The 72,089-nt window shown below is 31.4% G+C and overlaps 3 protein-coding genes across 6 annotated transcripts; all 3 read right to left on the reverse strand.

Annotated features, from left to right (window-relative positions):
* Positions 1-8,296: 8,296 nt before the first annotated feature.
* LOC129903297 (serine carboxypeptidase-like 11) lies at positions 8,297-16,472 on the reverse strand. Its single transcript, XM_055978814.1, has 14 exons — positions 16,274-16,472; positions 15,560-15,705; positions 14,667-14,743; positions 14,440-14,562; positions 13,667-13,769; positions 13,498-13,535; positions 13,293-13,391; positions 11,388-11,477; positions 11,148-11,294; positions 10,563-10,634; positions 9,933-10,060; positions 9,708-9,821; positions 8,668-8,713; positions 8,297-8,582 (listed from the first exon to the last, which is right to left on the reverse strand). The coding sequence occupies exons 1-14, from the start codon at positions 16,435-16,437 to the stop codon at positions 8,499-8,501; spliced, it is 1,431 nt and encodes a 476-aa protein (XP_055834789.1). The 5' UTR covers positions 16,438-16,472; the 3' UTR covers positions 8,297-8,498.
* A 472-nt stretch (positions 16,473-16,944) lies between these two features.
* On the reverse strand, positions 16,945-25,280 carry LOC129903008 (peptidyl-prolyl cis-trans isomerase FKBP62-like). Of its 2 annotated transcripts, none has more exons than XM_055978485.1 (13): positions 24,866-25,280; positions 24,604-24,660; positions 22,840-23,097; positions 22,565-22,645; positions 22,375-22,455; positions 21,360-21,554; positions 20,107-20,196; positions 19,577-19,752; positions 18,431-18,553; positions 18,183-18,329; positions 17,836-17,963; positions 17,639-17,759; positions 16,945-17,314 (listed from the first exon to the last, which is right to left on the reverse strand). In XM_055978485.1, exons 1-13 carry the CDS (start codon positions 25,065-25,067, stop codon positions 17,249-17,251), a joined length of 1,725 nt encoding a protein of 574 aa, XP_055834460.1. In that variant the 5' UTR covers positions 25,068-25,280; the 3' UTR covers positions 16,945-17,248. The 2 variants fall into 2 exon arrangements, with proteins under 2 accessions (XP_055834460.1, XP_055834459.1); XM_055978484.1 differs by having other exon boundaries at positions 24,574-24,660.
* A 768-nt stretch (positions 25,281-26,048) lies between these two features.
* Positions 26,049-48,433, reverse strand: LOC129902051 (serine carboxypeptidase-like 17). 3 transcript variants are annotated; one of them, XM_055977070.1, is made up of 14 exons: positions 48,138-48,433; positions 29,457-29,602; positions 28,582-28,658; positions 28,367-28,489; positions 28,018-28,120; positions 27,896-27,933; positions 27,568-27,666; positions 27,403-27,489; positions 27,201-27,326; positions 27,011-27,082; positions 26,782-26,897; positions 26,553-26,666; positions 26,385-26,430; positions 26,049-26,266 (listed from the first exon to the last, which is right to left on the reverse strand). In XM_055977070.1, the coding sequence occupies exons 1-14, from the start codon at positions 48,272-48,274 to the stop codon at positions 26,183-26,185; spliced, it is 1,368 nt and encodes a 455-aa protein (XP_055833045.1). In that variant the 5' UTR covers positions 48,275-48,433; the 3' UTR covers positions 26,049-26,182. The 3 variants fall into 3 exon arrangements, with proteins under 3 accessions (XP_055833045.1, XP_055833044.1, XP_055833043.1); XM_055977069.1 differs by lacking the exon at positions 48,138-48,433 and adding an exon at positions 29,711-29,952; XM_055977068.1 differs by lacking the exons at positions 26,049-26,266; positions 26,385-26,430; positions 26,553-26,666; ... (8 more) ...; positions 28,582-28,658; positions 29,457-29,602 and adding exons at positions 44,735-45,017; positions 45,115-45,160; positions 45,276-45,389; ... (8 more) ...; positions 47,407-47,483; positions 47,894-48,039 and having other exon boundaries at positions 48,138-48,421.
* Between the last annotated feature and the right edge of the window lie 23,656 nt (positions 48,434-72,089).

The raw sequence follows: 72,089 nt of genomic DNA on the forward strand, positions 1-72,089 counted from the left end.
TCCCCATCTTAGAATATTTGAATGTGCAGTATATATTCCAATTGCTCCACCACAACGCACAAAAATGGAACTCCAAAGAAAATTGGGGATATATGTTGGACATGAATCTCCTTCTATCATAAAATATTTGGAACATATGACTGGAGATTTAATTACCGCAAGATTTGTTGATTGTCATTTTGATGAATCAATATACCAGCATTAGGGGGAGAAAATAAGCAGCTGAAAAAGGAAATAGATTGGAATGCATTATCACTATCTCATTTAGATCCTCGTACAAATAAATGTGAACTGAAAGTTCAAAAGATAATTCATTTGTAAAATATTGCAAATCAACTGCCTAATGCATTCACTAACCTAGGGGTGTTCGAACAAGACCGAAAAACCGATCCGAACAGATAAACCAAGTCAAACCGATTTAATAAACGGATAAAGTGAATTTTGAGATAACCAACCAACTGAGATATTAAGATTTTCTGTCGTCATATGGTTTTTAGAAACCTTACACTTTTTTTTGTTTAATCATTTGACATATCATAATCAAATCCCGCTGGTTCTATCAATTCGGATTCACATCGCATAGAGTCACTTGAAGTTGAAAAAATGTCCCTTATCAAGATCTTTTTCATGCTTCAAATTTAAACTTGAAACCTCTGATTTCATTAAAATGAAGATATTATAGAGTTAAATGTTAGAATCGAAATAATTAGATGTCCTGCGTAAGCTAGTAAAACAAATCTCAAAAGATCATGAGTAAGAAGAAAAATAAGAAATATATCAAAAGAGACAAATATTTAACGTAATTTGGTTAATCGACCTATGTCCACAAAAAGAGATAGAACAATCATATTCCGTTCAAGTTAGAATAATCATATTATTGTGCCATGTGTATAAAAATTATACTCCAGTTTCACATTCTAGTAAACAGTAATTACCTTATAAAATTGATCAACACAAAAACCATTGGACAAAAGCTAATTATTTTAACTAAGGTATTGTCAAATCGAAGACCTTTCGACAAGAAAGTGGTGCATAAAAAATATCTGACTCCTAATTGGCTAAGTCTTTCCGAATGACATTTTTTCAATGAACAATATTTTGAAGTAATATCCTAACTTTTTAATAGGAGATTGGGTTGATTTGAATTTTTTAAATACCATTAAACTATTTATGTTGGGGTTTAAATTTATAAATCAAATCAAATCAATATGAGTCGAATTTTTCAATCTTTATTTTTTCAGGTAAGGTCTTCATACAAATACATAATTAACTTGTGCTTTAAATATTTCTTTACTATAGCAAGATATTTCTTTAGCCACTAGACTTGATCTTCATTTTCATTAATTAATGCTTAATTACTGTTAATATTTGATAATCCTTTTCTGGGGTCCTACTTTTGGTACTTAATTGTTATCTATAATTCAAGGGTATTCGAACGAGATTGAAAAATTGATCCGAACCGATAAATCAAGTCAAATCAATTTAATAAACCAAAAATTGGCTCGATTTGGTTTTAGATTTTTAAAAACCGATAACATTTGGTTTAGTTTAGTATTATCCATAAAGAAAACCGAATCGAACCGATAAATATGTACATATTTAAAATATTATATATATTTATATATGTTTATTAAACTTTATCTATTTTTAATTTCTTCATAATTTAGGACCATTCCAAGAAAAAAGTCTAGCCCATATTTTCCAAACCCATTTACGTTTAAAGTAAAATAAAAAATCCTTACGAAATAGTTAGCATAAATAAATTTTTTTCCTCGTTAGATTTTCAGTTCCCTCTTATTTCCCCCCAAATCCTATAGACCTCTATTCTTCTCTCAGTCTCTCACGATAACAATTGAGTGGAAGAAACTTTAATCCCTGTAAGTCTGTAACTTTTTCTTCCTTTTACTTTTCTGGTTATTTTTTGTATGTTCCCTACTCTTTGTTTGTGTAGTTATTTTTGTGTCTTTGAAGTTTTACTTGAATGAATTGCTTCTCTAGTCTTTCATCTTGTATGCGTTTTTTATTTTATTTCTATGTTATTTTAGATTTTCTCTACTGATTTAGTTTTTTTTTGTTGATTTAGTTTTTATCTAATGATTTTGAATTTCTCTATTTATTTAGATTTTTGGATATTTTTTTCAGATGGAAACTATAACTACTCAAAAAGAGGTGGATCCAGTGGAGGTAACCAACAAAGTATCTCCAACTACTTTGCTGAAATTTGAGCTTGACAGTGATAAAACTCGCGATATTACTTCAATCATGCTAAAAAATGGAAACAAACAACTCTTTATTATCCTGATCGTAGCCTTGTGAGTAGTGACAGGAGAACATCCGGGGTTTGAAAATACTATACTGAATATCTTGATAAATGGGGTAAGAAAAGAGTCAAATGTAACTACTGTACTAGTAACTTTGCTTCTGAAAGTACGAATGAGACCTCAACGTTATGGAGACATTTAAATGAGGTTTGTCCTAATTTTCCTCTTAGAATTATTGGCAGAAATCAATTAAGAATCATGAAAGTTAAAAAAGAGGAACAAGCATATAGTACATGTACTGTAGAAAAGGTTGTGATTAACGTCAATGAGATTAGGAGAGTCATTGCTGAGTTTGTCATTATTGACGAACAACCTTTTAAAGTTGTTGAAGGGGAAGGTTTTATGAGATTAATGGCAGTTGCTTTGCCTAATTTTCAATTACCTTCTCGCTTGACTGTTGCTAAACAATGTTTGAAAATATATCAAGAAGAGAAAGAAAAGCTTAAAAAGCTTATTCATAATCAACGTGTATGTGTTATTATTGATACGTGGACATCACTTTAAAATCTAACTTATATGGTTGTCACTGACCATTGGATCGATGATGAGTGAAATCTGAAAAGGAAAATTCTTAACTTTTTCCAAACATCAGATCATAAGGGTGAAACAATTGCTAAGGGGATTGAGGCGTGCTTATTTGATTGGGAAATTGATAACATATTCACGGTGACCTTAGATAATGCAACTGCTAATGATTCTACAATTAAACACTTGAAGAGAAGAATTGAGGATTGAAAAGGAGGCATCTTAGGAAATGAGTTCTTACATGTTATATGTAATGCTCATATTCTAAATTTGATCGTGAAAGAATGACTCGGTGAACAAAATGAGTCTATTTCTCGGGTAAGAAATGTTGTCAAATATGTTAAGTCCTCAGCTCGAAGGTTTGATTCCTTTAAGGCATTTGTCGAGAGGGTTAAGATTAACACTCATGGTCTTTTGACTTTAGATATTGAGACCAGGTGGAACTCCACATATATGATGCTAGATACAATTGTAAAATTTGAAAGGGCATCTTCAAGAATGTATGATGATGATCACAAGTACCTCAAGTATTGTTTAGAAATAAATAACGTGGGAGGGCATCCATTGATAGATGATTGGAAGAATGTTAATGTTTTCATTAAATTCCTTGAGATTTTCTACCAGGTAACTTTGAAATTCTCAGGAACTTCATATATTACTTCCAATTCTTTCTTCCATGAGATTTTTAATCTTCAAAAGATAATTTGAATATATGTTCTTAGTGAAGATTCTATTTTGAGTGGCATGGCTAAAAAAATAGAGCTTAAATTTAACAAATACTGGGATAATTTTGAAAGTATGAATAAGTTATTATTCATTGTTGTTGTTTTGGATGCTCGATACAAGTTGAAATATGTGGAATGTCTGTTTAAAAACTCTTATGGTTGTTTGGTGGGAGCCGAAAAATCAAAAAAGGTGATGAATACTTTGAGTCACTTGTATGATTACTACATGAGTTTTTTTTGTGGGACTCATACCGATAAAATTGATGGTCAAACAAGCTTGAATGATAAAATTGATACTATGCATAATAACGAGATGTGGCAATCATAATGAGAGAAATATTTGGCAGATGAAAACAATACTGAAAATAAATCAGAACTTGAGAAATACTTGGTAGATGATTTGGAAAAGAACAAAGAATTGGATATTTTGACTTGGTGAAAAGTTTCTTCGGCTAGATATCCAATTATTTCTAGGATGGCAAGAGATGTTCTTTCTATTCCTATTTCTACTGTTGCTTCTGAATCAGCTTTTAGCACCGATGATCAGATTCTTGACTCTTATCGAAGTTCTTTATCTCTAAAGACAATAGAAGCTCTTATTTGCACTTAAAAATCGCTAAGATCAACTTTCAAAGAATGCAAGCTTGAAGATCTTTTAGAAGAAATTCAGAAACTTGAGATAGTTGAAAAAGGTAAATTTACACATTTAACTCTTTATGAATGTCTTTTATGTTTTAAAAAGTTTTAACGCCTACTTTGTTAAACTTTCTTCTTTCTTTTTTAAGAATATGCTGGCACAACCTTGAGCATGGATTAGTTTGGATGTTGCAATTGAAATTCGTAGTGCAACTGTTTTGCTCTTTAGTAGTTAATTTTCAGGTTTTTGCTGCTACTTCACCTGAAGTACGTTTGGATTATGCTATTAACTTATTTTTTGTATTTAATTACATTTTTATGCAAGCAATTAAGTGATCTTTCTCTGGTGACTGTTGGGTATATGGTTCTTTTGTGTTGAATGTTGATCATTCGGAGAACTGTTTAAAGACCTTGTTATTTTTTATCTCAACTTGATTAATGAAAAATTATTGTATATAATTAACCTTTTATGGGCTAACCTTCTTAATTTTGTTGTTGTGGAGGTTGTACTACTATGCAGTAGTTGCTATCTTCCTTGTAGTGGAAATTTTGTAATTTCTTTCGAGGCCATTTTTGCATATGCTGCTGTGCTGATCTGTGCTTTCTGTTTTCTTTCAAATAGTTTTATCTTGGAGAAAGGTAAAGTAGCAAGTTTTCTATTGGCCACGGCTGGAATGCTTCAATTACTTCATGCAATAGTGAAAAAAAAATGATGCTTCTTGAAGGACTTCTTTTTGTTCTGGTGGTTCCTCTTCTTAGATTCGGTATCAAACTTGGACAGTCAAAACAGGCTATCAATTCTTTATTTTTGAAGTCATTTCCTTCGTGGACCGTAGGAGTTGAACAATCCACCAACTTATGGATTTATGTTGCTGATATTTTGCCATTTTTAGAGCTTATCATTTTAGCTTCTATACTTTACAAGAACATCAGACATAGTTCTAGTCATGACATATTCAAGTTTGTTATTATACCATATTTGTTTCTCTCTTATAGCTCTAGCTTGGACTTTAGATGGTAATTTATTTAGCTTATATACTTTTCTTCTGTCCTACTATCTGTGAACGAGTTCAGGTATCTTTGAAGATTAATGACAGTTATTTTGAAATTCTATTAATTTGCAGTATGAAGGTAGTAAATAAGTTTGTCAATTTTTTTGCATTATAAAATATATTATTTCAATCCATAAAAAATGAACCAAACCGATAAAATCGATAAAACCAAAACCTATAGAATTTATACTATAATGGTTTGGTTTGGTTTGAATATTAAAAAAAATAGTCTTAATTGGTTTGGTTTAGTTTTAGCCAAAAATTGAGTCAAACTGGACCATGAACACCCCTACTGACCTATCAAGTATTAGTAAATCTCATATTTAGCTGTTAATGCTCCAATTCGAGTTGATGTTCCGGTAGAACAATTAATTAATGCAAATGAGTCTAAATCACATTTAAAACGTGGTAGACCGATCGGTTCTAAAGATAAAAATCCTCAAAAAAGAAAAGGAGCAAACAATCAAGATGATCATGATATGAAAAAACCTGCTCAAGAAGAGCGAGGAGACATAACAATTGATAAGACCTTGGAAGAGGTTAAGGCGTCTGAAAATGATAAAAAAAAATTAATAAATTATGTCTTATCAGAAAAAATATGAAATCGAAATAATGTAATTATCGATAATAGTTTTAATTATAATGTTGTTATTTAAATAATGCAACAAAATGGAGATCTTGAATTAAAATCTGTCGATGAATGTAGATAGAGGAATGATGGGCCAAAATGGAAAGATGCAATTCAAGTTGAATTAGCTTTGCTTGAAAAACGCAAAGTTTTCGGATCGATAGTCAGAACACCAGAAGGTATAAAATCAGTGGAGTACAAATGGGTCTTTGTGCGAAAAAAATGAGAAAAATAAAGTCGTAAGATATAAAGCATGACTTGTGCCACAAGGATTTTTGCAAAAATACGACATTGATTATATAGAAACATATTCTCCTATGGTGGATGCAATCACTTTCAGGTATTTTATAAAGCTGGCAGTTCATGAAAAACTTGGCATGCATCTGATGGATGTTGTTACAGCCTATTTATATGGTTCTCTGGATAACAATTTTTTTATGAAAATTTCTGAAGGATTTAAAATGCCTGAAATATTTAAAGATTTTCGAGAAACTTGTTCAATCAAACTTCAAAATTTTTTATATGGGTTGAAACAATCAGGGCGAATGTGGTACAATCGTCTTAGCGAATATTTGCTAAAAGAAGAATATAAAAATGATCCAATATGCCCTTATGTCTTTATCAAAAGGTCTGAATCTGAATTTGTCATAATAGCCGTATATGTTGATGATTTGAATATCATCGAAACTCCTGAAGAACTTTTAAAGGCAGCAAAATGTCTAAAAAAGGAATTCGAAATGAAAGACCTCGGAAAGACAAAAAATTTTCTTGGTCTACAAATTGAACATTTTGCAAATGGGATATTTGTCCATCAATCAACATATACAGAAAAAAGTTTAAGGAGATTTTACATGGATAAAGCACACCCACTGAGTACCCCAATGGTTATGAGATTTCTTGCTATTAATAAAGATCCATTTCGATCTCATGAAAATGATGAAGAGCTTGTTGGTGCTGAAATACCATATCTCAGTACAATTGGTGCATTAATGTATCTTGCCAATAATTCTATACCAGATATAGCTTTCTCAGTAAACTTTTTAGCGAGATTTAGTTCTTCCACAACGCGAAGACATTGGAATGGAATTAAACATATATTCAGATACCTCCGAGGGACCACATATATGAGATTGTTTTACTTAAATGAATCCACGTCAGAATTGATTGGTTATGCAGATGCAAGATATTTTTCTGATCCCCATAAAGATCGATCGCATACGGGCTACTTATTTACATGTGGTGGTACAACTATATAATGACGTTCAACAAAGCAAACTATGGTTACCACTTCTTCAAATCATGCAGAAATAATAGTCATTCATGAATCAAGTCGAGAATGCGTTTGGTTAAGATTAATAACTCAACACATTCAAGAAACATGTGGCTTTTCTTTGAAAAGAGACTCTCCAACAATATTGTATGAAGACAATGGTGCATGTATATCTCAATTAAAGGGAGGATACATCAAAAGAGACAGAACAAAATATATTTCACCAAAAATCTTTTTTACCCATGATGTCCAAAAGAAAGGTGAAATAGATGTTCAACAAGTTCGTTCAAGTGATAATTTAGCAGACATGTTCACTAAGGCATTACCAGCTTCAACCTTTGAGAAATTGAGATACAAGATTAGAATGCGTCATCTTCGAGATATTAAATGATGTCTTCATCAGGAGGAGTATAATACGCGCTGCACTCTTTTTTTCTTAGTCTAGGTTTTGTCCAACTGAGTTTTCCTAGCAAGGTTTTTAATGAGGCAGCACTCAAGACATATTATCAGATCTGTGTACTCTTTTTTCTTCATTAGACTTTTTCCCATTGGATTTTTCCTAATAAGGTTTATCGAGGCACAATATCTATGGGGTTCAGAATAACTACTATGTATATTGTTTCTTGTAAAATTTTTAATGAGACACATTACACGTGGACATCCAAGGGGGAGTGTTTGGAAATAGCAAGTGGAAGTTCCACTTTATAAAGTGGGACCTACAAATGCAAATTGAATTTGGCTTTTCCTCCCACTTTTCTTTCCATTCCCCTTTGTCCCCATACGTTGTCCTTGGCTATAAATTGCGAGTTTCTGGCAATGAAAAAATATATACAGATACGTTTCATCTTCTACTCCTCTTTCTTTCTCTTACTCTCTTTTTCTTCTTAATTTGTTAAGTTAGTTTATTTTATAACAATTTCAACATTGCTGGCCTTGTTTTTGATTGGACTATATATATTTGAATTGAAGTTCTATAATTATGTGTTTGCGCCCACTATTTATTTATTTTTTTGATAACCGAAAAACAATGACAAAACACTTTTAGAACTTTTGAAAATCTATGACTAAGTTAATGTAATCCAATGGGATAATGTTAAAGTTTTATTAAATGAGGATTAAGAGGAGCAATAAAAGAAAAATATAGTTAAACGATCCACACTTTTGAAACTCCTTCAATATAGTTCAATTGCATATGTTCTGCCATGCACAATATTATGAGAGAATAATATGTCCGTAGACCTTATTCTTATCATGTAAAAATAAAAAAATTATTTTTCAATAAATTCTCGACTCAAATAAATATTTCTAACCAGGATCGATCGTGCTAATAGTTTCAATAGCTTATAAAGGATCATGAGATATCCATCTCTTGAACATATTAAAGCACTCTTCCCTTTTGTACTCAGCGGCTACGTGTCCTGCTCCCTGTTTTTTTTTTAAAAAGAAATAATTAACAAAAAATATGAACTTATTAAGAGGGGAAAACAAAACTCACATACAATAAACAAACCTTTACTGTTGCAAATGTCATCTTATTGGCATAAGATCTTGTATATCTACAAAAATGAATAAATAAAGAAACAAGTCAGATTTAGTATCTATGGTCATAAGGAAAAAAATTAAACTAATACTCTATTTATTTTAATTTGACACTAAATTTAATTTTTAAAAAATGATTTTAACTAAAAAATATATAGAATATACCAAAATATCTTAAATTTTGTAGTTTTAAACAAGTCACGCGAAAAATTATAACTAAAAAATTATCAAGAAAAAGAAAAAAGAAGAGGCATTCTCTATAAATAGACTAAGAGCCCGTTTGGACGGACTTAAAAAAAGTAACTTTTATGTATGAAGTGCTTTTGGAATTTTGAAGTGCTGAAAGTTATTTTTATAAATAAGAAGTTGAGTGTTTGGATAAAAATGCTTATGTTGAAAATAAGTGTTTGAATTTTAGGGTTAAAGAATAAAAAGGGTAGTTTGGGAATTTAGTTAAAGTATAAGGGATATAAAAATAATTTCCATGGTCAAACAAAATGACTTTAAGCACTTAGAAAAAAAAAGTTAGAAATCCTAACTTTTCATTTTTGACTGACTTTAAGAACTTTATGGCTTAAAGCTAGCATTGATAAACACGTCCAAAAACTAAAAAGAGGCTTATAAGTTGGTTTGACCAACTTAAAGCCCATCCAAACGGCCTCTAAAAGAGAAAGTGGAATAATGAAACTGTATCAACATATTTGATCAAGTTTTCAAACTCTACTTATTTTGAAAGTATTTTTTCAAGCAAATGTTTTAAAATAAATTATTTTTGAAGAATAGCATTTTATGTTTGTCTAAGCAATTTGAAAAGTATTTTGGTAATATTAGAGTAGTAATTTATATTTATGGTGAAAAGTTACTTTTAAAATTTTGAAAAACACCTCAATCTTCTAAAATAAATATTTTAAAAATAAAATAAACACTTTTGACGTCTGATTACTCAACCAAACGGGCTATAAATATCTTAACGAAATTCTAAAAGAACAATATATAAATGTAGAAAAATACCCTGCAACTTGACCATTAACTATCCATCGACGCCAATTTTCAACAATTGAATAATTCAGTGATTTAATCCATGCTTCTGTAGATTGAAATGGTACACCCATGTCATGATCACCACTGTTTCAACAACAAAAAATATAAATTTATTTAATCACAACTTTTTTATTTGTTTCAAGATTTAATAATATAAACAAACTAAAACTTTGATTAAGAATTATTATTTTTTACCTGTATATAAGTGATCGATAACCTTTAGAGCTATGATTTATATGATATGGAATACTATCCATAGAGGTAAATGTGTAGTATTTTTTAATACCATGTTGCTTGCATCTTGCCCAGTGATCTATAGTTCCCTGTTAAGAAATTAAAAGAAAATTAAGGAAAAATAATATCTACTTTTGGTAGTTATATGCCTCTTTAAGGTTTAATGATAATTTGAGAATAAATTATGTTTACTGATAATGTATATTTATTTTTCAAAACTTGTTCTATACCAATGTTACTTTTATGATGATCTAAGAATCAGACCGGGTACATTAACAAGTAAAATTACATTAATAATATTACAATTATGACTTTCTTTTCTGTTTATAAAACTTGAATTCATGACATATATTTTATTTGGTCAAGCTTTTGAAAGATATATTCTATAACAAATAGTGAGTTTCTCCCAAAAATAAGTGTTTCTTTTTTATTTACAAAATCATCCATACCAAAAATTCATATTTATCATTTTTTTCGCTATTTGACACTTGAAAGTATTTATTAGAAATAGTATTCAAATATAAATTACTAGTAATAAATATACTTTTTAAAATAATTTAATCAAACACAAATTGCTACGTAATCGCGAACCTTTCGAACATGGAGAGCTTTCAGGACTCGAGGGTCATTTGCCCAATGATTCGAGAGGTCGTGTCTATCAACCTGCAATAATGATAACATTTATTCTATATTTTTATCAAATCAATGGTAATATTACATTTGTTTTCACCACTCTTTTTTAATCTAATTATAGTCAATCAATGCATATTTTATTTTATTTTATTTCATTTGAGTAAATAGGTTATGAACTTTTTAAACTGTATTTTGCAAGTTTCATACTGAAATTATTAAATATTACTAGAACCCCCTTCTAGAACTATCATAAAAAAAAACTCCAGAGAAATATGACATGATACGTGAAAGCAGCTCCAAAAAATTTGAAGTGATAGTACACGTGTTCTCCCCTCCCCCAAAACAATCATCTTTTACAATTTTAATACCTAAATTATAAAGTGTTTTAGATAGTAACATAAATACCTAACAATTCAAGTATAAAACTCTGCAAAATAACGATAATTTAAAGAATTTTAACATATTCACTTTATTCATCACTTAATTATTATGAGATTTAGTGTAAACACTGAACGGGTAAATTTTTACTCTAGATAAACTTACAAGCCTTCCATAACAAGTGGATGAGATGCCACTCTCTTCAAGAGATCTTCTTCTCCTTCGAAATGTAGATGGAAATGGCATTCTCAATTCAGTTTCTGATCCACACAAGGGTTCTAAAATATGTTGATCATTAATATTGATCAACAGCTACAAAATTTGCAAATTCAACAAATTAATTACTAATACCACAATTAATTAAGGAAATCTGAAATAATCATTGTACTTAAGAAATTTATTAACCTCGTCCAAAATATCCCGATCTTGTGTGCATTGAGCATTAGTGGGAGCAAAGTCCTCTCTATATTCTCCTTTACAATTTTGCACCATTGACTGTTATCGAAAAATATTAATATTGTAATTTCGGTAAAAGCTAAAAGTGTAAAGGAAAAAAAAGTTGGAAGATGAAAATTAAGACCATAATATTATTTACAGTTTGCCCAAACTTTTAAAATTTGTTTAATTCGAAAAATAGTTTTTGTCAAAAGTGAAAAAACACTTTAATAGTGTTTGGCTAATCAAATCGAAAAATACTTTTGTCTATATCAAAGCATCAATACTCCCTCTATTCATATTTACTTGTCCATTATACTAAATATAGATGTCCAACAATATCTGTTCAATTTATGAAATCAAGAGATAATTTTAATTTAATTCCTAATTTAACCTTATCATTAATTAGTAATCTTTTTCCAATTATATTTTTCAAGATATTGTATTTATTATATTCAAAGAGTGCTATAATAAAATTACTTTTTTATTTATAATTTCTTAAGAATTATGCAAAGTCAATAATAAATAAGTAATGATAAATAAGTAATGATAGACGGAGGGAGTATTGTAGAAAGGGACTTTGTAATTAAGGATTGTTTAGCAAGTGACAGAGATACCAAATTTTACAGCACAAATTTTTTTAAGCGTAAACAAGTGACAAAAATTAACTTTAGCTGCCTTCTGCAATTTATAATAAGCAAATAAGTAATGGCCAGCATGTATAAAACGTTGATTTGTGATAATGGTTTAAATCTTTGAGTTGACCAAACATTAGTATAATTAAATACATCGCTTTAAAGGCAGCGATGTATGATTTGGAAAGCAAAATTGGTTAAAAATTGTTGTAAATCGCTACACTTGTAGCGACGTATTATTAAAAAAATGGTGCAAAAGCGATGTATTAAAAAAATATATGTCGTTAATTATTTTTTTTACGAAATTGATGTTGTAGCAGCGATCTGTCCCTTTTGATTTTTTCAAAAAAAAGTGGTCCTTTATGAATTTTTGTAGAAAAAAGTAGCCCTTTTAGCTCGGAACTCCTCAAAATCATTTCTATCCGTATTATATTACTTGGTTTATGTTAACCTGATACTACTATATATTGTTATTCAATACTAATGATAGTACGGAGGAAAAGTAATAATAATATTACAGTAAAACCTCGATAAAATAATATTCGATAAAGTAATAATCTCGCTAAATGAATAATTTTCTCCGGTTCCGACTTGGGCCAGTTATATTAAAATAATATTCTCGCTAAATGCATTAGATGATAATTAAAAATAAAATATTAAAGGCCCAGAAAAAATATAAATTAATAATTATTAAAATACATCAAGAATTTATATATATTTAATCAGTCAATAATACTAGACCAATAACTATTGGTTAAAGATGATTTTTGTACGCCTTTCAAATGATGAGAAGACATTATACTTGGATTATGATTTTTAAACATCTAGCTTTTCCTTTTATAGTTAACATAAAATCTCTTCATATTCTATATATACATGAATACAATTAGAAATATTAAAGTTCACTAAATTCGTTTAACTTTCCTAGATTTAAATAATAAATATGCAAAGACTACACTTTTTAGTTTCGTAGATTTAAACTTTTGAAATTCTTAGTTCAAATTATTTTTCTTTCTTATGACACATACTGCAAAATATTCTCTAAAATAATAAATATTTATTTATCGATAAATAAATATTTTATGCATTTATCGATAAAGTAATAATCTCGATAAATGAATATTTTTTTCCGGTCCCAAATATATGTATTTATACAGATTTTACTGTACTATCTTGATTTGCTAAAATAAATAAGTAAAATAAAATATTTATTTTTGATATAGCGGTCAAGTAAAGTTACCTGATAAAGATCTTTAGGAATGATTCCCATGCCAAGAAGAAATGGAATCATAAAATTTTTTTCTTCAGGAAACGTCAAAGGATTTCCGAGTATATAACCCTAAAATTAACCAAAACAACTGAGATTAGATTAAGGTGTTACGTTAATTACACAACTAATATAAAAAAGATTAAGAAAAGAATTATGAACATATTAAAATAGAAACCTTAAGGTTAATCAAAGGCTTGTTGCCTGCTTCAATTCCTACAATTAAGATCATGTAACTCTTAAGTATATGGACAAACAATGCTACTAATAAACTGTAAAATAACTTGAAAGCTATGTAATTAGATACATAAAATTAGGATTATATGAAGTTAATTAGTAATAATTACCATCTGATATCAGTTGGACAACACGTGGAATAACAATGCCGGAATATGAATCTCCGCCCAAATAAAAATTATTTGAACTAAATTCTGGATGATCAACCAACCACTGCAATTAATTAATGATTTAATAAGTCAATTAAAAAGTAATGGTTAGAAACAAAAATGATTTAAGGGCATAAGGGCAAATATACCCTCAACTTTGCAATTTAGAGCAGATTTATTTCTTTTTTAAAAAATGATTCATATATACCATTATCGTCTAACAAATGGTGCATATATTTCTTCGTCATTTAACAAATGATATAGATTTACCCTTTTCGTTAATAGACTAAATTAAAAAAAATAATCTGAAAATTGGTTTTTAAATTCCAAAAAATGTCACTTGGTTTAAAAAAATTACCTCATCCATTTTTTATGCACCAAAACCCGACTTAATTAAAAAAAAACAACAAATTTTCATCTATTTAGACCCGATCAAAATCCATTCTAAGACTGAGTAGAAGAGGAATTTATTCGTTTTGTCTATTTGGGTCGGGTCTAGAGATTTAAAAAAGGGGGTGAGATAATTTTTGAAAGTCACGTGATATTTTTGAAATTTAAGAACTAGTATTATAATTTTTCTTAATTAAATATAGATATGTTAACGAAAAAGGTAAATATGCACCATATGTTAGACGGAAGGAATATAGATGCATCATTTTTTTTTAACGAGGAATATATCTACTCTAAATTATATATGTATTAAAGCTACACACTTGTATCAAATTATTACATACCTTAAGTAAGAATTCATAGACGTGCGTACATGCATCAACATCAATGACATGCATTGCTTCTGGTGTTGTTGCATAAGAAAATCCAGTATTTACAGGTTGCTCTAAGAAAATTATGTTTGCAACCTAATAATTTTAGAAAATAATCTCACAATTAAATATAATTCAAATTAAATTTACCTTAAAACTATTTAAAGATATACAAGAATCATAGATGTAATAAGTATTACCTTGGTCCAGGAGTATGGAGTCAGTTCAAGTGTTGGTAGGCTCCCATTGTACTTTTTTTGTGTGTAATATATTGGCCCTTGCATTATTAGGATTTAGGCAAATAAATTCATGCAACATTAATCAACAACCTTTGGTAGAATTATTAGCAATAATCATATAATTAATTGCATCAAAGTTCCAACATAATAAATACATGTAGTCCAATGGAAATGCTTGCATCAAACATTAATAATTTCAAAGGAGTACTGATCATACCGGTTTCATCTTAACCAATTATTTTGAGGTAGAACATAAATTTATATTAATAAAAATTCATGAAAATTTTACTTCCTCTATTTAAATTTAGGACATAAATTAAACACCACTTTTCACTTTTTCCTTTCTAGTTATTCTCAAACTATTTTTGAAAATATAAATAATTTAAAGTAAAAAAAAGGGCAGCCCGGTGCACTAAGGCTCCCGCTATGCGCAGGGTCCGGGGAAGGGCCTGACCACAAGGGTCTATTGTACGCAGCCTTACCTTGCATTTCTGCCAGAGGCTGTTTCCAAGGCTTGAACCCGTGACCTCCTGGTCATAAATAGGAACAATTAACTCTCTTAAAATTACCACAATGAAGGGCAAAAATGAAAGAAATTTTCAATAATTCTCTTAAACTTTGAACAATTCACCTATTTTGAATTATGAAAAAAGACCCAACTATTCACTTACTTTGAAATGGAGGGAGTAACAAATAGTAGATATAAATCCATAACTTTAAAAATACAATAAATTCATTAATAAGAATCTTTAAAGATTTTATTTTTTCTTGAAACTAGTTATTTATGTTAAGAATCTTAAAGATTAAACCCATAAAACTTAAATTCGCCTTTTAGAAGATTTAATTATACTTACCAATTTCATAGACAACTCCATTGAAAGAAGAGCAACCAGGTCCCCCAGTGAGCCACAATATAAGAGGGTCATTTTCAGGATCTGATTCTGATTTAATAAAATAATAGAATAGCTGGTGTTTCTCTTCTTTACCCACACCTACATACCTGAATCATGTAAATATTTAGTTGTCATTATATCCAACTTAACCTTTTTTGTTAGTGGATTTTTAATAATTTTATATAAATTTTTTTATTGATTTATCGGTTCAATTTTGATTTTTTAATATTGAGTAAACCGATAACTCAAGATTAAGTAATCCATAAATTTAGTTATTGATTTAGCATATTTAAAAATTAAAAATCGATAAATTAAATCAAAGAATAAATAAAATCAAGCTGAACTGGTGCACACCCTACGAGTGCCCCAATTTTAGTGCATAAATTCGCCCCTGACTGGTCCACAGTACAATTGACTGTTTCTCTAGATTTGCTGAGCACTTGGGATATTTAGGTGGATCCCATGTATATGCTAGATCTATTGTCTTTTCTTGTAATGTGAGAGCTAAAGTTGGGGTTCGAGCTCTAGATTGTAGAACCGTTGTGACCCGTTCTGACACAAGCAAATTGAATTTTGACCCGTTTGTTGTGTTGTCTCACCCAGTGATGTTATGCTTATTTGGGTGATTAATACAATAGTTAATTAGCAAAGAGTGAAAATAAGAAAGAAACTAACCCGGTTTCAAGATGAAAAGGAAGAGGACCTTCAAATCCGGGAAGAAATTTAACTGTTGCAGCAGCTTGCACTTGCAGGGGACTTATTTGTATGACTAATAATAGAACCAGAAGAAGATGAAGAAACATATTGGAGCTAATTAGGGAATATTTCGATTTCTCCATTGATGCTTTAATATTTTTTGAGTAATGGATGGGATCTTATACTGTCACGGCACCAAACACATTATTAATGAAATGTTTTCCAAAAGACGTAAATATCCCTCTACTGATGACTATTTCTGGAACGATATAAAATAGCTGCACATGCTGCCCACCAGAATCTTGTCGTCATTCCAAAATGATTGGTGAGAAACTGAACATAAAAGTACTCATAAAAAATAATTTAATTTCATGATTTTAAATCACATGTAATTTCAAATTTCAAATTTTCCAATCCAAAAAATATGATTTAAAATTCCAAATCACGATTGCAAATTTTTTTAAAACGTAAAACTTAACTCATAAGTTTATATTTTGTAAAAAAATAAATAATCATTTTGAATTTTGCAAAAAACAAACAAACAACTCTTATGCTCGACATGAAGATATTGTCCATACCATACCATATGATTATAGGGACAACTGAAAAATAAAGTTCTAACGAACATCCAAATGAAATATACAACCGGGAAGCATCAATTTACGTTTAAAATAGAATTGAAACCACGTATTTCCAGAGGTACAAAGGTGGTTTCTGTGACAAGAGACCTCTCTCTATTATCTTGTCTATACCTGCTCGTTGTTAAGGACAACAACATACCCAAAATATTCCCAAAACAAGTGGGGTATAGAGAGTGTGGGGTGGTTTATGCAGATCACCACAAAGGTAATTAAAGAGGTTGTTTTCAATAAACTCCCAGCTCAAGACTCTGGGTTAGTTTTAGAAAATATGTAAAGTACAATTCTTCATTTAGATTCAACTTCCAATCAATTGTCAGCGCATGTTGATTTCACCAACATTTTCTTCATTATTGCTCTCTGTTTCTTCAACTTTTAATCTCTGCCAAATTGGAACAAAATCGGGATATAATTAGCCTGTAGATATATTTTGTAGATTGAATCTAGAATCCAATTTCTTCCAAGTAATACAACTTCTCTATGCCAGATCAGAGGATTAAGATATTTAATTTGAGCGTAAATGAGCCAAAATCATATAAGCAGAGAACAAATCATTAAGCACTCTAAAACTCCTGCACTTCTTCAGTTTCTTCCATATAGCTTAATTTATTTATTTTGAAATAGGCATATAGGTTAATTTTTAAAAAAGATATCCTCCTCTTCCCTCTTTTCGTAACTATGAATAGTTAGAAATCATGAAACAAACCTTTGCTGCCGAAGAGTTCTCATTTGACAAGCGTGCAAACATTGTTGTATAGAGCTTTGCGTCTCTCTTGTTGCTCTCTGCTTGGAGTTGTTTTAGTGTCTTCTGTATCAGTTTCACCTCCCTGAGCCACAGAAACTCTTTAATTCATAACGGTCAAAAGAATTCTTCACCAATAATTACGTCATGAGTTGCATTACCTGTTTTGTGGATCTATTTCTAGTGCCTTATTGATATCCAATTCCGCCAAGTGCAGATCAGCTGTTTCCATAAATGCTTGTGCTCTCCTATATAATGCTTTCACATTGCAGGACTCAACTTCTAAGACCTATCAGCGATGGGAAAGGATAAGGATGAAATTAGGCCATGCTTGGTTTTGAAAAGACAGATTGCCAATTCATTCACAAGAAAAGGAAGAATGCCTTTAATCAGCTGATACATTATGTGCTGAAAATTCCGTTTTGTCACAACAAAACAAGCCTAATCCATCCAAGTTACATGAAAATAGTATTGTCCAATTGATTATCTTGTTACACATGTACATTACCTTGGAGCATTGCTTGATTGCTTCCTGGAAATAATTCCGTTTGAGAAAAGCAGCAGCACCATTCAACCAGCATGACACTCTCAATGATTTAACTATCTTTTGATCATCATCTTCAAAAGGTTCATCTTCATTAATACAATCAATAGCCTGAACGAAAAAAAATCCAAACGAAAAAAGCATACTGATTATAAAGCATCTAATGAAAAGTTGCACATTCTAAACATTGAATGACTAATTCACTAAGATACCTTCTCATATTTCTTCACTGCTCTTTGATACTTCCCCTTTTTGAAGAGCAGGTTGCCTTCTTCTTTCTTCCTCTGGGCCACTTGGATTCTCTCATGCTTATTCATTTCCGTAGGATCTTTTTCCTAGACTCCCCAAAGGAGAAAGTTAGAATTTTGAGAAATTTGTATGTATCAACCCAAAATAAAAAAGAGAGAAATTTAGTAAAATGGCCTTGTGCAGCATCAAAATTTTGCCATTAAGAGATTATCAACTTCACTAAAATAAGCACTCCGTCCAACCCAACTAAGCTGTCCTAATTTCACTACAATAAGCAGTTAAGCACTCCCATCTATCCCAATTGAAGTGTCCTACTTTCACTTGATGATCCAAATTACCAAACACTAGAGTGAAATTTCAAAGTTGAGGTTGGAACTGAAACTCCAACTCCAACTCCAAAAATTCCAAATAAAGTGAAACCGTTTTTGGTTTTCATGTCCAAATGGTATAGGACAGGATTAGTCGATAGGGGGTTGAGACTTGAAAATCCAAACACCGGTTATTTTGGAAATCAAATTAATGGAACTTTTTTTTTTGGTTTGGTAAAATCAAATTACTGAAACTAGAAAAAAAGGCATGGACAATGCATCTAATAACATTATTCCAGCTAGAAAATCTTTACTACAGAAAAAACATAAGCATCAAATCAAACCTGATTTACCACAAGATAAAACAAACAAGAGAGGACTTTTCGATGAAGAGAGGAAACTTTATAGATGTTCCGGAAAAGTATTGTTAAGTGAGGATTTGGTTTCCTAGTATGTGCCAGTAAATTCTCACAAGTCTTAAAACCATTTGGGGCTACTTATAAGATAAGATATAACTAAATCTTGTAAAAAAAAAAGAACAAAAAGCACAGCAATACATTTACAAACTTAATCAATCAGTCCAAGCAATAATGTCCATCAACCTATTGGGTAGTGTTCAGGTTTCTTCATATGTTCAATTCTTGAAAATTAACTACGTTTGCCAATCAGAACTTTGAGCCACTTGTTTGGGTCATTTACACATCGTGTATCAGTTCTAACCCTACATTCGCTGAACCATATGTACTAAGCAGCTAAGCCAAATATGTCTTAGCAGATTATAAGACTTCCATCAGAAATTACCTTTGTGAACTCCAACATCTCAACTTCGAAAATTATGGTTGAGCAAGGAGGAACCATAGCAAGATCCCGCTTCACTTCAGTATTTCCAAATCCATAGTCAGGTTTAACTGTCACTATTGCGTGTTCACCCTTCTTCATTGTAGTAACAGCTTGGTCCAGTCCAGCAATGACTTGTTCTGCATGCAAAACAGTACAACATAATCATAGCAAGGCAAGGTTCATAAGCATAAGTTCAACAAGTACAGAAACATCACTGAAGACTTGGCATATATGCAGGGTCTCATAATATAGTTTAATTCACATTACACAAAATCTAAAGAGTTTAGAGCTTTCAGAAGAAAGCCATACAAGAAATGCATCTGATATAACTTTTATTTCAAGACAAGAGATTAAGGACGTACCACAAAAACCTCAATTTAACATAACAAACCTTGTTACCTTGTGATTTCAGGGTGGATCATGGGAATAAATATATCACATGCTTAATTATCAGCCATAGGTAAAATTAAAATTTGTTCTAACGTACTGACCTTCATCAGTTAAAAACTTCAATGTGTCTTCTCCATCAAAGCCTCTTTTCTCAAGCAAAGTGCCGTCCACAAGCTTAGCTGTATATCTAACTGGAGATTTGAAACAAAAACCACGTAGTTTGTAAATTCCTCATACTCAAGCTGAATCCAGTTACCAGTTCTCAAACTGGACCCAACCTTAAGCTAATTCTGCAGTTATGCTCCTCAAAATAGAGCACACAAGTGTGCCTTTCACTGAGCAAGAGTAAAATAACATTTCCATCTTTGCAGTCCCCTTTCCCAGGATGATGAAGGAAGCAATATGATGTTTGATGAAAAGTGAAACAAGTAGTATTAGGAGTACCGCTAACATCCATCTATTTTGTCCACTGAGCAAGAGTAAAATAACATTTTCATCTTTGCAGTCCCCTTTCCCAGGATGATGAAGGACGCAATATGATGTTTGATGAAAAGTGAAACAAGTAGTATTAGGAGTACCGCTAACATCCATCTATTTTGTCCTCTTCATGATACATTAATCCACTTTCATTTCAACTAGGTTAAGCTATTTTAGCTTTGTCACTATTTAGGGAACTGTTGCTGCCGTTACTTAATTACCAGTTAACCAAGATTTGGCCTCCAAAATATTGACCAATTTTTAGAATATTGTCTTCACTTTATTTATTATTTTAGGTCAGGCCGTAGCAACCATCAATTTTTCAGCATTTTTACTAACTTTTACAGAAGTTTAACTAATTATTAATTTAGTTGGAGAGCTTTCTATTTTTAACATCAATATGAAGTTTCCCCACAACATATTTGTGTACAGTCTCTGTTTTACATTAAAGCGATGTCTGGTTCACGGACTAGTTATGGATAGATTATAATTATTGGCTTGTACGCCGATGAACAATAGTACTTTGATTGTTAGGCAGGGATTCTGATACCAAATTCAAGGATTACCTTTACCAATTAGTATACATGCATAAGTCTTAGTTTTAAAAACAATAATTAAGAATTCTTACTAATATGATACTATCTTGATTTTTAATTAAATAAGGCTTTTAGTTTTATTCACTAAAGTAATACAGCTTGTTTGAACTCAAGGGTATTTTTGTTAATTTAGGTACTCTTATATGCCTAATACACGTATTGTTATTCCACACTCCATCCCGCAAAAAAATAATATATGGTTTAAGTAACATAATATCAACTATCTCTATTTATTTCCCCAACAGCAAGAAGGTAACATGCACATAATTCTAAATACTTACTAGTTACAGCAGCACCTTCGTCTGCAGTAAGAGTGCCTTCTCCCTCTTTTAGAATCTTCTTTAAAACTCCCAAATCACCAGTCACATTTATTACCGGCTTGAAAGAAACTAGTTCAAGATCAATACTCAGAATAGAACTTGGAGGAATTGAAGGGACGCCACTTTCAGAGTCCTTATCCTTGTCAACAAAGGCATCTGCACAGATGATGGGGTAAAGAAACTTGTAAGAGTGAAAAGAACTGTTGGAACTTTTTCAGGCTGACAAGGAAAGATGGGCAACCATTCCTGAAGCATATCTTGCTATCATAAAAGTCAGGAAGATGCACACCAACTTAAAATGATTGCACGAGTTCTTGAGCACAATTTCCCTCACAGTTTTCTTGCATTTAAAATGGCACCTTTAACCTTAAGACAACTAAATTAGACAAAAGCAAAAAACTGAAAGCCTAATAGAGGTAAAATATGACCAGATCCCAGTTTCTAGTTGCTTTCCACTTCTAAACTCTCACAGTCAGATCTTACCTAATACAGGTAAAATTTGACCAGATCCCAGATTTTAATTGCATTCCGCAAAATTCAAAATGATACAGAATGTACAAATATCTACTATTATTTTCTTCTATAGGAACACGTGTCATATGTCAGTAGGGAAAATAAGGAATTCCTCTTACTTGATACACTTAATTCGCGTTTGTACAACGCATCGTTGTGAAAAATAGCAATAAGTGGCAATAACTCCCAATTCATCTCCCTTACACAGATATCATGATAATTTTAACATGCCATTCAGGAATCTAACATTATGATAAAACTATCCAAACAGAACTATCTTTCCATCTGATCAGCACAGCAGGCAACAGCTGCCAGGTCCACTACTCACGAATAATCTACTTTCTTTATCTAGACTAATTTATTATCTATGAATTATACTCCTGAAACTCACCCCTTACCCTAAAAAGGAACCCCAGCTATCAACCCAAATAATGCCCGCAAAGAATGAGTTGGGAAGACGTACACTGAGGCTGAACAATTAAATTCACTTTCTCCCGCTTTCTCATTGTTTTGATCGCTTTTGGTAATGCTTGACAAAAATGGCCTAAAAGAAAACAGAGTTGGTTAGTCAAATATACAGAATATATTATCAGTTGATACTTGAAGCACAAGTTTGTTGATCCTCAAGCACAAAAGCCAAGATACCAAGGTACCATCTTTGACATAAAACTCCACTCCATGTTCAGGTGTTTTTGCAACAGTGATGCCGTCAAGCAGCCTTACCACATACCTCACTGCAAAATCAAATTGGAAAATCAAGGACATACTATGACTTAGCTATAAACAACTGATAAATGCAATATCACGAGCAAGACCACATAAAATGCAGATACTGGAACTAGCAATATTTCTTTTCTGTTTTTTCTTTTGGTTTACTTGCAGTTAATTCTTTTTGGGTAAAAACTAAACATAGAACATATTCAAGTACCTAGAACTTCATCCAAGTCACCAGGAGGTCCTATCAGCTCCCCCTTCTCCATAATTTTCTTGATAATACCACCATCCTTGCAGACATCCACCAGTGTGATCCATGATACAAGTTCGACTTCAAACTGAATGATAATATTCGATGAAACTGCATCCGAGTCTGACGATCCAAAACCAGTTTCCCAAGGAAAAGTGAACAATGCTCTTTCACCTTTCCTCATCGTGACAATGCCGCAGTCTAAGCCAGCAGAAACTTTCTCTAACCAACCAAAGCAAAATAATTAAGCTTAATAAATAGAAACCAAATAATGGATGCAGAAACACAATATAAGCAAAAGCAACAACTTTTTTCTACAATCTCTTAAGCAAATTATAACGAAAAATGATAAAGAGAAATGGACAATTATAGCAAAATAACCATTTTTCACAACTTTAAACATTATTAATATTTATTAATTATCAAGTGCACACCAATATAGGAGCAATAAGGAAACTAGATCGAAGGACAAGTTGTATGGGGTAAACTACCGTGAACACATGGTCGCATAGGATGAAGATGTAAGACATTAGGATAATGATAAAAACAGAGGTGAGTAAAGACTCCGGAGGCAAGCGATCTTTGAAGAATCACAAGCAAGAGCAACCGAGGTTGTTATCGATATCGGTCGGTTCCACCAAAACCATTGGAGTTGTTGATGAAGGAAGAGACTCGTGGCCCGAAGGCATGTTAGAAATAAAAGATTTGTGAGTTGTGACCCCGATGCACGTTAGAAGAAATAAAGGACTTGTGGCCCCAAGGCACGTTATAAGAAATAAAAGATTTGTGACCCCGAGGCACGTTACAAGAAATAAAGGACTTGTCATGACTCATGAGAAGAGAAAGAAAGGACAGACACGTCCAGGGGCGGACCCAAGGCATGTTTAGGGGGTTCATCCGAACCCCCTTCGTTAAAAAATTACATTGTATATATAAGATAACATTTTTGATTTATGTGTATATATTTAATATTGAACCCCCTGAGCATAAGTCAAAGGACTAGCTCAGTGGCAAATGGGGTTCAATATTTCGCTTTAGCTTGTCTCAGCTCGCGAGTTCGAATCCGAATAAGCACATCTTTTTTTTGATTAGCGTGTTTAATTTTTTTTGAACCCCCTTCATAAAATTCCTGGGTCCGCCACTGGACACGTCAACTAAGTCCATACAGGATCCCGCAAATCACGACAGATTTACAGTTTGTGCGCATAACGATATGCCCAGGTGGAGCTTTTCTATTGGACGGCGTACTATAGGGTCCAAGCGAAGCGATTTCATTGGTTGATGTATTCTATATTTCTATTTGTTGTCTATAAATAGCTGAGTTATTCAATTTTAAAAGGATTGGATTTTCAACAATACAAAGCACTACATTGATATTCTTGCAGTCAGAGCTCTCTCTTATTACATTACCAACTAAGGCAATATTCATTAGATTATACACATTAAGACCTTTGATTCCGGAACCAATTCTACAAGCTGTCACCGAAATCACAATTGAAGCAATGATATTTTGACTTCACTGTTCCATTCACTAATTTATTCAAATTATTATTCTTTATTCATTTATTCAATAACGTTTTTGCTTACCTAATCTGAATCTTACAAGTCAAATCAATCCGTGTATCCTTAACCTCATAACAAATTCAACTGTACCATTTTTCAAGTAAACAGAAGTAACAAGAGTAACCAAAAACTCACCTTGACCAAGCTTGAATGTAACAGGCTCACCTTTGTCCATGGTGGAAACAGATTTGGTTCCATCAAGTAGAATAGCAACATAATGAACTGCACTCAATAAATAAAGTAAAACATTTCAATTAAAAACAAAAACAAATATTTCCCCTCATGGTATTTGACTGGATGTGGAATTCAATAAAATAAAATTTCACTAATGTATTGATAGAAAAGTTGATTTTGATTAAATAAACTAATCAATTTATCTTGAAACTGTTGCGTCGATTAAACTGTAACCAAAACGTTTTAGAATTACCGGTGACTTCATCACCAAATTCAGGGGTCTCCCAACCATGGCCATGCTTAAGAAGCTTCTTCTTAAGTCCATTTGAGTTAATTTCCCTTTGTTCACCAACATTGAGCGGTGGTGCTGATTCTATCTCTTCCCCTGGCTCTTCATCCAGTTCATCATCTTCATCTATAAATGCTTCGGCATTGGCCATGGAAAATTCCACCATTTTTTTCACTTCTAATTACTGGTTATTTATAAATTAGACGGATCTCTGTGAAGTGATTTACACGGTGGTCGGAGATCGGACGCCGATGAAAACTAACGGAGGAGCAAGTAGAGCGGGATGTTCGCGTGCAGTGACAGTATCTTCCAGAAACTCCGAAGCTATTCGGTTGTTTGAAGTGGTTTGGGCTTTGTATTGACTTAAGATATTGGATCAGCCCAACACACTTCCTTACTAGGGCCTAATATGAACTTTTATGTTCTTTCAGAATCTTAACACGTGGAGTTCACGTTGAAATTCTATTAACGATAAAAACAAATATGAGATGATTTACTAATGACAAGGTACGAATGAACCAAAAGTCGAACAAAGTACAAAATTGTCTGAGGGAAAATTTGGCCATTGACTTTTTAATATATGGGTACTTAACTTAACGATAAATAAATAACAAGTATTCTTCATAATTTAAAGTAAATTATAAAAAATATATTTAATTTTTTTTTTAGTTTTATATCTAAATTATTGGGAGTGTAAATTTTATATCAAAATTATCACTTATTAATTTGAAAAACGCATCTTACCCCCTTCCCTCGAAATAAAAAAAATTTCAAAAAAATTTCTACCCCACCCCTAAAAGAATTTTACATTTTTTGTTTTGTTTTGGGTTAGATATATATAAATGATTTTTTTAAAAAATAAAAATAAAATTCTACTTGTATGAATATAACAAAAATGAAAACTTTCAAAATTGAAAAAATTAAAAATTCAAAAAAAAAATGGTAAGCACCTGATATGAGATTAATTGTTTTAAGTTATGTTTGCTAAATATTTGCCAAGATGGAATGTTTTATGTATGTGGAATAATGTAGCACACACTAACACACATTAGATGATGAGTGTGTTTTCGAACTAGTGAGTGATAGTTTTAAGTATTAAAGTCGCACTCCCAATAATTAAGATATAAAAATTTTTTTAAAAAAGAAAATAATTTAAATATATTTTTAACGCTTTAGTCAATACTTTATGGGGCACTTACCCCAAATGGTAGAATCAAGAATTCAAGATTATTACAATGGAATTTTGACAGTGATAATTACAAATTATGATTTATTTTTCAATTACAAGGGCTGGTAAGACATCCACCTTGCGAGCATGGCCAGACATTCACGAGGCTTATACTCTGGTGCAGTATGCCCTGCTCCCTGTAAACAAAATATAAAATAAAGCAAATTTACCGCCAACTATTTCATAATTTGTTTTTAACTTCAAACTAAGTCAGAAAAAAAAAAAGAAGATAGATTGAGAGTCTAGTTTTCTTGCCTTCACTGTGGCAAATGTCATCTGATTTGAGTAGCTTCTCGTGTAACTGAAATCATACAAATGAAAAAAAAAAAAGAGTTTAACATCTATAGACTGACAGAGTTTATGACTAATGTACGTACGGGAATTTTAAGTGTCCACAATATACGTCTTTCATCAAGAACTAACCCGGCAACTTGATTGTCAACAGTCCAAGTTCGCCAATCATCGACAATTGAGTAGTTAAGAGATTTTATCCATGCTTGAGTTGATCGGAAGGTAACAACCTTGTCATGATCTCCGCTGCTCAAATTCAATAAAACATTAGCAAACTTGTTAGTTTCACAGAGATAATATCTAACTATTTGTGTTTGTAGTTATTCCAATGTTATAAACACAATTAATATTCCTACTCAACCTGTATATAAGAGATCTGTAACCTTTACTACTGAGGTTTTCATGATAAGGTATGGTACTAATGACCATCTTTTGGTATTGCAAAGTTGCACATCTCTCCCATTTTCCGATGGTCCCCTGTTACCAAATGAGTATTTGACTTATATATTTGTCTAAGTTTAAGTTCTATGCATTGACGATAAGAAAATAACTTAAATTCATTTAGTTTTGTGTAACATCCTATGTCATACCTTCCGGATGTTGAGGGCGTCTCTAACTTGATCATCATCAGCCCAATGATAAGAAAGTTTGTACCAATCAGTCTAAAGCAATTGCAAGTAGTAAATTCTTGTAAGCAATATAACAGATACAAATATCAATAGCCTAAAAAATGGAATTACTTTGTAAATAATATTTAAAGATGGAACGACGAATACTCACGCGACATTTTAATTGATGAAACTTTTCACCAAGAGATCTTCTTTGGCCAAATAGTAAGTGTGGCCTTGGTGAAACAAGCTTACATTTGGGCTCCAAGATATGGGGATTATTAATACCTTTAAGAAGCTGCATATAAGGTCAGTATTTCAATGCCAAATAAAACAAGTAGATCATATTTAATTATACTTCAACAGAATCCAACCTCTTTAAAAGTTTGAACATCTTGCAAACACAATGCATTACTTGGATTTATTTTAAGGTATTCTCCTTTACAATTGGTCTTCAAGGACTGTTTCAGAAAAATAAGACAATAAGTGTAAGTAAAGTTAATGAGAGTGCACATAAATGATACAAAAGAAAAGCCAACCTCATAGAGTTCATCAGAAATAAGTCCCATTCCATGAGCATATGGAATCTCATAATTCTTTTCACCTTCAAAAGTCGATGGATTTCCGAGTAAATATCCCTGAAAAAATGTTCTTTCTATTGTGATTTTGTTCTACATTGACCTGTAGCATCTCTTCAGCAAAAACTAGTTTGTTTCCACACAATATTTAGCCGGGAGTACAGGAGGGCAAAGGATGTTCCTTGCAGGATAAATATTTGCGATAACAACTTCATTACGAGTTGTGAGTTGGTCGATGATCCGTTTATTCCGAAGAGAAAAGAGAATTTATCTAAGAAAAATGACAAACCTTGAGATTGATAAATGGTTTGATTTCCATTTCATTCTCTGCAATATCAAGGGCAAAATATTATAGGACTAAACCAGCAAAGCATGATCCAAGAAAGTAACTTAATGCAAATATAATCTTACTACTGGCTATAATTTGACTAATAATGGGAACGACCATCCCTGAGTACGAGTCTCCACCAATGTATAATGCATTCCTTAGAAATTCTGGGTGATCGACAAACCACTGCAAAAATATCCTGAAAAAGATTACTCAACCAACTAAAACAGCAGGGTAGTTGATAAAGTTCCTTCCTTTTGAAGTTCAGACACCTAAAAGGTGGAGAAACTAAGTGAAATGCGATACTCACTAGGCACTGATCCAACATCGGTAATTAGTTGCAATAGATATACAAACGTTTTTCAATGCTAGCAGAGATCTTAGACCTCATATGCTGACTGAGAAATCACAAATAACGACAAATGTAATTACCTTGCGAAGGAACTGATATGCATGATCACTTGCTTGGAAATCAGATGATTGTAGAGCTGCTGGAGTTGTCGCGTAGGAAAATCCAGTGCCCACCGGTAAGTCTAAGAAAATAATACTTGCCACCTAAATATTCCAGGATTCTTTTTAATATTTTTGAATTGTGCAGCAACTTTATGTACATTACAAAGTACAATTTCACAATCAAATACTCTAACCTGTGTCCATGAGTAAGGATTCAGTATCATTGTAGGGAAACTCCCATTGTATTCTGCTGCCTCAAAAGTAATTGGTCCTTCATAGTCATAGTTCAAAAAGTTTAGAAAATATAACTTAATAGCTTGTTAAAAGCCAGAAACTCTTAGGATTCAAATCAAACTTATTATACTTTTATTTGTGTTCTAAAATCCAACTTGTCAATGATCTGACCCAAATCTTCTTCCTGATTAGCTAGAAGCGTGATCAACAACAATATAGTTAGTGTAATCTCATAAGTGGAGACTGAACAGAGATAGACATTATCCCTAAAGGTTGTTTCTGATAGACCTTGGATCAAAGTAGCAAATCAAAGCAACTATGAAAAAAGAAACACGACAGTAGAGCAAACATGACAACTAATAAGAAAAACAATATAGAGAGCATTCACACAAAAAGAATACCAACAACAACAAAGTAACGCAAAACAGAAATCAAAGAAAAAGAAACTACGAGAACAAAATTAATACTATGACAGACACTGCGCTCCAGACTATCCCACAAAAAGCTAGACCATGTTCAACTACCGACTAACCTTCTACCCTAATCCGCAACCTCCATACCCTCTCTTATCTAAGGTCATGTCGTCAATAAGCTGAAAATCTTTCATGTCCTCTCTAATTACCTCTCTCTAGTACTTATTCGGCCTACCTTTACCTCTTGTCATACCCACCATTGTTAACCTCTCACGCCTCCTCACTAGGACATCTGCACATCTCCCCTTCACATATCCAAACTATCTCAGATTCAGTTCTTCATCTTGTCCACCACAAACGTTTATCATTTAGATTTATCTTGTCAAAGATTTTTACATAGAACCTAAACTAGAATGACATACCAATCTCATAGATAAGTCCAGATAGAGCAGAGCAACCAGGGCCTCCAGTAATCCAAAGCATTATAGGGTCGGAGTCTGGATCAGACTCCGACTTTATAAAATAGTAGAATAATTGCACATCTTCAGAATCACCAACTCCAACGTACCTGAAAACACCAGCCAATAATTTTTTTTTTCACATGAGTTTTTAAGTAATTCACTTCAAAAACATAACTAGAATAATATGTTGACTTATTTTCAATTTTATTCCTCACCCAGTTTCAAGCTCAAAGGGAAGTGGTCCTTGAAATCCTGGAAGAAACTTCACTGGTAAACCAGCTATTGCAGGCCCTGAACAAAGCTCTCCCACAACAACAACCAAAAACAAATAGCATACCTCTGCTTTTGCCATATTTCTTGTACAACAGAGTTTTCTTGAAGCTAAGTTTATCAAATCTAGATATATAATATATATTGTAATAGATAAGTATTACTTCCACTGTCACAATGTTGGACTTGGTACAAAATTTTATTAATAAAATAAGAACTTTTGAGATTTATGATAGTATATAATAAATCATAAATATATGATGATGATACTCCCATGAAAAATATTATCTAGATAAATAAGTAGGTAATCTACGTATTTACTTGTGTTCCATTAAGCAATTTATTTTCAAGAAACTATTTCACTTTTAAAAAATATTTTTCAAAAAGTTTGACCAGAACATGAAAATATTAAATGAAAAAGCGTAAAGTTGAATTATTACTTTCCCGTTTCAAAAAAAATGACATGATTTGATTTGATACGGAGTTTAAGAAAATAAAGAAGACTTTATAATCTTATGATCCTAAATTAAAATTATATCAAATATACAAAAGTGTCATTTAATTTTGTGACCTAAAATATGTCATGTGGAAATATGTTATAAAAAAAAAGAGATCATTTTTTTTGAAACAGAGAGAATTATTTTAAGCAGGAATGGAAAAAGAGTGTTGCCTAAACTTGGAAAAAAAAAAGATACGAGACAAAAGGGACTTACGTGTTCAAGATGATTAGTAGGTACTCATTTGTAATCATCTAGAATTTTCGGCCTTGAGAATCTTGTTAGAGTAGTATTTGTTTCTTCTCTTCCAATAAAAATGTATCATTGCTTCTCGTCTTCTAGTAATTAATTGACATTGTGATGTCTAATAATTTGGTAAGATTTTAAGTTTTATCTATAGTTAATGTATAGATTTTTTATACAAAAATTATCTAATTACATAAATATTTTATTATATTTATTAATTCTTTCTTGTTTGAAATAATTACGTATTGTCTCACTAATTAATAATTTCATTCTAGATTTTAAGTTAGATATATTTAGATATATGTATTTTTGCTACCAGATATATTTTAAAATCTATACATAGGGAGAAAAGCGAGCGAGAGAGGAGAGAAGCGGGAGACGAGTGAGAGAGTCAGTGTGTATCCCAAATAAATGCAAATCACACTAGGTACACATTCTAAAATACATATACAAAAGGGAGAGAGGACAGAGGTGAGCAAGCGAATAAGTTTTTTTCGAGATACATGCGAATACACTTGAATATAGTGTATCTGAAACAACTTACACATAATTTTGACCTCATGTATCTTAGATACATGTATTTGGACGCGTTAGATACATGACATGTATCTGGACGCACCAAATATATAACATGTATTTGAGGATCGAAATCTGGCACGAATAGTAATTTCAAAAACTCATGAAAGGGCATGTTATTATATCCTAAACTAGTGAAATTTGTGTTGTTTGTCCATTTTTTATATCATCAGATTAAGCAGACTTACTATAATAAATAAAGTTTCATTACAAGGCTGATATAATAATTTGAAAAATATATTAATAATCTATCATAATTGTTTAAATTGCATTAGTATATTTATTCATTTGGCAAAATAGTATTGCTTAAACGTGACACAGCACAAACGTGATATCAATTTCAATTCATACAATTGACTCTATCAAATATTTGAAGGTGATTGGATATTGCCGTGCATTAATAATTTTCTTCTTCTTTATTTATTTTCGTGACCTTTTGTTTTTATAATACATAGCCTGAGTATATGATGGCGGCGGAAATGAAATGTGGATTGACGAAAGTAACATTTAACGTATAGATTTTCTATTCAGAAAAAGTTGAAATTGACACGACAATTAATGCCCTTCCACCAAAAATTTGCTACTACCTTCGACCCAATTTGCGTGAGGTAATTTGATTTGGCAAAGAATTTTCTTTTAATTTTTTTTTTTAAAAGATTGTGTAAAAATTAAGTAATAGATGTATTTGTGGCTATAAATCATTTTAATAAGGGTAAAATAAGTATTTTAAAGTTAAATTTTTACTAAATATAAAAATGTGTCATTATTTTTGAAATTGAGCAAAAAAAAGTAAGTCATATAAATTGGAACAGAGGGAATATAACAAAGGGATAATTACCTTTTTGAGGTTTTTTTTATTATAAAATACAAGTTTATCAATCAATAAAATTATATATATATGAAGAAAAAAATTATTAAAACATCTCAATTGACGTTGAAATAAATATTATACATATATAAATATATAAATAAATATTGTATCTCAGATATCTTATTGATTCAAACCAAAAAATAATAATTTTATTGACTATTGTGTCTCCCATGATCTTCTTTAATAAATGATTTGTTGGTTATATTCTTTTTCGTCGCTTAGGTTGCTTTGTCACGATCAAATAAGAGAATAATTCATATAAGACGTATTCTTGAACTATAACATTGCTATTGAATGCAATCTCAAACTCTTTGTGCACTAATAGAAATTTAGGATTAGCACCAGCAATAATTACACATACATGATAAACAAATATCGTGGTAATTTCTTAATTTGCAATTATTTATAAAAATAGTCATATGCCTATAATAATATAACTTCAAGAAGGATCTAAAAGATAGAAACTTTACCTTAAATTACAAGCACATATCTGATACATGGATACCTACAAAAAGTTAAATTGGAAAAATGAATTAAATCGTAATAATTCCATTAATGGAGCTTATTGAGGAGTAAATTAAGTAGAGAAAGATGAAACAAGAAAGGAGAATCTATTAGAGAGAAAGTAGTTACAAGTTTAGGTGATCATAACTCATACAATTCATGTGTACATCATGTGTATTTATAGACTACAACAAGTAGTTACTCTTCAACTAACAATAATCACCTTCTAACAAACTTAGTTAGCTAAACTAACCTTGGCAACTTGCTTAACCATACTCTTTGGTTAGCACTTCCCCTCAAGCTCATGGTTTGAACAGATTCATGACACCCAAGTCACTTAGGAGCAGTTGATGTTGTGCTTTGCCAAGCTCTTTGTGAGTAGGTCAGCTTGTTGATCCTTAGTATGAGTGTACTCAGTTTTCAGCATTTTCTGACAAATTCTTTCCCTTACAACACGACAGTCTATGTCTATGTGTTTAGTTCTCTTATGAAAGATAGAATTTGCAACAATTTGGATCGCAGCATTGTTGTCACACACCATTCTAACTGATAACTCAATACGAACTCCAATATCTTTGAATAAGCCTATTAAGCAAATGATCTGAGCTGTACAGTTAGCTATACTCTTGAATTTAGCTTCTGCTGAGCTCCTGGAGACTGTCTCTTGTTTATTTGACTTCCAAGAAATTAGGGATCCACCAAACTTGATTAAATATCCAGTAGTAAACCTTCTAGTTTATAGACATGCTCCCCAATCTGAGTCACAGTAAGCAAGGAGTTGGTTTGTGTTTAGCTGGTATCAACGGTCCAAGACCTGAACTTCTTTAATATATTTGACCACCCTAAGTGCTTCTTCCATGTGAGATTCCTTAGGACAATGCATATATTAGCTCAACACCTGAACTAAGAAGGCAAGATCAGGTCTGGTCATGGTGAGATAAATGATCCTTTCTATAAATCTTTGATATCTGCTTGGATCCTGCAATATGGGATCTTCAGGTTCCCTTTTATGAGAGATACATTCATCATATTTCACAGAAGTTAGTTTCTGATTTTGTTAAAGTGGTGTTCCTGCAAGCTTAGCTCCCCCTAGGCTAGACTCAGCTATCAATTTCAGTGCATATTTCCACTGAGACATATGTATTCCTTAACTAGATCTAGCAATTTCAATCCCTAGGAAGAATTTAAGTTCACTTAGATCCTTCATTTTGAATTGTTTCTGTAGGTCTTTCCTAGTGCAGTCTATAAGATTTTGATTGCTGTCAGTGATTAAGAGATCATCCACATAGACCAGTACCATGAGCATGTCACACCCAACTTGTTTGTTGAACAATGAGTAATCATAGTGGTTCTGAAAGAAACTCAACTGTACCAAGGACTCTGTTAACTTCAGGTTCCATTGTCTAGAAGCCTGCTTGAGGCCATAGAGTGACTTGTGGAGTTTGCAGACTTTACCATGCCCTCTTTGTCTAGTAAATGCAACAGGAATAGACATATATAATCTTTCAAAAGATTACAATTAAGAAAGGTATTGTGAATATCCATTTGATGAATACACCAACTTTTAGAAGCAGCAACAGCCATATAGGATCTAACAGTAACCATTTTGGCAACAGAGATAAAAGTTTCACCATAATCCAGGCCCTCTTGCTGGCTGAATCCTTTGGCCACTAGCCTAGCTTTAAGTCTTTCCACCTCTCCTGAAGCCTTATACTTCAACTTGTACATCCATTTGCAGCTAATAGGCTTCTTACTAGGAGGCAAATTTACCACACTTCAAGTATTGTTGTCCTGTAAGGCAACAATCTCCAATTCCATAGCCTTAACCCACTGAGGATCAAATGATACTTTATTATAGGAGGAAGGTTTAGTGATAGCTGAGAATGCAGCTAGAACATGAACATAGAATGGAGACAAATGAGCATAGGACAGGTGATCTGAGATAGAAAAGGAGGAGGAGTTGTTATGATGCCTATCGCCAAAGTCCTATAGCTAAAAAAATGGTTTACTTTTCCTAGATGACCTCCTAGAAGGAATATGATGCACATCTGACAGAGAAATAGCAGGAAGCTCAAAGAAAGTGGGATCATCTGATGTAGAGGGAATGAAAGATTTAGAATCTGGAGAAAAGGTTGGAAGAGAAGAGAAGGTAAGAGATATCTCAGATATTGCACGAGGACTGAAAGGTGACAGAGGATGAGGGTAACTATGGTAAGGACAAGAAATATAGGATCAGTAGAGGTTTGCAGGTTTTTGAAGGGGAACACTTCCTCCTTGAACACTACATTTTTATTGATAAATAAATATTTGAAATGCAAGTCATATAAGAGATAACCCTTTTGAGAGAGAGAGTACCCCATCATGAATGCAAAAATAACTCTAAGAGAAACCTTGTCTAGGATCTTTTGACATGCAGCATAACACAAGCATCCAAAGGTCTTTATATGTGACAAAGAGAGAGGTTTTAAGTATAGCATTTCAAAGGAAGATTTATAATGAAGAATTTTGGAAGGAAGCTTGTATATAAGATACACAGCAGTGGTGACACACTCACCCCAAAATTTCAGAGGGACATTAGCCTGAAACCTGAGAGCCCTAGCCATGTCTAATATAGTTCTATGTTTTCTTTAAGCAATACCATTTTGTTGTGGAGTATACACATAAGTACTATGATGAAAGATATCAAGAGTAAACAGAAGAGATTAAAAAGCATGACTAAGAAACTCACTACTATTATCAGCTCTTAAGGTTTTAATATTAGTGGAAAATAGGTTGTGAACCTGTGTGAAGAAATGTCTCAGCACCATTATAGTATCAGATTTAGATGTTATAAGAAGCATCCAAGTAAACCTGGAAAAATCATTTACAATAGTCACAAAATACTTTGTTCCAATATTAGTTGGTATTCTGTAAGGACCCCATATATCACAGTAAACCAATTCAAACACAAATTTAGAAGTATGAGAGTTTACAGGAAAAGATAGCTTAGTCTGCTTAGCTAAGGGATAGATGATACAAGGAGAATGCACAGTAGTATCTATAATATCAAGGATAAAATACCTCTTTGTTATATCTATAGAGGAATGTCCTAGTTTTCTATGCCACAAAAAGATAGGATTAGACTGACTGAGTGGTTCAACATTACTACTGGTTGAATGAGCTGAAACTAAGTTGTTTAGACATTCCTTGAGGATGTAGAGACCTTGAGCTTCTCTACCAATCCCCGAACCTGTCCATTGGAGAGATCCTGAAAAAATGCAAAAGTCAGAAAAGAAAATTGTCATGTAATGAAGCTCTTTGGTAAGCTGTGATACAGATAAAAGATTACACTTAAATTTTGGAACAAAAATCACAATACTAATGGTTTTACCACCAAGCACTTTAGTGCTCCCAATATGTGAAACTGGTACTACATTACCAATAGGCAAATGAACTTGTCTCCTCTCAAAATTTGGCGCTAATTTGACTCTATCTAGCACATCAAATCTAGATGTCATATGATTTGTGGCTCTAGTATCAACTATTTAATCATTATCCATATATTTTGAGACTAAGGCATACAAGATATTACCTGCAATGGCTGCTTTGGCTGAATGCTCTCCTGTATTTTCACTTTTTTTAGCCAACACCTGCATGATCTGATGATACTGATCTTGTGTGAAGAAAGTTGCTGGAGCTAGGGGGATTCAACTTGTAGCAACATTACCACTATATGATGAACCTACAGGTTGAGTAAATTCAACTTAATTGGCATAGGAACTAGTGTTTCCATCTTTCTTCTTTGATCTCCAGCCAATAGGATAACCTTTGACTTTGAAGCATTTCTCCTTAGTGTGTCCTCTGTATCCACATACTTCACATACAAGGAGAGGCTTTTGTGGCTTATACTGAGAGTCATAGTGTCTTCTACCTGGATTACCATTACCTTCTGGTTGATGTCCAAAGTTACCACCACCATGAGTAGTAAGACCTCATCATTTATGGAGTTGTGCTTTCAACGACTCTAGGAAGAGAGATGTCTTGACTAGTATTAACCAATTTACTCTAACTCTCATGACCTATGATGATGGAGAATGCTTTATTTGGGTTAGGAGTAGGAGTTTGCAGCAGAATTTGACCACTGACAGCTCTGAGTAGGACTCATTCAATCCCATTAGAAACTAAAGTAGCCTTTGATACTCACAGTGTTCTTTGAATTTCCTAGAGTCATCACATGAACATCCTGGACAAGGCATGATGGATTCAAACTCATTCCATAAACTCTTGAGAGTAGTATAGTAGTCTGTTACTGACATAGTTCTCTGGCTAAAAATGTGAATCTCCTTGTGAAGCTGAAACACATGTGCACCATTAATTTTATCAAATCTCTCCTTCAGATCACACCATACTTTGTGAGAATCACCACCATACATTACACTGCTAAGCAAACCTGGTCTCACAGAATTCATAATCCAGGACAAAATAACAACATTGCACTTCTCCCAAATATAAAAAAATGCAGGTGCAAACTAGGATTTAGAAAATCTACCATCAACAAAGCATTGTTTACTTTTACCTAAAAGTCCAATATGCATGGATCTACTCCAGATTGCATAGTTCTCTGAGACAGTAAGTTGCAGAGAGATTAAGGAGCTACCTGGAGTGTCATTAGGTTGAAGATACAACGGATGATTGTGGTCTATGATTGGAGCGATGAAGTTAGTTGTTCCAGTAGTTGTATTTTCTGTGTTCGAGTTTAGATTGCCAATTTTCATTGATCCCGTTTTGACTTCAGCTGTGTTTGTCATTGCTTTTCAGCTTCGAACCTTGATCGTCTACTTGAATGCTTATTTGCGATTCAGCTATTACTTAACTCTAAATCTAAGCACTCTAACACACTAAACTTGAGAAAATAGTATTTCATCTAGCCTGAGAAACGACAAGGCTCTGATACCATAATAACTCCATTAATAGAGCTTATTGAGTAGTAAACTAAGTAGAGAAAAATGAGAGAAGAAAGGAGAATCTATTAAAGAGAAAGTAGTTACAAGTTTAGGTGATCATAGCTCATACAATTCATGTGTACAAATGTGTATTCATAGACTACAACAAGTAGTTACTCTTCAACGAACAATAACCACCTTCTAACAAACTTAGTTAGCTTAACTAACCATGGTAGCTTGCTTATCCATACTCTTTGGTTAACAAATTGATAGGTTTAAACAACATATAAAAATAATATGATGTTTTACCTATCACCATCACATTAAAGCTTGAAACAAAAATATGATACTCTCTCTGTCTCATTTTATGTGGCACCGTTTGACTTGGTATAATGTTTTAAAAAAAGGAAAAAAATAATCTTTAGATATTTGTGTAGTAGGAAATCATTTTATTGCAAAAAGAGAATTTTAAAGTAGAATTGTTTCTAATTATAATAAGGCGACTTTTTTTTGGGACAGACTAAAAAAAGAAAGGATGCCACATAAAATGGGAGAAATAAAGTATGTACTTTTATTTCTTTTCTGTTGTTAGCATGCTTTGATGGCATAGAATCAATAGTTGACACACACAAAACAGAATAGAAAGAAGGGCCCTTTGAACGACTCCGGTACTATCTCATCCGCTGCTTTAGCTAATTGTTCCCCCTTTTCAAGTGTGATTTCTATCTTATGTATGACCGTGTTTGAAGTATATTCGTCGTTTGATTAATTCCCAAACTGCTTTTTTTATGAAGCACATAATAATATTATCAATATATACACCATAGCACCAAATTATATTCTTGATTCCCTTCAATTTCCCAACTAATATGTAAAACTTCATTGGAATAAAATCAATCTCTATTTCTAGAATCTGGAAATAAGTTTTCTCTTAACTTGGTGAATCCACAACCAAAGATTCATTGCAAACGCTTTCTACTTTCTTGAAAATTGTGAGTACTTGGTATAGAAATTCATTCATACTAAGGTCACAACTAACAATCATATGTTATATTCTATTTTTCTTATTAGGCTTACCCTTGGCAAATAATCAATTTATATTTTTTTATCATATATTTTAGAACTTTTTTATTACATACGCACACAAAAAAAATCTACCAATATTAATTCTTATATTTTTTATTTTATCATATATTTTAGAGCTCTTTAGATTTTTTCACGATTTTTATATTAATTTTTATTATATTGTTAAATGCTATAGATATACACTCTTAAATTTTTCCCCCATATTTTAAGAAAATACTTCCCTTCTTTAAAAGTTCAAAGGACAACAATGATGGAAAATGCATGTAAAACTAATGTTTTGACTCAAATAATAATTATAGCCCCGGTGCTAAACTTCTGAAATTTTTGGAGTTTTACCTTATGTAATAGAAAAAATATTAGGATTAAACAAGTAAAGATTTAATATACGTAATTTTAATTAATTTCAAAGTCCTAAGTATTATAATAATAATTAAATAATAATTATTTGAAAAAATGGTGAAAACACGATTTTATCTAAAGCAAAGTCTTTTAATGAAGGGCAAAAAGTTCAATCAAATTCTTGAAGGACCTTCGTGTTTTTAATATAGTATAGATTTACTGCTTTTAAACATATTTTTTATTTATTACCTTGATAAAATATTTAAAAATATTTACTATGTATAGTCACTATACTATGTATTAAGATTGAATTATATATGTAATATATAGGTATAATACATAAATATGACCCTTAAATTGGCTTTAGCTGGCAATTATGACCTCTAACTTTATTTATTAGTGTACAAGTAGGCACTTTAACTATCCAAAACTTGAACAAATAGACACATTCGTCCTACATGGTATCCTACATGACAATTTTGTGTCCTACGTGTATTATGCCGCGAGTGTCTATTTATTTAATTTTAAACAAGTTTAAGTGTCTACTTGTGCACATCCAAAGTTGGAGGGCATATATTAGCTGAAATCAAGTTAAAGGGTATATTTATGTATTATGCCCAATATATTTGCAATATGTATGTATTAAAATGTATTATACTTGTTTTGATTTTAAAAATTACACTATGTATTAGAAACGAACTATGCAAAGAGTATTGGAAAATGCAACAAGTTTCCTATAACAAAAGAGTTACTTTGGCTATAATCAATGAGCAAGAAGAAGCAAAATATAATCTTTTTAGATAAAAATGAACTGAATATAAACAAACCAACAATAATAGAGTTTCTGAGAAAGTACTCTCCTGTAGTAAAAATAAATTCATTAATTAAGAAACTAAAATAACAAACTCCTCCAAAAGTGGGAACAAAATAAATTTCAAAATATAAACAGCAAACATAACAACAAATTATGTGTAATATCACGAGTGAGGTTTGGAGAGGGTAAAATGTACACAACCTTATTCCTAACTATACTTTATAGGGTAGAGAAACTATTTTCGATTGACCTTGGCAACCCTCCTTATTTATTAGGACTTGAATCGACAATGACGTCATGCAAAGTTACAATAAACATAACACCATATTAAACAATTGTGACACATTTGTTGATTACAAAGGATAGTAAGACATCCACCTTCTGAGCATGGCCAGACATTCACGAGGCTTATACTCTGGTCAGTGTGCCCTGCTCCCTGTAAACAAAATATAAATAAAGCAAATTTTACAATTTGACAAAAAAGATTTTTAGCTAAGTGAGAAACGAAAGTGAAAAAGATAGATTCATTGGAGGTTTTCTTGCCTTCACTGTGGCAAATGTCACCTGATTTGAGTAACTTCTCGTGTAACTGAAATCATACAACGAAAAAAAAGAGTTTAACATCTATATACCAACAGAGTTTATGACTAATGTATGTACGAGAATTTTTAAGTGTCCATAATGTACGTCTTTTATCAAGAACTAACCCGGCAACTTGATTGTCAGCAGTACAAGCTCGCCAATCATTCATAATCATTTAAAATTACTGTACTATTTCATATTAATTCTTATATCTTGAAAGTAAGAAAGGACCTCTATCCGTCCATAAAATCTATTCATTATGCTAGCACTTTTATCAACATAAGTCTCAATACTATTTAGAGAGGCCAACACGATTGCTGATCACTTGGCAAAGATGGCTAACACTAGCCAAACTTTCTTGTTTTCGATCGACCCCTTCCAGCAACTTCCTAATTGGTCTAAGGGTCCTTTTGGTGACGTGACACTCTCCTATTTCAGCATTTGCATTTATCTATTCTCTCTATTTTTTTGGCATATTCCTTTTTTTTAAAATAAAAAAACCCAATGCTTAGTTCACCGGAAAGAAAAACATAGTTGCGTGTTTATTTAGAAAATTGAAAAGCTACCTTTTCTTATTTCCCTCTCTTTTCCTCTTCTTTCTCCCAACCAAATTAACTGTTCTTCTTCTTTTTTTCGTTCATATTCATGTATATTCATGCTGGATCATAGTAAAAGCAAGGCAGTATTCGAGTGCACGGTTGAAACCACCATCTCTATTACACCATCATGAAAGATTCTGCTTGATGTTCTTTGGCAGTTGAATACAGTTGCCATATCTTCCTCTGATCGCCACTAAATGACCTCGACCATATATCATACATACATTTACTCCCATGCTCTTTTTCTAGTGATTAGAATTTCAAACCTCCTTAGAATTAGCAAAAAAACTAGAATTTGTTCTTTTACTCTATAGAAAAAAAAGATTAATGAATTTTTTTGTGGCTTGGGGGTGATATTAGGATAGCAAGTAATGAAAAAGAATGTACTTTTATAGGAAATCGGAGAAATAAGACGAGCAAGAAAAAATACGGTCCTTTGTCATTACATGGTTATATATTATGACCTATATGTGTTTTAATTTTATATAGGATTTTTTGAGAAGAAAGGAGAGAAAGTTCTTCTTTCATGTTCTTATATGCTCTCCTTTTCACATTTTTGGAAAAGAGTTAATAGAGGATATACCTTACTAACACCATAAGCTTGAAAAGAAAAAAAATCATCATTATGGAGAACCGTCTATGCTCTTTACTGATATATCCTGCATTCACATTGCGAGTAAAATGTGAGCGTTCTTCTCTTGATTTGTCAAAGAAAGTCACGAGGTGAGTGAGGAAGACTTCCTATAAAAGTAGCTCTTCAGCTCCCCGTTTTATACATTCAATACACAAACAGAGAGAAAAATATTTAGAGAGTTGTGAGGTTTTCATAAACTATATATAAGAAAATAATTTGTGAAGAAAAATAGAGTATGAACAATAGTTTTTAGTAAGGTGGAGATCAAAATAATGTTATTCTTTTTGAGTGTGTGATAGTCATTTTTGAGTATTGTACTTGGTACTACCCAGTATAAAATTTCTCACTATAGTAATATCAATTGCTCCTTTTGGCCCGTGTTTTTTCCCTTATTTAAAAGGGTTTTCATGTAAATTATTGGCGTCATTATTTTTCTTATTTTATTTTATTATTTTGACCATATATATTTTTGTGTTAGTCCGTATTTTTCCCCAACAAACTGGTATCAGAGTAAGGTTTTATCTAAGTATGCTCTGTGGTTGCAGCATAATCTGAATTTCCACATCAGAAAAGAATTACCTTGATTTGTAATAGTTATGTATTTTTGGGGAAAAAACGATAGAAGACAGCGCTAGTAGAATGGTTACTTTGAATGGTGTTAATTATGTCATTTAGAGGAAAAATGAAAGACTTGCTTTATGTTAAGAATTTTTATCAACCAGTCTTTACCACTGTAAAGTTTGATAATAAAACAGATGAAGAGTGAAATCTTTTGCATAGACAGAAGTGTGGATTTATTAGGTAATGGGTTGACAATAGTGTGTTGAATCATATTTCTGGGGAGACACATACTCATATCTTATGAGAGCATCTTGAAAGCTTGTATGCTAAGAAGACTGGAACAACAAAATATTCTTAATAAAGCAAATGTTAAGTATAAAATATCATGATGTTTCTCCGAAGATAGATCACCTGAATAATTTTCAGGGAGTCATGAACCAGTTGTCTGCTATGGATATTAAATTTGATGAAGAAATTCAAGGCTTGTTTCTACTTGATTCTCTACCAGAACCTTGGAAAATATTTAAAACTTCATTGTCAAATTCTACTCCGGATGGTGTGATCTCTATGAATTCTGCCAAGAGTAGTGTCTCGAACGAAGAGATAAGAAGAAAATCTCGAGGTTCTTCTTCTTCATCGGATGTCTTAATAACTGGCTTCAGGGGGAGAAATAAAGAACGTAATTCTCAGAATAGAGAACATAGCTGGAGCAAATATAAGGGCAGACTTAGGGATATTGAGTGCTATTGTTGTGGCATGAAAGGGCATACAAAGAAGTTCTGCCGAATATTAAAGAGGGAAAACAAAGATAAAGAGGAAAATAAAGAAGATGGCAGTGAAAATTGCCTAGCCACCGTCTCATCAAAGATCTTGTTATAGTCCTTGATGAAGATCTAATAAATATTGCTTGTGATGAGTCAAGCTGAGTTGTGGACACTGGTGTCGTATCTCATGTGACATCAAGGAAGGATTTTTTCTCTTTCTATACTCCTAGTGACTTTGGAACCTTGAGTATGGGTAATGAGACTGTATCTAGGGTGGTTAGTATTGGTACAATTTGTTTAAAAACTAGTATTGGAACTAAACTAGTTTTGAACAATGTAAAACATGCACCTGATGCTCATCTGCACTTAATTTCTGTTGGTGTTCTAGATGATAAAGGATATGTTAATACCAATGGCGGTGGAAAGTGGAAACTCATCAAAGGTTCCTTAGTTTTGGATCATGGTAACAAACGTCATAGTCTATACTGGACTACGACTTTACTTATGCAAATATGGTGAATGCAGTGGCACAAGAGGCTTAGCCACTACAGTAAGAAAGGCCTTAATCTTTTAGCCAAGAAAAAATTATTGTCAGATTTTCATAGTGCTAAATTAGAAAAGTGTGAGCACTACTTGGCTAAAAAACAAAATAGAGTTTCTTTTAAGTCTAATCCTTCTTTAAGAAAGACAAAGTTGCTTGAGTTGGTGCACTCCGATTTATGTGGTCCAATGAAGATAAGGACTCTGGGTGGTACACTCTAGTGAATGAGACTGGAGGGGGAGATTTGTGGGATCCAGTCCCCACCTTGTTTTCAAAAGATGTTGTTGGCCATCTTTTTTTTTGGTCAAATATTACCGCAATTTGCAAATTGCAAATTGTAGCTTCTTCTCTTGATTTGTCAAAGAAAGTGGCGAGGTGGCTGAGGAAGAGTTCCTTTAAAAGGAGTTTTTCAGCTCCTCATTTTATACATCCAATACACAGACAGAGATAAAAATATTTAGAGAACTGTGAGGTTTCCATAGACTATATATAAGAAAATAGTTTGTGAAGAAAAATAGAGTGTGAGCGATATTTTTTTTTAGTAAGGTGGGAGATAAAAGTGTGTTATTCCTTTTGAGTGTGTGATAGTCATTTTTGTGTGGTAGTTATTCTTCTTGGCACGTGATTTTTTTTCTTATTTAAAAGGATTTTCACGTAAATTTTTGGTATTATTTTTCTCATTTTATTTCATTATTTTGACCATATATATTTTTGTGTAGTCTGTGTTTTTTCCCAACAGATTATTAGGTTAAATGCTTCAGTGTTATTTAGCTTAATATGAAAATTAAAGTTGTATGTATATGCTCTATACTATTTGTGAGTGGTCCGATGTGTAATACAACATAATATTTCCTTGTATTTGAAGTAGTTTCTTTGCTACTCTTTTGTCCCAACATATCTTTTATAAAGGCCTTATCTTTGGCCTCTGGTTTGGCGTTGTAGGTTTTCATTTGAGCATTTCTTATTTTTTTAATCGTTAATTAGAAGAATCTTTATAAAGTAGTCAAAAGTAGTGAATTAATGGAGAAAAGTGTGCTCATATAAATATGGGGACTTGAAATCACTTTTGGGGGATAGCCAACATGTTCATTGATTCAAAATAATTAGTTAATAATAAATATAAACTCATATTAAGAAAAAGAAATGTGTACTAACTTTTAAGTACCTAAAGGCAGACCCTCAAACAATTAATGCCTTTCCACCAAAATTTGGCTATAACAAAAGAGTTACTTTAGCTATAATCAATGAGCAAGAAGAAGCAAAATATAATCTTTTTGAATACAGATGAACTGAATATATATTCAAACCAACAATAATAGAGGTTCAATGAATGTACTCCTCCTGTAGTGAAAATAAATTCAGAAATTCAGAAGCTAAAATAACTAACGCCTCCGACAGTGGAAACAAAATAAACAGTACGAAACATAACACTATAACAACAAAAAAATTCATTGTAATTTCATAAGTAGAGTTTGGATAAGGTAAGATGTACGCTTATCCAGAATGTTTCCGATTGACCCTCGGCAACCCTCTTCTTTATTCAGACTTGATACCGATAATGTGAGCGAGCTCACACATGTGAAGTTACAGTAAACATAACACTAAATTAAGCAATTGTGATACATTTGTTGATTACAAAGGCTGGTAAGACATCCACCTTCTGAGCATGGCAAGACATTCACGAGGCTTATACTCTGGTGCAGTATGCCCTGCTCCCTGTAAACAAAATAAAAATAAAGCAAATTTAACAATTTGACAAAAAAAGAAAATTTAACTTAAGTGAAAAATATAGATTGATAGGAGGTTTTTTTGCCTTCACTGTGGCAAATGTCATCTCATTTGAGTAACTTCTCGTGTAACTGAAATTGTACAACGAAAAAAAGAGTTTAACATCTATATAACGACAGAGTTTATGACTAATGTATGTACAAGAATTTTAAAGTGTCCACAATGCGTCTTTCATCAAGAACTAACCCGGCAACTTCATTGTCAATAGTCCAAGATCGCCAATCATCGACAATTGAGTAGTTAAGAGATCTTATCCATTCTTGAGTTGATAGGAAGGTAACAACCTTGTCATGATCTCCACTGCTCAATTCAATAAAATATTAGAGAACTTGTTAGTTTCACAGAGATAAACTTACGTATTTGTGTTTGTAGTTATTCCAATGTTGTAAGCACAATTAATATTTCTACTCAACCTGTATATAAGAGATCTGTAGCCTTTGCTACTGAGGCTTGCATGATATGGTATGGTACTAATGACCATCTTTTGGTATTGCAAAGTTGCACATCTCTTCCATTTTCCGATAGTCCCCTGTTACCGAATGAGTAGTTGAATTATATGTGAGTCTGAGTTTAAGTTCTATGCACTTAAAGAAAATAACTAGTGAATCTATAACATGCTATCGCATATTAAACTTACACTTACGTTATAAAGAATCTTTATGATATCTATGTATATAACTTAAATTCATTTACTGTAATTCGTTGTGTAACATCCTTTACCATACCTTTCGGATATTGAGTGCATCTCTAACTTGAACATCATTAGCCCAATGATAAGAATGTTTGTGCCAATCATCCTAAGCGCGCAGTTGCAAGTTGTAATTTCTTTAGAGATACAAAAAAATCAAAAGCATAAAGAATGCATTACTGTATAGATAATATTTGAAGATGGAAAGACAAATCTCACGCGACATTTTAGTGCAGGAAGTTGTTCAGGATTGTTAAGTTCATGAAACTTCTCATCAAGAGACCTTCTTTGGCCAAACAATTGGTGTGGCCTTGGCGAAAATCGCTCACATTTGGGCTCCAAAATATGGGCTTCATTAAGCCCTGAAACAAGCTGCATATAAGGTCTCAGTAATTTTACTGAATACTTGTTTAATGCCAAATAAAGCAAGTAGATCATATTTAATTTTACTGGAAATTAAATCCAACCTCTTTAAAAGTTTGAACATCTTGCAAACAAAATGTATTCCTTGTATTTATATTGAGATACTCTCCTTTACAATTTGTCTTCAAGGACTATTTCAGAAAAGTAAGCCAATAAGTGTAAGTAAAGTTAATGACAGTATACAAATATGACACTAAAGAAAAGCCAACCTCATAGAGCTCATCAGAAATAAGTCCCATTCCATAAGCAAATGGAATCTCATAATTCTTTTCACCTTCAAAAGTTGAAGGATTTCCGAGTAAATATCCCTGAAACCATTCAAAAGTATACTAGTAGTTGTGATATCGTTCTACATTGTCCGGTAGGAATTCATCAGAAAAAATTAATCTGTTTCTACACAATCTTTAGCCGGGACAGGAGGGCAAAGGATGTTCGTTGCAGAATAAACATTTGTGGTAACATGAATTTCACCACGAGTTGTGAGTTGGTACATGATCCGTTTATCCCTAAGGAAAAAGAGAATTTATGTAAGAAAAATGACAAAACCTTAAGATTGATCAATGGTTTGATTTCCATTTCATTCTCTGCAATATCAAGGATAAAATGTTATAGGACTAAACCAGTAAAGCATGATCCAAGAAAGTAACTTTAATTGTTGGAGTGCAAATATAGTCTTACTACTGGCTATAATTTGACTAATAATGGGAACAACCACCCCAGAGTACGAGTCTCCACCAATGTATAATGGATTCCTTAGAAATTCTGGGTGATCCACAAACCACTGCAAAAACATCCTTAAAAAGATTACTCAACAAATTAAAACAGCAGGATAGTTAATAAAGTTCGTTCCTTTTGAAGTTCAGACACCTAAAAGGTGGAGAAACTAAATGAAATGTGATACTCACTTGACACTGATCCAACATCGGTAATTAGTTGCAATAAATATACAAACGTTTTTCAATGCTAACTGAGAAATCACGGATACAATGATGAATGTAATTTACCCTGCGAAGGAACTGATATGCATGATCACTCGCTTGTAAATCAGATGATTGTAGAGATGCTGGAGTTTTCGCGTAGGAAAATCCCGTGCCCACCGGTAAGTCTACGAAAATAATACTTGCCACCTAAAAAATCCATGATATTTTTAACATTTTCGAATCATGCAAATTACAAAGTACAATTTCATAATCAAATACTCTTAACCTTTGTCCATGAGTAAGGATTCAGTATCATTGTAGGCAAACTCCCATTGTATTCCACTGCCTCAAAAGTTATTGGTCCTTCATATTCATAGTTCAAAAGGTTAAGAAAGTAACTTAAAAAAGCATAGCAGGTTACTTACAATTTCCACTAGCTAGGTTAATACTTAATAAAGTTTATCATACACAAATTTATTCGTAATTATTCCCTCAATTTCAAAACGATTGACCTAATTTCTTTTTTAGTTTGTTTCAAAAAATGATCATTTTCCTTTTTTTTGGCAATAATTTTATTTCAACTTTTTACCTGGCATATTTAAGACCATTTGATACATTTGACATAACTTTAATTTAGAACCACAAAATTAAAAAATAAATTTAATTTTCTTTAACTTCATGTCAAATCAAAATAAATAGATTATTTTTAAAAAAATGGAAAGATAACCTTATAAATGACGTGAGCGCCTAAGACCTAAACTCATATGACATACCAATCTCATAGATAAGTCCAGATAGAGCAGAGCAACCAGGGCCTCCAGTAATCCAAAGCATTATAGGGTCGGAGTCTGGATCAGACTCCGATTTTATAAAATAGTAGAATAATTGCACATCTTCAGAATCACCAACTCCAATGTACCTGGAAAGATTTAATTTTCGGGAAATTGTAACAATTCAATGTCCAAAAATAATATTCCAGAAACAAAAAATGAAAAATATTCACGCCCAGTTTCTCACCCAGTTTCCAATTCAAAAGGAAGTGGTCGTTGAAATCCTGGAAGAAACTTCACTGATGAACCAGCTGCTGCATGTTGTGCTACAATAACAAGTAAAAACAAAGAGTAAATTAGCTCTGTTTTCCCCATATTTTTCATTCAACACTTTTTTTTCTTAAAGTTAGTCATCATATCATATAGATAAAAATGATATCTGGTTTGTTTGGTAGGAGGAAAATATTTCTCGAGAATGTTATGTTTGGACTTTGGTAGATTAAAGTTGTTTAAAAATATTTTTTCTAAAGAAAAGTTGTTCAAAAATTAGGTAGACGACTTCTTTAATGGAATTAGATATAGCACGTTTTTCATAAGTGATATTCTAAAATTAAGTATATCCCCATCCATTCAACCTCCACCACACGCCTCACTGCCACCCTATAATATTTTATTAGATTATATATAAATATTTATAAATTTATTTATCAAATATTAAAAATAAGTAAGGAACTAACTTATTTTTTAATAAAATATTTTTTATTTAATTTGTGTAATATAATTTGAAGGTGTTCTAATTTATTCAATATAATTTGAAAATCAAAAAAAATATACAAATAGTAAATTTGAATTCATTACTTTAAAATATAGCGAATTCGATGCTAATTTTTTAAAAAATAATCCCATAAAAATTTAGATTCTAAATTAATGACCACCATCCAGACCAGACTCTCTTGGACCCTTATCTGACTAATTTACATATCTCCATAATTCAGGCAATTCCCTTTTTTGTCATTTTTCTTTCTAGCTATTCCATTTCTTAAACAAAAAAAAGAAAATAATTTCTCTTAAAGATATTTAACTTATATGCACGAAGATTATAAAAAGAACAGAAAAGGACGTAAAATATCCCTCAATTATACGAATTAGTATAAAATTATTCTTCATCTATTTATCGGATCTAAAATTCTCCTCACGTTAACCTTTACGTTCTATTTAATCCTTATCTCTAACAGTCTAAATATTAAAAATAATTAACAATTTTATTAATGACGTGTCACTATCCTATCGGCTATTCTAATATTTAATTAAGCTAATTTTAAAACCCCAAAACTCATACCCACCCGCTCCACCCAAAATCCCCACCCGTAAAATCCTTCTTCACCACTAATGTTCATCTCCTCACTTCTTCACCATCAATGCTCATCTCTTTTTAGCTTAAAAATGTCGAACTCTTCTTCTGTTTCTTCTTCTCAACAACTTCTGTCACGTAATCTATCTATGGCCAGAAGTTTGACGACGAGATATATCCACAGCTAAAGCATAGAGGAGCAGGTATCATATCCATGGCTAATGCTGGACCAAATACAAATGGAAGTCAATTCTTGACACTTTGGCACCTGCATAGTTACTATACTTTTAGTAAAAGGATTGGACCAACAGCGAAAATGTAATTTTTTGAGTGTATATTCAGTATATAGCTCATTTATAAGTAATTTATATTGTATAGTTCAATGTCTACTTTCTATGACATTTGGCAAGCTATATTGTATAGTCACTGTATAATTTCTATAATTTTGGCTATTTTTTATGTAAATAAAACATGTTATATTTGTTGTAAACTAATTAGTTTATTGTATATATTTGAAATTGTCCCTCTTTCCTTTTGGGACAGTTCTTAATGACTCTTTTTTTATTTTTTATAGAGTTAAATATCAAAAACGCATTTAAATTGTTCATATTTTTTAGTTTCATATCTAAACTATTAGGAGTATGAGAAACACACCTAAACTACACTCATAAATTTGAGAAACACATCTATTTCACTTTGTCTTAGGCCCAAACAACCTTTTATAGCCTCAAACAAATCACAACTCAAAAGTATAATATTGTTAGACCCTCAGCTTGATGGTTCGAATGGTTCGGACTTAGCCATAAATTTACATGATGACCTAACCAAAGCTCAATAACTTCAGTCAAGATCAAGTTCAACTGAAGATAAATATTGGCATTGGCATGGCTAAGGCATAGGCATGCAAGGTAAGGTGTGACTAAGGTGTTGGGCAAATTAATACAAGACAAGGTCCTAGTCGTGGCTAAACAAGTTTGACAACTAAGTGTTGGACAAGGGGGGTGGCTCAAAAAACTGGACCGCAATTTATAGTTGTGCGGGTTAGGACCTGCGCACAGTGCAGGCACGTGGACACGCACAAAGCTGGATGAGCAGATGCGAATTTAGGCGCCAAATTTGAAGGCTGCTCATGTGAGCCTTTGGGCGGTTGGGCGATTTTGGTAGTTTCTAGCCATTGTGGCTTGTTAGCATTGTAGATAGACTTGTTTATTTTGAATTTTGAATTAAGCTTATCAATTGGGGATGTCAACTAAATTCATAGACATATGCAAGGCATGTGACTGTGTGTTTTGGTCTATTTATTCGCATAGACAGACCAGTCTTAGGTAAAGTTAGCTTGGTCGAATTGTGTAAGGCTTAATTTGTATACTCTGTTTTTTTGTGGCACGAATTTTAATACAAAGTTGAGAGTGTGGCGAAAATTCTCATGATTATATTAAGAGATTAAATTATACCTCCAACCTTGATGTGCAGACTCATTAATATGTCCCAATTTTGATCTAATTCAACTTCGAAAACTGACTTCTAAGTCATATAAAGAAACCAATTACACCTTCTACGTTGATTTGGCACTCAACAGAGATCTCCATTTCAACCTCCTCCTTCATTTCATCATAAAAATTGAAATTAGCACTGAAACAACGTAAATTGGACAATCAAGACATTTCCTATTAAACAATCATCAATAGTTACATTCTTATACCTATCTTGGAAAAGAAATACAAGAAAAACTCATCTTCCTTTAAAATTCTCAAAAGAAGTAATCAAATTTCCCCATATCCCAAATCCATCCGTCCCAATTTACGTCACACAATTAGAATTTCCAAATTTGACCATAAATTCAAATATAGAAACTCTCTAATTTTTTTAGAAATAAATTTGCATATTTGAAAACTAAATCATAATAATCAATAACTTACAATATTCAAAAAAAAATAATTGGATCAACGAAAACCTTGATTGATTTTCGAAATTCCAACGGTGTAATAAAATCAATTATTTTTCAAAAGACATGAACATTACTAGTGTTTGAAACAGCATGACTTCTACTCCTAGGAAACTTCAAATCATTCTTCATTAACATAATGGAAACATCTTCTTGTTGATTTCCTAAAACAAAAGGTTTATCTTCATCAATTCTTCCCATTCCAACACTAACACTCCTTGGCACTGATCTCCTTGACGGCATTTGTTGTTGCAATTGCTGCCTAATTTGTTGTTGTATCAATAAATTAAGCTCAAAATTCTCTCCCATACTCCTCGCGGACGCTGCTCTAACAAGTTCTCTAAAATCTTCGCTAGTATCAGACCTCGTTGATGATGTTACACTGTAACTCTTAGGCAAACTCCGAGGATTTACAACTGTGTAATTCGTCATTGTACCTACGTAACAATCTCTTGCTTTTATTAATGCCTTCCATGGCAATGCAAGAATTCGAATGAATCTGTTTTGCCCATGACTTCCTTTGTTCTTCATCTTTGCTCTGTTTTGTTCTGTTTTTGTGTGAATTGAACAAGGATGAGTTATATTTGAAAAGGGGGGTTTTGTAGGAAAAGTATTTCAATGTGACAAATACAAGTCCTTGTTTTGGACTTGGACTTATTCAATAGCCCACTGGATAAGAATTATTATATAAAACACGTAAGAAATTATATAAAGGCGTGTGTTAATGAAAATATATTTAATTATATTTGGAATAATTAATAAAGGATAAGAATTGACGCGTCCAGAGTAAATTTGGCTATACATTGTTGACAGGACTGACTAATGTACTCTCTCCCCGTTTCAAAATAATTATTATGTTTCACTTTTTAACAGCTTATTTGGATGGTAATTTTCTGTGGTATGGTATAATATGATTAATAAGATAATCACATTTGTTTTAATTATTTCTTTAATTACATGATATGGTTTGGTTTCATGGTTCTGTAATTATGAAAATTTTCACTTTTTAAAATCACCAATTTAGTGGTATCCCATTATTTCCTTATTTTTGTTCCAATTATACTCTTACTTAATTTTAAATAATTCTAATTTATCATCTCTTTATTAAACGTTACCCTAATATATCAACTGCTTTCACTGTGTATTACTCATTCTCCTCCGCAATAATTTTTTAAGCGTCTAGGAATTTTAAATTGATATTCTCTGTTCAATTGTGCTCGTTATCTCTTCAATTTATCAGTTACGATACAGTGTCATAGAGTCAAACCAAACAACAAAATTATCATTAAACAATAGTAAAGAATACAGTCTATCTAAACATAGTATTGTACTATACACTACAGTACCATACCATATCATACCGTACATTATAGAACAATGAGAAACCACCATCCAAACAGAGTGTAAGAGGCAAATTGACTAACTTTCAAAACTAAATTTGATTAGATTATTTTAATACTTTAAAATTTAATTTTTAGATATTCAAAAATTATACAAAAAGCATTATAAATCATAATTTTTTCATATCAATATGATAAAAAAATAAATCTTAAAATTTTAATTAAAATTTATATTATTTGACTATAAAAAAAATAGTGACAAAGTTAAAAAGGAAAAGAGGTGAGTATTATTTTTGGGGGGGGCTTCTTTCATTTTTGACCCATCGGCCAACTTAATTGCAAAGCGGTTAAATATATAAACTTTATATATTGATTATGTATGTTATATGTATATTTAAGTGTAAATATAAAATTTATATATTTACGGGTTATTTTGTAAATTAAATAATTTTAAAACATTAAATCGTAATTATCTCTATTTCTTTTTTCTTCTATTTTTTTAGCATTGAATTTTTCTTTGTTATGTCCAATTAAGTCTACCTGATGATTCAGCATTCACATCAATTTGACTCAATTTTTTCAGATGTTTCCATTGAGTAGCTCGACAATTATGGATCAGACCTATTGGTTCTGATAATTGAATCGTTTTGTTGACTCAAATTATTGGATTAGGTGAAGAAAATAATAAGTTAGTATTAACTAAAAACTATACCTTTTTTTTAACCCTTTGTACAAAGGATCTAATTATTGTTTGACTTTTTCTGTCATATAAAAATACAAGTCATAATTATGGAATTAAATAATAACGCAAACTTTTCATGTTCTCCATCAAATATCAGGAAAAAAATGCAAAGAAGAAAAAGAAAAGAGTAATTTCTTTATTATTTTTATAAAATACAAATACTATGGTCCATGGTTGTGAATTTCCACCTAAGGGCCTAACGATTCCAAACTTAAAAACGATCCAATTAGGCAATAAGTTGTGTTTGATGGGACCAAAGTTAAGGGTTAGGTAAATTATATCAAAAGAGCTTATCGTTAGATATATGCGTGGGATAAGATAAATAAAAATATTTTATGAATTCGCATATTTCATAAAATTATTTTATTTCATCTTTTATATAATATGATAATATTATTATTTTAATATAAATGGTGAAATAAAATAATTTTGATATTTGTCTATTAGCTGATATTTTAAATTAATCATGAAATAAAGTTAATTTCAAATTTTATTTTGAGATATTTTCCCTAGTCCATTGCTAACGATGCCTAAGGGCTGGAATAAGTTTTACTATGTGATTAGAATTGAAAACTTAAAATAATTCCACAATTTAATAAATAAATAAATCTAAATAGCTATTCATTCAGTCGTTTAAATTATGTAAAGATTTCCTTTATGAAATGGTAAATTCCACTCGCTATTTATGTAAAAATTTCCTTTATGAAACAGCAAATTCGATTCGTTATTTATGTAAATATTTCCGTTATGAAGTTGAAATATCATATACTAATTTATTTTTTTTAGTCTAAGAACTTATTACCTTATTTGTGTAATGCTTCTTTTTCTGTTGTTTTTCTTTCTGTTTTTTGGGGCATTAACACTAGATCTAGGGATGGACGTTTGATTTTTCAATTCAATTTTATCAAATTCTATTTCTTTTTGTAATTTTTTATTTGAAAAAGTGTGCACTAAATACCGAATCAAACTAATTCGATTTGGTTTGATTTTTTCAACTTTGATTTAATTTGGTTCAGTATTTTTAAAATAATTTTTTGATGTGAATAAAAAATAAAATGAAGATAAAATCAAATTATAAGACACTTAAAAATTTAAAAGCATATTAAGTGATGATATGTCTCACGATGAAACACTTATTCTGCTTCAAAAATAATATTTGTCTTTGTCAAGCACATTGTTCCTCATGGGAATTAATATTTAAACTTAATTTTCTGAATTGTAAATATATTGCTATTTTGATTTATTTATAAATAATTTAATTGATATTTGATGTAAATATCCGATGAAGATAATTTTATACTATTATTTAACCAAAAACTTCATTCGGTCGTTTGTGATAGAAATTTCATCATATTTGACTATAAACCTTTGAATATAATTACCAGGAGGAGCCACAACTCTTCCCATGATTTTTTTTAATATAAAATATAATATGCCTAAAGTTGACTTCAAAAATAATTTCATTAATTAGTAATAATAAACATCAATTTCAAAACAGGACTTTAATGTTTGAATAATTTATTGTTGATTTACAGTCCAAGTATGCGGCTGTATGGCGATTTAGATAATTCGATTAATTAAAATTAAATAATCATCACCCGCCTAATTACTCCAACATATACGACTATTCTTAGGCCACTAAAATCATAAAATAAAGAATCTAATATATTCAATGAAATCAATTATTCCTATAACTTTTGAAGACAATTTTTTTAATTCTACTTTACTGGTAGAGCCTTATGCAATAACATTTGTAAAAAATCAAAAATAAGAAAATAGGTTTTAAATTATAACTCCACAAAAACAGAAACTCAAAAACAAATTTAAAAACATACCATGGCTAGCCTTTTATTTACGAGATCGATAAAGTCATAGCTTTAAATTTAAATGTTGTAATTAATTTAAGATAAAAACGATTCTGAACTCATAAATTAAAAATATTGATTTTGCTTCTGAATACCATATACCAGTGAGAATTTAAAACGTAAATAGAAACACTAAAATTTCACTTGATAAATTTATTAGGACTACTATAATAGGACTAGTCTTAGTAATGTGAATAGTCCCAAAATGGAAGCCGCCATGTAGAAGATTTGAAAATTCCTCTATATGAGATTGAAGGAAAGCCCTGACTAATCGAGTGACAATTTATGTAATAATTTGGTATGCAAGTAAGAATATCATTCTACGAGTAAAATATTTGTATATATTTAAATAAATATTATGGGCAGCGGGGATGAGGACTATGAGGATGGAATTGAAGATGAAGTGTGTTGAAGGATGGGGCTGAAGATGAGATGTATTGGAGAGTGGGAGATGGGGGCTACGAGGGTGGGGTTGAAGATGGGGTGTATTAGAGGGTGGGAAATTGGCGCTACAAGGATGAGGTTGAATATGAGGTGTGGTGGAGCTGGAGATAACACAATTAATATTGAATGTCACTTATAAAATTTATTTTCCCAACTTTTACTAGGAAATCATTTTTACCATTTTTTTAAAAAAACTCTGCACTCAAAGGTATGACTTAGTAGTCGATAAAGTTGTTTGAACACCCTGAGGTCTCATTTTTAAATTCGAGCAGAGATAAAACGCTAAATGCTTTCTTCTTATCTATTTCTAATTTTGATGGGTAAAATTACTTGATACATGTTCCTCGTGAGAGGTAACATGTATCTGGTAGGAAAAAAAATAATTTTTTTTTTCCCGAACCTTTACTTTGCGACTCGCGTTGATGTCCTCCTCCACATAGCTGGGTCTGGGCCTAAAAGCATATCTGAGCTACTGGACTCAAGTTGGGTTGATGACTCTACTATTAGTAACCTGATTTTACTTGGACCAAGGCCCAATAGACGAGCAAACATTCGAAAAAATTTAAAAAGTGTTTTTTTCTATTAAAAAAAGAAAACAAAATTTTTGTTAGAACAAAATCCACCTCCGTTCTTAATTTTTAATCAAATATAATTATGTTTTTGAGTTTTAGCTAACTAAGTTGAGGGTTTGTGAGTTCTTAGTCAATAATTATTTTGCTTGTGTTCTGAATGGACTAATCCCTCTATGGTAAACTATTTAATGCATTCTTAATAATTAGTACTTGGTGACTTTAGACGTCATTTTGTCTTGAAGGCTTTCGATTGGTCAAAATGCTTAGATATTAAATGGATCACAAGCAACTAAAAATATACTTTAGTCCAGTTCGAACAAGTAAAAGTTGCCTATATGAATTTTCAATGATCATATTTTTTTCATTTAAATTGTTATCTCATCTTAGACAAAAATATGTAAATGGTCCATATTACACTGTCAAACGTAGAAGTTTCTTTTAAAAAAATTACTGACCCAAAAAAATCTTCGATAGAGATAAAAGACTCCTAAAAAAATATCGGATCTAAAGTTTATGTAGTGACATAAATAATTAATGGAAATTGGATTATGAAGAACAAAAAAGGTAATCCATGATCGAGTCACTTGAACCATGTTGTGTTTAACAGATGGGTTCAACAAAACCCTTGTATAGTTGATAATTTTTTTCCTTCATCATTTCAATTTTTAATAATATTGTTCTTGTATTTTCACTTTTGACTACATCTAATCAAATTCTAATTAATACAACAGCGGATAAGAGATCTCAATTCCTCGAAATTCTAGAAGTAACATATTGTTTTACCTTGTTGAAATTTTTTTAGCACCAAAAGACCACTTGTTATTACCTCAAATGCTACATATTCTGCTAAGGCAAATGGATGGTAGAAGCTATCAGATTGGTTGAACCCAATAATTTTTAAATTTAAATATATTTTAAAAGTTATTGAATATATATTGAATTGAATAACTCAAATGTTCAGTACATTTAATAATAATTCAAATGACTCGATCAGGAGCTGCTGTTGTCTTGTAAATCGTGCATTTTACCCTTTGGTTGAAAATTGGACTGCCAGAGTTGGTATTATTGGCATTCAGAAATAGCTAGTTCATAAAATTAAGGTTATTCAAAATTACAATAATAATTCAATCTCTTAAATCAATACAAAACGCTCCACTTCACTTAAATTTTGAGCCTAATGTTAAATTTAAGTTAAGTACAGCATCTCATAATTCGGATGTGTAAATAATTTAATCTTATTCCTTATTATTAATATGGGACGATATAATTTATATTAGTTAGTACATATAAAATTTGAATAAATAAAAATAAACGGATAAAGCATATTCTGACCAAAAAAGTCAATAAATTTGTTCAGATGCTGCCGCAACGAATACTTCATTGAGCAAACCGCTTTTGCTTATTTCATTAAGGGGTGTTTGGATGGACTTTTTTAAATAGCTTATAAGTTAAAAGTTAATAGCAATAAGTTGGAAATACTCAATTTTTGGCTTTTGGCTTTTTGTATTTTTTAAGCCTATGATATAGTGCTTAAAACATTTTTTGCGTTTCCCAAACGCTTACAAAAAAAAAAACTTAAAAGTCAAAAACTACTTAAAATAAGTCAATTCAAACAATAGTTAAATGAATTATATTTTTCATTCTTCTCTTTGTCTTAAAATAGAAGTATTCAAGTCAAATTTGGACTACTAAAAATAGGATATAGGGAGAATAGTTCTTGACATGCCACAATTATGTTTGACTACTTGACTATATTATTGTAATGAATAGACTTATAATTCTAAACGCTATTTTATATATTCAAGGGTAATTAGTTTTATATATATATTTACATCATTCATACACACATAACCAAAGAATTTGTAATGTAAGAAAAATTATGCTATTGCCATTCTTCCTTTTCCTTTGGTGAATGGGAGGGTGAATATTAGACACTATTATGTGAACTGAACGATCCTATTTGGTCAAATATCTAGCGATAAATTTTTATGTTGCTTTAATTACTAAGAACAAGTTACTCGATAATAAATTTTAAGGTTTTCTTCTTGATGTGATCGATATGGATGATAGTGACAATCTTTGATGCTAGTAACGATATCGATCGTGACCTTAATACAGAGCTGAATCTGCTCAATTGATTAGGTATGAAGAACTTGTAATGTAACCCTGATAAGTTTAGGATTAATATTATATAGTATTTTCATTGGTTGAAGGTATAAATTTAGTCCGAGAGAAATTCATACCTTCAATCAAACAAAGTGTAAATTCAATCTCAACCTTCATCATGTTATGACGGAAGGACGCAAACCCAAAAACAGAGAAAATAAATAACATCAAATTTAACGTGGAAAAAATTATTCAAATCGAAGGTAACAACCATGAGATCTTCGAAATTCGAATTGCTCCATTATAACAAAAAGAGGTTTACAAATATTCTCCTAAATGGCTACACAACAATTGTCAAGCAAGGAGAAGCAATAGATATACCAACAAAAGTAATAGGAAGAAAACCACTCAAAATAAACTTATTGTTCGGGGCTTAAATTGGGATATTTCTGACTTTAAAATACGATCTCCACCATTCAAATCAAACAATAAGATGTTAGAAACACTCAGTAAAAATTCCATCCCGATCCAACGGTTAATGAATCGACAAACACAATTTGAAGGTTCTGATCGGAGAGGCAAAACTGTTGTGGAAAACACCATATTCTTCTCTCTTCTCTCTTGTTGAAAGCTCTCACAAAAACCTCTCTTATGTGCCTAATGTCTCTCAAAGACACTGCCAATGAGCAATTGCATAATTCTCTCAATTCATCCTATTTATAGAGTGGTACTTTTTTCTAAAGCCAAAATCAACTCGAAATAGGATTATAATTCCAATCCTTTTCCAAATAGAATTGAGAACCAAATTAGGAGAATTATTCCAATCCTTTTACAAATAGGATTAGGCCATGGGCCTTTGGATGGAACATGGTCCATAGCCCAACAAACTCCCCATTCAGCCAAGGTTCCAAATAGACTTTAAGTGGAGGAACTCTTCAGAGGCTTCATGCATGTCGTTGTTCTACAAAACTCTTATTTTTATGCGATCACCACTTTTGTAAGCATATCTGAAGGATTGTCATTAGTGTGTATCTTCTCAACCTCAAATAATTTCTCTTCCACGGCCATTCTAATCTAATGGTACTTTCTACTAATATACTTGGACTTAGAATGAAAGGTGGAGTGCTTGGTGAGATAAATAGCACTCTGATTATCACTGAATAAGACGAACCTTGACTGCTCAAAGTTAAGATATTTCATAAATTTCTTCATCCAAAGTAATTCTTTGGCACCTTCAGTGATAGCAATATATTCGTCTTCTATGGTGGATAGAGCTATGCACTTATATAGTCTAGATTGCTAGGAAATAGCTCCCCCAACAAAACTGATCAAATAACGAGAAGTGAATTTTGAATTGTTAAGATTGTCTCATAAATCAGAGTCTGTGTAGCATACAAGTTCAGGCTTAACACTATCAAAGAACAACTCCATATCTGAAGTACCCTTCAAATATCTTAGTATCCATTTCACTGCATTCCAGTGTTCCTTTCCAGAATTAGAAAGAACAGTACCAACAGCATGTGCAATATCTAGTTTAGTGCAAACCATAGCATACATCATACTACCAATTGCAGAAGAGTATGGAATACATGACATCTCTTTCTTCTCTTCATTAGTAGATGACTCTAGATCTTACTCAACTTAAAATATTTAGCAAGAGGAGTACTAACCACTTTTGCTTCTATTATATTGAATCTCTTTGAGTACCTTCTCAATGTACTACTTTTGGGAAAATGATAACTCCTTCTTCTTTTTATCTCGGTGAATTTGTATGCCTAAAATTTTCTCTGTTGGCCCCAAGTCCTTCACTGTAAATAATTTGCTCAACTCCTTTTTAAGGAATACAATTTTAGATTTATTTCTGCCAACAATCAACATATCATCCACATAAAGTAATAAGATAATAAAATTATCATCAGAGAACTTCTGAAAGAATACACAATGATCTGAAGAAGTTTTCTTGTATCCTTGATTTTCGATGACAGATTCAAACTTTACGTACCACTGCTTTGGAGCTTCTTTTAAGCCGTACAAGCTCTTTCTTAATTTGCAAACATAATTTTCTTTTCCTTTAACCACGAAACCTTCAGGATGCCCCATATAAATTTCTTCTTCTAAATCACCATGAAGAAAAGCTGTCTTGATATCCATCTGCTCAACCTCAAAATCTAGACTTGCAGCTAAGCCTAGAACGATGTGAATAGAAGACATTTTCACAACAGGAGAGAAAATTTCATCAAAGTCAACTCTCTTTCTCTGGCCAAAACCTTTGACAACTAACATCGCTTTATATCTAGGTGCAATTGTATGTTGCTTTAGCTTTACTCTTAAGATCCATTTATTTTTCAAAGCTTTCTTACCTTTCGGTAACTCCACTAACTCATATGTGTCATTCTCATGAAGTGACTTCATCTCATCTTCGATGGCTTCTATCCACTTATCTCTATGATTGTCTAGCATGACTTCATCATAATCTTCAGGTTTTCCCATGTCAGTCAAAAGTATATACTCATTAGGAGAATAAAGTGTTGACTTTAGCTTCTTTCTAGTAGATCTTCTACAAGAGGTTTCTGGAGATTTGGAGTAGTCATTTGAATATGAGTTGGTGGATGATCAGCCATAAAATCATTACTAGGAGCATCTTTAAGTTCTACACTCTGATGATCATTCTGATCTTGATCCCTATCGACATTAGTATCTTGGATTCCTTTATGTGCAAAAGATGTGTCAGTACTAGAAACTGGATCAACCACAACCAATCTCTCATTAATCTAAAAATTTATTTTGTCAGTCTTGTTAATATCTTCAATTGTTTGGTCTTCAAAGAACATAGCATCACGACTTTTGATAAGCTTCTTATCAATTGGATCATAAAAGCGATATCCAAACTCATCTTGACCATAGCCAATAAAGATGCACTGCTTAGTTTTAACGTTCAGTTTTGATCTCTCATCTTTTGGAACATGCACACAAGCTTTACACCCAAAGACTTTCAATTAATCATAGGAGACATCCTTTGCAAACCAAACTCTGTTTGGAACATCACCATCAAAAGCAACAGTGGGAGACAAATTAATAACATAAGCAACAGTATTAAGTGCTTCTGCCCAAAATGAATTTGGAAGTTTATCCTCTGAAAGCACACATCTAACTCTCTCAATAAGGGTTTTATTCATCCTTTCTACCAAGCCATTCAATTGAGGCGTCTTGGGAAGAGTCTTCTAATGAGAAATTTCTTGCACTTTGCAATAGTTATCAAAGGAATAATATATTCATCACCAGTGCAAATATATTTTAATTTCTCTCTAGTTTGTCTCTCGGATAAGGCTTGAAACTCCTTAAACACATCAAGTACTTGATCTTTGAATTTTAAAGGATATACCCACAACTTGCGAGAATGATCATCAATGAAAGTTGCAAAGTAAAGTGCACCACTTTTTGATTTTACTTTAAAAGGACCACACAAGTCAGAGTGTATTAGCTTCAATAGTTCAGACTTTCTTAAAGGAGGATCACTGTGAAAAAAACTCTTTTCTGTTTCCCATTTAAGCAATGAACACATCTTTTCACCTTTTCTTGTTTCACACCAGCAAGCAAATTCTTCTTAGCCAAATATGTGATCCTTCTCTCGCTCATACGACTGAGTCTCTTGTGACATAATTCTGACAAAGTCTCACTTTCTACTAAATTTATAGAGTCCCCAAGAATTGATCCTTGTGTCACGTATAAATTTGAATGCTTTCTTCCTCGAGCTACAATTAATGAGCCTTTGGTGAGCTTTCACTGGCCATTGAACAAGTCATTATGGTAGCCATCATTATCTAGTTGTCCTACAGAGATCAAATTCAAAGAAATGTCTAGAGCATGCTTGACATTCTGAAGAACTAACATTGTACCAAGATTGGTCTTCAAACAAATCGTGTCACACCAAGCACTTTAACCTCACCAGCATTACCCATCTTTAACACGCCGAAATTAGCAAGAGTATAAGATAAAAAGAAGTCTTTCATCGGTGTGACATGCGATGTAGCTCCAAAATCTACTATCCAACTTGTATCTTGAGATACAAAATGGATGAAGTTTTTATCACAAGCAAAGAGAAGGTTATCTCGGATAACAACAACAATATTGTCTCAATTATTTTCTTCTTTCTTTCCTTCTCTAAGGTCGTGCTTCAACTTATTGCAAAATCTTTTAATATGTCCTTTCTTTCCACAATGATGACATGAAATATTTTGATACTTAGATCTTGACTTGATCCTACTTTTACCTCTATTTCTCGAATCTCTTGTTTTACCTCTCCCTCGATCTTCTGTAAAGAGAATGTCTGAATGTTAGGATCTACCTTGAGATCTTCTTCTGACTTCTTCATTCAAAACACCACTTTTTGCATATTCCATAGTAACCTTACCACCGGAAGCAAAATTTGTTAAAGAAACTCGAAGAGTTTCTCAAGAATCTGATAGAGTATTAAGAAGCCAAAGTCTTTGTATTTTATCATCAAAATTGACACTCATTGCTGACAACTGATCAAAAACACCTTAAAAATCATTTATGTGATCAAGAATATGACTGCCCTCCCTGTATTTAAAGTTAATCAATTGCTTTAGCAAAAATAACTTATTATTTCTAGTTTTTGAAGCATAAAACATCTTCAACTTTTTTCATAATGTTATAACATGTGTCTCATTCACAATATGGTTGCAAACATTATCTTCAACCCATTGTCTTATATATCCACATACTTGTTGGTGCTCAAAATCCCAATTTTCATTTGTCACATTCTCGAGTTTATGAGCAGCGAAAATGGAAAGATGCATCTTTTTCACGAATAGTAAATCTTTCATCTTGCTCTTTCATATGTTGTAGCTACTCCCATTTAAACACACCATCTTGCTCATATTACCCTCCATTAAAAAATCCTTGATAGACAACCAAGGCTCTGATACCATTTGTTAGGGCCAAAATAATTAGGTGTTATGCGGAAGCTATCAAAGCAAACCTCGAGTAACCATGAGTAAAAAGATAAACGAGAAATATACCATAGGAGACACAAATATTTAACGTGGTTCGATCAACTGATCTACGTCCACAAGAGGAGATGAACAATTCACTATAAATATGAAAGTATAAAATATCGAAAAAAATAACCTCACATAATTCACTCGGAATACAAAGAGGTTTACACAAGTGTTAAATTAACACTTGTGTCTCATAAATTCTTCCCCTACCCAAAACACTCATGAAAGCACATAGTACTACATTGTGAATGCTGGTATGTTAGCAGGAATGAGGCTCAATTTATAGAGTCATAAACTTTTTTCTACAAAAAAAAGGACTAGCCAAATGTGGAGAACTTTGTATTTTCCTTTTAGGAAAAGAAAAGCCCAATTATACTAGGGAAGTCAGGGCAAACACCCAACAATTCTCCCCCCTTGGCCTGAATTTCCGAAAAAATAAATTTGTTCCACCTTCTTTACATAATCTTCAACAGATTGCATCTCTATCTTCAAAATTTTCTCTGTAAAATCTATGTCTCGACACACAGAACTTTTCTAAAAAATTTCTCCAACAAAATTCTCCGTTACTGTCAAAAAAAGGTTATGGCTAGAACTGAACCCACCTGTAACAGTCTATTATGTCGTTTTGAGAAATAGAGCTTTTTATTTCATAAAAGACTCATTCCGTATTTTTTTATGAGTATTTTAGACTATTCGATAACCATAGTTATTTAGTTGAGGGGTAAATTTAAATAACTAATTTAATTAGTGGGCTAAGTTGATAATTTTTTAACACTTTATACCAATTATTAAAGAAAAATGATAGGATATTACTTTTGATACATAATTATATTTTAATTAGAAAAGTAAAGAGAAGAGGAAGGTGCGGCGTAAACAAGAAAACAAACGCAGAAACTAGAAAAAAAAATACGGAGGAAGAAATAAAGGAAAGAGGAAAACAAAAATAAAGGAGAAGAGAAAAATAGAAATTTTCATTCCAAAGCGTCAAGGTAATTATTCTCATCCTTTCCATTAAATTTTTATGTGATTATGAAAATAATTTTAGGGTATATTAGTGGAGAAATAACACTGAAATAAGAAAATATGACCCTAGGGTTCTTCACATAAAATCTTGATTTGGGGGTCGAATAACGATCCGTTTTAGCTGAAATTTGACATGTGAGTTTATTTTATCATGAGTGAACATAATCAGATTTTTTTTCCATATTTGACTTCAATGATTTGAGATGACTTTTTGACCAATTTTTTATCCGAAAATAAATATAGCTATATAGGTGTCATTGGATTCGTATTCTTATGAAGATTATGTATTTGAAAAGATTTTGATCGTTCGAAAATGTTATGAAATGATCAACTTTTAAAGTGATTATTTAATTCAATTGAGGTTTAAAGTGTCCTATCAAAAATGGTGTCTTGAATAAAGAAGGCTTGATGAAATATTGTTAATGAAGTGGAATGTAATCATGAAGAATGATAAATTAATTATATTTGGATCGAGTGTCATGTTCCGACACGGTATATTTAGATCGGGTGTCACATTCTGACACGATATATTTAGATCGGGTGTCACATTCCGACATAGTCTATTTGGATCGGGTGTCTAGTTCCGATATGGTATATTTGGATCGGGTATTACGTTACGGTACGGTAATATTAAACAAAAAGAAATTAAAATGACTTAATACTACCCAATCTCCAATAACTCATTTTTGAAAAGAGTGTGATGTGGAGGCTTAAGTCCTCATGTGTGATCTTAATATTGTTGATTGGTTATGAAATTGTTCATTGTGTTGTTACTTGATCTTGATCTAGTTGGTTGCTACCTGTTAAGTGCTACCGTTGATTTCCCGCTATTACTTATTGCATATTGATTCCTATTTTGAGTCGGCCGATGATACCTACTCAGTACATGTTGTCCTGTACTGACTCCTACTTGTATCTTTCTTTGTTTTATTTGTGGAGTACATCGAGTCTTCCATCGGCTTCGACTCGACCTCAACTCTAGTCAGTCTCCAATTCATCAGATTGCAGGGTGAGCTATCCTTCTAGCTGGCGATGGAATCTCTTGTCATGGCATGGTGTCCTTAGTTTTCGGACACACTATGTTAATTATTTATTCTGGTGTTGATATTTTCAGACTTGGTTTTAGAATTTAGATGTACTTCATATGATGACTTTCAGGTTTTGGAAAAAACGTATTTATTTGAGCTTCCGCGTTATTGTCATATTTATTAGTTGGGGTTTGTATCGTTGGTTCTCTCATCTAGGAGGTTAAATGTGGTTGCCACTCATGACCCATTTTGGGTCGTGACACAACCAAGATGAACTTCCATTTTTCCACTTATTATGATGGAAGGACGCAAATCCAAAAACAGAGAAAATAAATAACACCAAATTTAACGTGGGAAAATCCTTCAAATTGAAGGTAACAACCACGGGATCTTCGAAATATGAATTGCTCCACTATAACAATAAGAGGGTTACAAATATTCTCCTAAATGGCTACACAACAATTGTCAAGCAAGGAGAAGCAATAGCTATACCAATAAAAGTAATAGGAAGAAAACCACCCAAAACAGAGTTACTGTTTGGGACCTAAAATGGGATGTTTTTGACCTTCAAATCCGATCTTCACCGTTCAAATCAAACACTAAGATGTTAGAAACACTCAGTAAAAATTTCAGCCCGATCCAATGTTTAATGAATCGGAAAACGCAATTTGAAGGTTTCTGGTCGGAGAGACAAAACTGCTGCGGAAAACACATCTTATACATCCATCTTATCCTATCCAACTTGGAATTATTTTATTCCAGCTGGAAGGTGGGATAAATTAGTCCAGAATTATAATTGAACGACTATGATTCCGCAATAAATTAACTCTGTCCAGGACCAAACAAATGATATAAATTTCTACTAATCAACTGATTAAAGATATTAGTCTTGCATTAGACCTTTTGTTGTGTTTCAATTATTTAAAAGGTGAACGTGTTAGATGGATGGGGGGAGGGGTGTCTTTGGTGGACACAAAAACTTATGTGAAAAAACCAGTCAATTGTGGGCAAGGCAGTCTTAAAATGGTGGGACTTGGGAAAGGGAGCATGCATGTGTCTTGATGAGAAGTTGAAAAGGCAAAAAGACTTGCTCCCAAAATTAATGTTTGTTTGTTTAATAATACTACTAACTATTTTTGTGATTGTTTCTCATTCATTATTTTGGACATGTTATCATGTTGGATTATGAAGAAAACAATAGTAAATAAGAAAAAAATATAAAGTCTATGGAAATTAAATTGTTTGGAGACTTTTGGTTGGCGTAGTTATAACAACCTATCATCATCAACGGCCAACCAAATTTCCTTTTAGAAAGAAAGAAAGAAATAGGTTAAATACTTGGGTCCTACACGGGGTACATATAAGGATATATGAGATTTATATGCTCTTAATCAAAAAAATTGAATTTAAATAATGTTAATGGAGAAACTAAATTATTCGTTGTCGTAGACTTGTAGTTGTGAGTTTTTTTGTAATGAAATTATTCTTTGTTGGGTTTGTTTCTAATCTTTTTCATTTCGCTAACTATCCACCGTTTATATTTTAAAAAAAAAAGTTTTATTGAATTTAGGGAATATATTTAAAATAACGAGTTAAATATCCTCAACGATACACCTCAAGCTTGAAAAGAATTTATGTGATTATATTATAATGAATTTATAACAGGGAGTTATCCTATAAGGCACGAAGTAAAATTAATCGATCCAATAGATTTCAAATACAAATGATTGTAAAAAAAATATGAATTTGTTATATGATTGTATTTAGACTTGTCTTTTCTTCCAGTACTATGTATGGGATTAAACATCCGCATAATGATACTAATTGAACGGTCATTGTCTATCAGAGTTGGATTCAGAGTTTGAGTTACGAATTCACGTAGATTTAATTATTTTTTTTAGAATGTTATGTATATATTAAAAAATTTATTATATATGTCTAAATATTTGATCATAAACTCAATTATTATTATAATATTAATATATAAATTCGTAAATTTTAAATTTTGAATTCGCTTTTATCGCGAACATTATTAGTCGAACTATAACTCATTTGATGAACTAAGCAACCAAATTACAACTCACTCTTATACCAATTTTTTAGTTGGCAATTAATTAAATAAACATGTCCACATGAGGTAACAGCAAAAAACAAAATCCTATTAACCTACATGTCTATATATTATTAATGTTGTTAACAAGACCTACTGCTTTCATCTCAAATTGTTGCTTTATAACCTTACATAGTTAAGTCGTGGTAATAAGTTTTGATCATCCGTTTCTTGTACCTTTTTTTTAAAAAAAATGGACATAATAAATTCAACTTCAGATAATATTTTGTGTAATTTTTAAATATAAAAATATGTCAAATGATAAATTTATGTTATATATAATTGGTCAACTTAAAGTGACCGAGAATTATGAGACGGAAACAAAAAACTAAATGACAAGAAAACACCAATGGCCAGTACATAGTGATAATTTTGTTATATTATATAGTTTGACATGTTAACTCTTTCTAATTAATCATGCATGATATTTATTTTAAGTATTATATGGTTTTTCTAAGGGGGGAGGGGGGTAACGAATCACACAGGCCACAATTAATAAATGTCGATGATAAAAATTGAAAAAAATGAGTGGCTTTCATATAATTTTAAAGAGAAAATAACAGTTTTAGTCTCTGTATTATTATTTTACAATCTGTATTATTTGATTATGCATATTTAATCTTCATTTATTTCAAATATATGATTTTAGTTCTTAAAATTCACAAAAATTAACTATTTAACAAAATAATTATTTAATAATATATAAAATAAAACAAAGGACCGGTGATTTTAGGGATTTATCATAGCATATAACAAACTAAATAAAACTTATGTTGCTAATAACCCCCTGGACTTGTGACAAAGTTATCCTTAAAAATGTACAATATTCACCAAACTATCTATCCCTAATAATTTAACCCGTATCTTAAATTTAAATACAACTCCCTCTTTTTCTCTTTTTTTTTTCTTTTACAGTGTGTATATTGATTAAAAATTTTAATATATGTACATTTTTATTTGTGCTTCAAATTTAACTGGTAAAAGCAAAAAAGTTAATAGAATTTTTTTTGTAAAAAATATATAAATTATTATTTCTCTATTCAAATAATACTAATCTATACTGTCTTAAAAACATGAATTCCCTAACTTAAATGTCAAATTACTATAATACACCAATTAAAAACACCCATTTAGTATATCTTTTATATTTATTTATTTATATTATACTAAAAGCAAACACCATTTCACATGGCAGGATTGTGATTTTTTCAAAGAGTTATTACTTTTTCAATGAATTGTGACTTTTTCGAATAGTTTTGACTTTTTTGATAAGATATAATAAGTATTTGTTCATACTACGATTTATTGGCTATAAATATAGGAATTTCTTCTCATTTTTAAACATGTCACCTTAAAAGCATGAACTCCTAACTTGAGTATTAAATTACAATAATACTCCCAACTAAAAATACCCCTTAATATGAATGTTAAATTACTATAATACCCCTAACTTAAAACACCCATTTTAGTATATCTTCTCTATTTTATATTCATATTTATTTATTTATATTATATTGTATTATATTAAAAGCATGCACCTTTTAACATTAAAGAGTTGCAATTTTTTCAAAGGATTTTAACCTTTTTTGATAAGGCACTTGTTCATACTTACTTTTTGTTGTCTATAAATAGAGTTGTTTAGCGGGTTCAATTTTTTATTCTTTCATCTTGAATTATTATTATTATTTTAAAATATTTTTTCTTCTCTATTTTTTGTGAGTGTTTCTCTTTATTAGATTTCTTTATTTTAATTTTTTATAAGATTTTTTTTATTTGGGTAAAAAAAATTATTTAAATTCTTGAACTTTTAAAAGTATTTATACTATTTAGCATGAGATACACGTGCAACACACGTGTTTGAAAACTAGTTGTAAAATAAGGGTGATTTGCACAAATTATGACATTCCGCATCAGTTTGATAACTATGTGAAAATAGCGTTTTCGATTCAATGAAATAAATGTGAAAAATAATGTCCTTTAACATCTTCTTACAATCTCATGCTCAAATCCATGTAAATCGAATTGTCTGAGAATCCTATTAGATTATTAATGATTACTTGTAACTATTTACAATGTGTGTTGTTAGTTACTTGTAATCATTAGAAAGTAATTTTGTGCCCAAAAATTTTGTTCAAACTCTTCAACTTTTAAAAGTATTTATACTATTTAGCCTGGGATACACGTGCAACTGTTCGAGAACTAGTTGTAAAATAAGGGTGGTTTGCACAAATTATGAAATTCCGCATCGGTATTTAGATTTTGCCTTTGTTTTGATAACAATGTGAAAATAACGTTTTCAATTCAATAAAATAAATGTTAATGATAATATTATTTAACATCTTCTTACAGTCTCACACTCAGACTCATATAAATCGAGATGTCTGAGAATCCTATTAGATTATCAAGAATTACTTGTAACTACTTACAATGTGTGTTGTTGATTACCTTGAGGTACTACCGAATTGTCAAGACTTACTTGTAATGACATTTTACAAAGCGTGTAGTTCATAAGTTGCTTCCAAATCTTACTTGATTTTCAAAATTTACAATTGTAAGCCTTACAATTTGCATTATGATCTATTTTGAGGTTTTATCGAATTGGCAAAGACTTGGTGCTTGTTCAATTGTTCACAAAATCCCCTCAAACTGGCATGCCTTTGTGTTATTTGCATCTATCTATCTAGTTAAATTGATTACGAATTCAATTGATAGTTAATATTTTATTAATTTTCAATTTTGATTTTTTGAGATAATAACTATTAGTTGTGTGATTATGTATTAAAGAAATCAACACTAAAATAAACTGTTATACTATTTGTTTTTTTCCTAATTTAAAACTCAAAAGTATTTTCTATAAATATTATTCAACTACAATTTATCAATCAAATATCAAGAAAAATACTCATCAAATAAATTGGTAAATCTAACTGTTTATCCTCAAACGGAACAGGACTAGACAAGATGTAAATAACAAAAAGAGTTTTGAGTAAAACGGGGTTACACTGCGACAAGGGAAGACTTCACCTGTCCGCCCATTTTTCGGTGTCAACTTCATCTGAATTTATTATTTTTAATACGAAATATAAATTATAATAAATAGTAAAATATGAATTTATTACTTATAAAATATAACAAGTACATGTTAAGAATCTTTAAAAGAGTTTAATTATGAATTCGCCTCTGCTTCTAACATAGCTAAGAAAAAGACAAAACGAATATGAATATTTTTAAAGTGAAATTAATCATATAATTTTTTATTTGCGTAATTTTTCCTATAATTTATACTCTTTACGTTTCATAAGAAAGTATTATTCGAAATTGAGCAATCTCCAATAGGCTTTCCATTTAATATCATACCCCCTTTTAGAAAAAAGTCTTTTGATTTGCTTTAAACATAATGGAGCGTCAATTTAAGAATAATTCTAAACCATATAATATAGTCCAAATTAAAATCATTATATTCCCATTACAAATAATATATGATGAGAGCTTCGCTTTTTCATAATTATCAATGTAAAATAATTTGGAATAGAAGGGAGGAACGTCTTTTTTGGTTTTCTAGTATTCGGATTGAGGTTCAATTAAATTTGTATTTACACATTACATAAATCAGTGCTAGGACGATACTCCTAACATGATTTTTTTCATTCTAAAAAATATGAACCCAAAAACTCCTGAGTTAAGAGAGGACGACACTTTCAAAAAATCTTTTTTCTTTCATTTTCAAAAATTCAAACTCGAATTTTTTGATTAAAAGAAAATATACTTGATTGTATCGAGATGCTCTAAATTATAAAATACTAAAGTGGTGTATGGTAGAGTCCAATCCCCTGTAAATAGTATTTCAATTTAATAAAATCCTTTATCTTTGGTATCTGATAGAAGTATATTCCTTGAGGATGTACCATTACTATGCTATTAATATTGTTATTTAGGCATTTTAATATTAAAATTAGAATTACATCACATCTCATGTTAATGATTGTTATACTGAGCTTAGAACCATAAATTTTGTTTAATTAACTACTAACTCACTAATAATTTATATGGAATACTCTTTACGCCTATAAATAAGTGTTACTATTGTGATAAAAATAAATTCGAAGTTGTATATGATGAAAATGGTCATGTGGTGTAAAGAAGAAAAAAGAAAATTCCAACTACTCCAACATCTTTCAAATTTTATACGCTTATTCAATCAACTTCACAATTAAAGCGATATGAAAAAATATGATATTTCAAAACTACACTATATAATTCACATATCAAAATAATAGTCAATAATTATCTTTTTTTATTATTATTATTAGATAATATATATTATATTTAATTGGCGATAATATTATTTTGATCAATCGGTCAATACATAACTTGTCCTTTTGAATGGGGTAGCTCTTAGGTGACTGAGCTAGTAGGGATCATTAATTAATTAATGTAACAAAATTTTTATGAATATTAAAATAAGAAAGAGATAGTCCATCTGTGATAAAAGAATATTAGTCAAATCTTAGCTTGCCAGTTCCCTATTTAATTAATTTTCAAACAACAAAAAAGTTGGTGAATGATGCAACAAACAGAACTAAATAATTTAAAACAAAAAAGCTTCTACTATAGACAGTTCATTTTTTTATAGTGTTAATTAATTTACTCAT

Source organism: Solanum dulcamara, chromosome 9 (assembly GCF_947179165.1).
Source record: "Solanum dulcamara chromosome 9, daSolDulc1.2, whole genome shotgun sequence".
NCBI lineage: Eukaryota > Viridiplantae > Streptophyta > Magnoliopsida > Solanales > Solanaceae > Solanum > Solanum dulcamara.

What these genes read in the sequence shown, in the direction of transcription:
- LOC129903297 (XM_055978814.1), bottom strand. Translation starts at nt 16,437, where the DNA reads ATGGAGAAATCGAAATATTCCCTAATTAGCTCCAATATGTTTCTTCAT. An exon ending in TGGAGTTGTCTATGAAATTG is followed by an intron (nt 14,744 to 15,559) that starts GTAAGTATAATT and finishes TAATAATGCAAG; the next exon opens with GGCCAATATATTACACACAA. An exon ending in TTCCTAAAGATCTTTATCAG is followed by an intron (nt 11,478 to 13,292) that starts GTAACTTTACTT and finishes TTTCGATAACAG; the next exon opens with TCAATGGTGCAAAATTGTAA.
- LOC129903008 (XM_055978484.1), bottom strand. Translation starts at nt 25,067, where the DNA reads ATGGTGGAATTTTCCATGGCCAATGCCGAAGCATTTATAGATGAAGAT. An exon ending in TGACTTGGATGAAGTTCTAG is followed by an intron (nt 22,646 to 22,839) that starts GTACTTGAATAT and finishes TTGATTTTGCAG; the next exon opens with TGAGGTATGTGGTAAGGCTG. An exon ending in CAATCAAGCAATGCTCCAAG is followed by an intron (nt 17,964 to 18,182) that starts GTAATGTACATG and finishes CATCGCTGATAG; the next exon opens with GTCTTAGAAGTTGAGTCCTG.
- LOC129902051 (XM_055977068.1), bottom strand. Translation starts at nt 48,274, where the DNA reads ATGAAAAATATGGGGAAAACAGAGCTAATTTACTCTTTGTTTTTACTT. An exon ending in CATATCAGTTCCTTCGCAGG is followed by an intron (nt 46,982 to 47,204) that starts GTAAATTACATT and finishes ATGTTTTTGCAG; the next exon opens with TGGTTTGTGGATCACCCAGA. An exon ending in ATGTTCAAACTTTTAAAGAG is followed by an intron (nt 46,150 to 46,244) that starts GTTGGATTTAAT and finishes CCTTATATGCAG; the next exon opens with CTTGTTTCAGGGCTTAATGA.